The sequence below is a fragment of the Lepus europaeus genome, chromosome 9 (assembly GCF_033115175.1).
Source record: "Lepus europaeus isolate LE1 chromosome 9, mLepTim1.pri, whole genome shotgun sequence".
Classification (NCBI taxonomy): Eukaryota; Metazoa; Chordata; class Mammalia; order Lagomorpha; family Leporidae; genus Lepus; species Lepus europaeus.
In genome coordinates, this window is record NC_084835.1 from 54,740,957 (window position 1) to 54,813,045 (window position 72,089).

General features: G+C 42.0%; 1 pseudogene; it reads right to left on the minus strand.

Annotated features, from left to right (window-relative positions):
- Nucleotides 1-12,859: 12,859 nt before the first annotated feature.
- On the minus strand, nt 12,860-21,312 carry LOC133766684 (bcl-2-like protein 1; annotated as a pseudogene).
- Between the last annotated feature and the right edge of the window lie 50,777 nt (nt 21,313-72,089).

Sequence of the window (72,089 nt, forward strand, 5' to 3'; positions counted from 1 at the left end):
GCTGTGTGATGCCTTCTACCTTATCATGACTCAGCAGGAAGGCCCTCTGCAGATGCTGAGCATATGCTGGCACCGTGTCCTTGGACTTCCCAACCTCCACAACTGACATAAATAAACCTCTTTTAATAAACTTACTCTGGGTGCTGACGCTGTGGCATAACAGGTAAAGCTGCTGCCTGCAGTGTCGGCATCCCATATGGGCACTGGTCCGAGTCCCGGCTGCTCCACTTCCGATGCAGCTCTCTGCTATGGGCTGGGAAAGCAGTAGGAGATGGCCCAAGTCCTTGGGCCCCTGCAGCTATGTGGGAGATCTGAAAGAAGCTCCTGGCTTCAGATTGGTGCAGCTCCAGCCATGGCAGCCGATTAGGGAGTGAACCCACAGATGGAAAACCTCTCTCTCTCTGCCTCTCCTCTCTGTGTAACTCTGAATTTCAAATAAATAAATAAATCTTATTTTAAAAAAAGACTTAGAACGTTTTACTGTTAACTCTCATATTCTTATGTCTAGTAAGTTTTAGTTATGCCTAAGTGTCCAACTCCATTGTTTGTTTTCTTAGGTGCTTCATTAATTAATGATAAAACTCATTCTCAAGGACTTACTTTCTTTCAGTGTATTAAGTGGAGGATATTCTTATGTCTCGCAAGTTATAATTATGTCTAAGTGCTTGCAATAGATGTATTATTCTTGGGTGCTTCTTTAATTAAATTTCCACAAAAAAAGAAGTGAAAGGAACTTTGAGATGCAATGACTTTAAACAGCCTTTGTCTCAACTGTTATGGACCATTTTTTTCAGATTTTTTTCATGCAAATTGTCGAACTCTTTACTTAGTGTAGAGTTAGTCTTCTGTGTATAAAGTTAATTGAATATGGATCTTAGTGGAGAATGGGACTGGGGATGGAAGGAGACGGGTGGGCAGGTATGGTAGGAAGAATCACTGTATTTTTAAAGTTGTACTTAAGAAATACATGAAGTTTGTATTCCTTAGATAAAAGGTTTCTTTGGGAAAAAAATAAAAAATAAATGAAAAAAAAAAAACTTAGCCTGGGGCTGGCGCTGCGGCGTAGTGGTCTAAGCCTCTGCCTGTGACAATGGAATTTGATATGGGCACTGGTTCCTGCACCAACTGCTCCTCTTCCAATCCAGCTCTCTGCTATGGCCTGGAAAAGCAGTAGAGGATGGCCCAAGTACTTGGGCCCCTGTACCAATGTTGGAGACCCAAAGGAGGATCCTGGATCTCAGCTTTGGATTGGCCTAGCTGCTGCCAATGTGGCTGTTTGGGGAGTGAACCAGCGAATGGAAGAGATCTCTCTCTGTCTCTCGATTTCTCTGTAACTCCACCTCTCAAATAAATAAATAAAATCTTTAAAAATTACTAATACTATGGGGTTCAGTTTTATACGAATAGAAAACAGACTAAGACATCTTGTGGAAACACACATTGATCTACGGCCATACCATCCTGAACTTTCCAATCTCGTCTGATCTCGCACAACACACTTTGGCATAATGTACCAGTCTTGCATGAGTTAGTCTTTCCAGAATTTAGAAGAGTGGAAAATATATGAGATTCTATTACTATAGGCATAGGCCTCCTAGTGACTATTTTATAAGGGGTCAACTTAAGTGTTTCAGTAGAAACATATCTGATTGAATCAATCTGCCATACCCAACACACCAGTTGATGTGGTTATTGTTGACTAATGGTATTTTATTTATAATATTTTAACTATTTCACCAATTGCCCGGTGAAATGAGTACCTCTACCACTGGTGATTTCTCCAAGGATATCCCTGAAGGAAACATATAAAATGTTCTAATTACCTTTTAACTGCAATGTTCTTGTATGAGAAAGGAAAGCTTAGAGGCCACCAGAAAACATGCTTTGAAAATAGCAGTTAAGGGACTGGCATGATGGCACAGAGGATAAAAGCCACAGCCTACATGGGTGCCAATTTGTGTCCTGGCTACTCCACCTCCAATCCAGCTTCCTGCTAATGCACCTGGGAAAGCAGCAGAGGATGATCCAAGTCTTGGCTACTTGTACCCAGGTGGGAAACTAGGAAGAAGCTCATGGCTCCTGGCTTCCACTTGGCCCAGCAGTCATTGTATCCTTTTGGGTAGTGAGCCAGAGGATGGAAGACCCCTCTCTGTCTCTCCTTCTCTCTCTCTCTCTCTCTCTCTCTCTCTCTCTCTCTCTCTCCTCTCTCTCTCTCTGTAACTCGAGGTGGCTATGATTAAATCAGAGCGGGATAACTCACATATAATGAAGTATCCTTGCCAACACCCTTATAACAAGTATGATCAAGCTAGCTAAAATTCAGGAATGAATTATTTATATTTTTCTAAAAATTATGCATTAATATTCAAAGTACACTGATATAAAGCTAGAATTTTATCTTCTCTGTTAAAATGAGGTTTTCATGGAATATTGGTCTGCCATGAGTAGGAAATAATGAAAGTTTTTTCTACAGCTATGTAAATTTTTGCATTTGCTTTTGAAGTCTTAATATTCACTCTGTTTTAATGAATTACTATTATTACACAGTGTTCTATAAGCCTATGTTGATCAAATGTTTTAAACTTTTGATTTTGTTTTTTTACACACTTGCCGAAATCAAATTCTAAATTTCATCTTTCTCTTGACCTCAAACTAACTGTGATTTTTTAGTTGGGCTCCTAGAAGCCTGGCAGGATATGTTTCTCTCCTTGTGAAAGAGATATATTAAATTCATCAGGCTTATTTTAAGGCATTGTCAAATGAGAAATGAAGCTCGACTTTCTTTAAGTGGTATTTATGGGTATATTATTGATACACATGTTCTAAAATATCAACTTCCTAGAAATCTAATATGTTGTCAATAATAATTTTGATTATGTTCAAATGTTGAATGTCATAGAAATAATCAAATTGTTTTGTCATTTGCTGTTCATGATGAATTTCCAACAGATTTTTTAAAGATTTATTTATTTATTTTAAAGTCAGAGTTACACAGAGAGAGAGAGAAGTCTTCCATCTGATGGTTCACCCCCTAATTGGCAACAATGGCTGGAGTTGTGCTGATCTGAAGCCAGGAGCCAGGAGCTTCTTCCACGTCTCCCACATGGGTTCAGGATCCCAAGGAATTGGGCTATCTTCTACTGCTTTCCCAGGCCATAGCAGAGAGCTGGATGGAAAGTAGAGCAGCCAGGTCTTGAACCGGCGCCCATATAGGATGCTGGCGCTTCAGGCCGGGGCATTAACCTGCTGCGCCATAGCGCTGGCCCCCCCAACAGATTTTAACCATGGCCAATTTAAGTCTTTGTCATCCACAGACAGTGGTTTTGATTCTTCTCTAAAAGCATTTGCAATCAGCTATGGTCCAAAATTGCCATTCTATGAATCTGCTGGGAACACCATTTAATTCTACTAGAACTAACTGATATGAGACCCAGAATAGGCAGGGAGTTAGGGGAAAATAAGCTGGAAGATTTTCCCACAATTTCTATAGCCCTGTGCTTTAACTCCAACCCCTAACATGCTAATCCAAAGTGCTCACTTTGCCATGATGCAACTGACTCCCCTCCAGCACTGGGAAGAAGGGATGCCATGATGAGCATGTGTAAGCTGAGCTTCACAAAGAGACACCAGAAAGCTCCCAGAAAACATCACGGACACATATACTCACTCCCCCACTTCAGATGAATCCTGCTCTCATCTGTGCACCTTACTTATGTGTCTGCTTTGAATGCTTATCTCACACCAGACAAGAACTAGGACTACAAACTGAGGGATGCATTCCTACAACAGTACCAGAGAGTCTTAAAGCCACACCCTTGAGCCCTTGAGCAGAGCTCCCTCCTCGGACCCCATCTTATTTTAATTTTGACTTTTTTTTTTTTTTTACTAGACTAAGGGACTGGAGATGAGAAAGAGTTTTATCTGCATCCTGAGGATCTACTTGGCCAAATTCAAAACCTTATCAGATATATTTTACATCTGTTTTTAGTCCAACACATTAGCCATAGTTGCTTTGCTGTTGCATAGTTGGTCACCATTTTTTTCTTGCACAATACCAGTTTCTTCTTTGTTTTCCCAGCTCTTACTGACAGTTTGCTTGTCATTTTCTCAGTTCCTGTTAACAGTTTCCTCACTATTTTTTCATTGTTAGACTATGGCCTGGTTCTAAACCTAACTATACATAGTTTTGGTCCTGGTCATGACAGCACCCCACTTTCAGAGACCAATTTTTTTTAAATTTTATTTAAATTATACAAGTTTCATGTATTTCATATATACAGATTTAGGAACACAGTAATTCTTCTCACTCTACTTCCCTCCTGCCCACTCTCCCACCCTTCTTCCTCCTCTCTCTCCTATTCCTGCTCCTAACTTTTACAAAGATCTATTTTCAGTTTACTTTATAATCGTAAGATTAACCCTACACTAAGTAAAAAGTTCAACAAACAATATGAGGGAAATAAACACTGTTCCTCAACAGTAGAGACAAGGGCTGTAAAAAAATCATCGAATCTCAAAATGAAGAGTTTGCCACTGCTGTGCAGCCAACCATCTCAAACAAGAGGATTCAAACCACTCAGCCCATTGGTTCTTCTGGCCTCATCTGAACTCCCTATATAAACTGTTAAGTGGGGGTTCATTCAGGGAACTGGCTGGTGGTCAGGTGGAGCACTAGAATGACTGGGCCCAGTGTTTCTTATCCATCAGTTGGCCAGCTGAGGGCAGGGCCCTAAAATGGTTAGAGAAGCAGCTTCAAAGGCCTCTGGAGGGCGCAGTACTATACCACTGCGATCTGCCAAAGTAAATCTCAGGAGATTCACCCAGATTCAGATGGTGGGAAGACTGGGCCCATTCTTAGAAGCTATAAATTAACGTGGCAATGGGATTTGTGTGTAGGGAGCCATTTTGCCAACCATCGACCAGAATCCATTGCATACTAGTAAGTGCTGTGCAATTTGTATCTTCAGCATTAAAGTCTAACAAATACAGAGCTGTTTACAAAATAATTTAAAGCATTGAACTATCAGCACAGCAGCATTCTGATGAGAATCTCCATAACAGAAACAATTCCTCACCATTTTTACCAAACTTTTTATTCTGAAAATAAACTTACAGAATACAAAAATCAAAAAATACTCTAAAGTACTCCAGCTATTTTACAGCCTCTCCACTTAATGAGGCCTCCTCCATTGGTAAATCTTCAGCACAAAGGAGTTCAAGGTCAAAAATAGCAAGAGTTGGACTTACAGGAAGGACAAGGGAGGGTGTGACCCAGAGGAAGAGACCTGATGCTTGTCCATGGTGACAGGTGGGAGCTCTTGCAAAAGTGATTTTTTAAAAACCTCACTAAACTGCCTAAAATAAGAGTATAAAGTTTAGTCAAAGAGGAAGTCATTTGTATAAGAAGCACCAGCCCATGAGAACACTGTAAAACAGTTTGTCATCACCAATGTTTCCAGAGTAACAAGGAGATTGCATTCTATGGAAAAACCTGTTCCCATAGAATATTCCTATTACCACTGTAATTTGATACATGGCTCCACAAGGAATTAATAGGAACTCCCATTTATATTTAAGAGGAAAAGGCCTATAATAAGGTGTTTTTAAAATTGATGGATTTTTACCTTCCATGCAATGTAATTTTGATTGGTAAGAAAGAACAGATATTACTTTCAAATCTACTTTTAAATAGGATGTGTTATTTGTATTCTGAACCAAAACCCTTTCCTTAATAGTTCTACTAGTAAAATGTTTCTAGGAAGAAAAGATTTTTTTTTGTTTTATGTATATGATTTTTTAACTTTTATTTAATGAATATAAATTTCCAAAGTACAGCTTATGGATTACAATGGCTCCCCCCCCATAAATTCCCTCCCACCTGCAACCCTCCCCTTTCCCGCTCCCTCTCCCCTTCCATTCACATCAAGATTCATTTTCAATTCTCTTTATATACAGAAGATCAATTTAGGATATATTAAGTAAAGATTTCAACAGTTTGCACCTACACAGAAACACAAAGTGAAACATACTGTTTGAGTACTAGTTATAGCATTAAATCACAATGTATAGCACATTAAGGACAGAGATCCCACATGAGGAGTAAGTACACAGTGACTCCTGTTGTTGACCCAACAAATTGACACTCTAATTTATGGTGCCAGTAACCACCCTAGGCTCCCGTCCTGAGTTGCCAAGGCTGGAGTTGAAGGATGCCCAGGTCAGAGCCACAGATCTTATTGGCTCTAAGCTGAAAAGCCCTTCACTCAGCCCAACTTCCAAAGTGACCACTGCAGCTGAGGGTATGGTCAAGTAGGGTCAGCAACATTGCAGGCAGAACTGTAAATTTCTTGTTAGAGATGCCCCCTGCCTTTACCTGGCCAGCTCTCCTCCCAGGCCAGCTAAGTAATGAAGTCAACAGAGTGCCTTCCCCAAGGAGGTTCACACCTCCCTTAGGATGTACCCCATGTGAAGAGATAGATAGGTCTGGGCCTCTTAACTTACAAAGCCTAAAGCCCACCAGATTATTATCAAGCCCCTTCTATCAGGTTCTATTTGCCTCTCAATCAGAAAACTTAATTGTAGCTTAGACAGCACCTTTCTTAGCTCCTCTAATAATGACTCTATCCTTTGTTCTAGACCCTGTCTAGCGTACTTGGGCCTCATTTCTTTGTAATCATAACCTCTACTCTACCACCAATGGCTCTACTCCCAACCTGTGTGTACCGATGGTCCTCTTCCCCACTTAATGCTGTATAATTGTTCAAAATTTCTCTACAGACAAACCCCTCTACCTACAAAAGATGAATGACTTTTCTCCCAGTCTTGGCTGGAATCAGCTTTCCAGTCTGTTGGGTGTTCCCCAATAAACCCTTTCCCTAAAAAAAGAAAAGAAAAGGAAAGGAAAAAAAAAAAAAGAGTGACGTACCTTTCTCTGAAGGGAGGAGAGAACTTCCACTTTGACTAGGACCTTGTCTAAATATGATCAGAGTCAGCGAACTCGGAAGGAAGAAAAGATTTGAACCTCAGCAAATTGCTCATTCAGAAATAAAATACTAATAAATGATATTTTATTTTTGGTAAGCTCTATATTTCTTCTGAAACTTAAGTAGAAAATTTGCTTCAGAAATCTGAAGTAATATATTATCAAGATTGGAGCTAGAAATGCATATTGTGAATTTAGGCTGTGTCCTATACTGCTTAAAATATTTTTCTGCCTTCCTGTCCTCTCTTGTCTAACATGGGTTCTGGAAATAAGAAATCTCTGCAACTGGCCTCTTTAATGGCATTTTTAAAGGAGTAGTGAAAAAATCATGTTCCTGAGATTTTCTGAAAACAGTATTTCCAACTCTCCTTTGAGAGGAACATGTAATATCAAAATGGAAGCACAATAGTGGCTATTTAAGATTATTTAGATGGAGGCTACAGCAAGGCAATCTCCCTTCTAGGAAGCATTTCACTTCACTAAGAAAGTCTAGAAAATCTCCTCTGAGGAGGTGAGGGAAAACACATTTGCAGGCGTTTGTTCACACTTTCCTTCTAGACCTGACTGTATCCTTAAATTTTACAAATCCTCTTTGGAATAAGAAAGCATGCATATTATCTTGTCACACCAGGATACTAAATGTGCACACATTGCTAATGAAATGCTGAATTCTCTTCTTCATCAAGGTAGAAACAGCCTGAGATCAATAAAAAAAAAATCAGCCAGAGCCAGCCCTACCCCAAGGCCACCTTTGGGACCAGTCCTGCACCCGTGGGGCAGCCCTGTGCCCTCAATCCAGCCCAGTGCCAGCAACAAGCCCCTGCCCGAAGGTAAGTCCCATGTGGAGACCTCCCTGCACCAAAGGAGGGAAATGGGTCGCATGGCCAAGAGCTTTGGCTAAGTCAGTGTAGAAGAAGGCAAACCCTGTGGGGTAGGCACAATAGAAATAGCAGGCAACTGCAGCCACTGCATCTTTTCTGTCAGAGAAGGAGCGAAAAAACACTTTCTTGGTGTGATGGAAGAACATGTGCTTTCTGTTTCCAGCAAGAGGCAGATTAAATGATGCAGTGTCTTTCTAATAATGTCTGTAATAAAGAGCAAGAAGGGCCAGCTTCACCTGAACTTGGATGCACAACTGACACAATTCTAATTCCACAGAACAATTGTTTAAGAGCATTTTGTTCTTCAGGAAAGATACTCTATCAACAAGGCATTATTTGCAGTCAGCCTGTAACTATATTAGTGTCTAGCTGTTAGAAAGGTGCTGGATGTTTTTTTGGTATATTATGAGAAATATAAGAAAGAAAATTAAGAGCTTTCATGACAAATTTTCTGAGGGAGTTAATTAACCATAAGAAGAAGCAAGGCTCAGTTTCAAGTCCAGCAGAGGCTTGTGACTATTCAGCACTGTGATAAGGACAGCTTGGCGTTGATCTTAAGGTCATCTTCAGTGTTTGGAAACAAGATCCATGATGAAAAGCCCAAAAAGGTACAAGATTGAAAGTTAGATTTCAGTAACTCATAGGTAATAAATATACCCTAAGGAAAAGACTATCCATTGTTCCTGAAGGTTCCACTATATTTTCATCATTTCATTTTCATGAACCTGAAGTTACCAATGAACACAAAATGTAACATCTCCATTTTCTAATTTTTCCAACAAAATTATACTGTGGCATCATTGCCTTACATGCAGCATAACAGTTTGGTTCCTTTTTCTGTGACAGAGAGTTTCTAAATTTATGATTAGATCTTACAGGTCTATAAAACATTCATCAGATAATAAAGGTATCTAATGTCAATGTGATATATATATGTATGTATAGTTATATATATTTATAACTTTACATACATAAAACTTTATATTTAAAACTTCATATATACATAAATTTATTTTGAAGTAAAAAATGTACTATTTTAATGCAATTTGAGATCCACAGCATTAAGTGAGTGAAATTATAGAGTTCCCATGTTCCCATACACAGCCTACTCTGAAGACAACTTCCTGTATCATAGCAGTACGTTTGTTATAATCAATGAACCTGCACTGAAAGATCATTATCACCCCAAGTTCTAAACTGCATTAGGGCCCACTCATGGTGTTGTACATCTATGGGTTTTTACAAGTGTATGGTGACATGCACCCACCATCGCAGCATCACCTGGAATAGTTTCACTGATTTTCAGTATCCTCTTCTGTGATAAGAGTTTAAAGGTCCTTGGTTAGTGAATTTTGAGGCAGAAGATGAAAAAAGATTGTGTCCTTTGGTGGCTGACTTGGTAGTTAGGTGAATAAGGAAATTTCAGCTAAAACTTTAACCAGCATCTGCTTCTAATTTACAAGAATCATCAAAGCAGGTGCCATATTTTAGGGTGATATTCCGTGGACTCCCCACAAGGTCTTGATATGTCATTTCCTTTTAGCATCTGATTAATCTCCAAATGTCTAGATGTACATCTTGGTTGCTCACAATATTAGCAATTATGAATAAATCTGCTATCAACATTTATGTGTAGATTGTAATGAGGAAATAAGTTTTCAGTTCATTATGTTCAGTTTTATTTAAAAAAAAAAAAAACTGCTGCATTCAGCTCCATGGTAGCTGCACCTATCAGTGGTGAAAGAGAATTTCTACTCATCAGAGCTTATTTTGTCAGTGTTTTGGATTTTGACTATGCTAATAGGTATGACATTAATGATTGTATCTTTTTTTAAAAGATTTATTTATTTATTCAAAAGTCAGAGCCACACATAGAGAAGGAGAGGCAGAGAGAGAGAGAGAGAGAGAGAGAGAGAGAGGAAGAGAGAGAAAAAGAGAGAGAGGCCTTCCATCTGCTGGTTCACTCCCATTGGCTGCAACTCCCGGAGCTGTGTTAATCTGAAGCCAGGAGCCAGGGGCTTGCATGGGCCCCTTTATCTTATTTTAATTAGCAACTCCATAAAGACTAACAGTGTTGAATATATTTTTATTTATTTTTTGGTTAACATGTAATAATTGTATGTATTTGTGAAATACTGTGTGATATTTCAACACATGTATATAGCATGTAGTGATCGTAAAAAGGTACTTAGCATTTCCATTTCCTTATAATTTTTCATATTTGGAGCCTTATAGTCTTATAGTTCTTGATGACATATATAATGTGCAATTGTGGATTCCCCTATGCATATTTTTGTATTCTTGATACCTGCCTATCTTTGGTGAGATCTCTGTTGTCTTGACCATTTTTAATTGGGTTGATAATTTCTTATTGTTTTAAGAGTTCTTAGTCTATTTTTGGATAGTTCTTTTTCTTCTGTAGATATTTTCTCCCTATCCATGGCTGTATTCTCAGTCACTTAGCCTTGTCTTTTGTAGAGCAGATGTTTGAAATTTTAATGAAACTTAACTTATCAGTTATCTTTTTCATGGATTATGCATATTTAAAAAGTCATTATCATACTGTTCCCAAGATCATCTACATTCTCTTCTAGGAATTTTATAGTTTTGTATTTTATATCCACGTTTAGGATCCATTCTGACTTAATTTTTGTGAAGAGTGTGACGTCTGTTTCTAGATTTATTTTTCAGCATGTGGTTGTCCACATGTTTCAGCACTAACTCTTGAAAAGACCATTGTTTCTGCATGATGTCGTCTTTGCTCCTTTGTCAAAGATCAGTCAACTATATTTATGTGGGTCATTTTCTGAGCTCTTTGTTTTGCTTTATTGACCTGTTTGTTTTGTTTCCAGCACCACATTGTCTTAATTACTGTGGCTTTATAGTAAGTCTTGAAGTTGGATAATGTTAGTCCTCCAGTTTTGTTCTTAATATTGTGTTGGGTATTCTGGGTCTTTTATTTTCATGTAAACTTTAAAATCAATTCATCAATATCAATGAAATTTGCTGAGAATCTGATTGGGCACTGAATCTGTCAATCAAGTTAGAAAAAACCGACATCTTGACAATATTGAGTCTTCTTATGCATGATCATGGGATATCTCTCCACTTATTTAAGTTTTAAAAATCTCTTTTGGCTGGCGCCGTGGTTCACTAGGCTAATCCTCTGCCTGCAGCGCCAGCACCCCGGATTCTAGTCCCGGTTGGGGCGCCGGTTCTGTCCCGGTTGCTCCTCTTCCAGTCCAGCTCTCTGCTGTGGCCTGGGAAGGCAGTGGAGGATGGCCCAAGTCCTTGGGCCCTGCACCCGCATGGCAGAACAAGAGGAAGCACCTGGCTCCTGGCTTCGGATCAGTGCAGTGTGCTGGCTGTGGCGGCCATTTGAGGGGTGAACCAACAAAAGGAAGACCTTTCTCTCTGTCTCTCTGTCTCTCTCTCTCTAACTCTGCCTGTCAAAAAAAAAAATCTCTTTCATCAGAGTTTTATAGTTTTCTTCATACAAACCTTGTACATGTTTTGTTAGATTTCTACTTAAGTATTTCACTGAGGTTGTTAATGTAAATGGTAATGTGTTTTTTCACTGAGTCAAACACAGTTTATTACTGAATTTCACTTTCACCTTCACACAGACTGTTTCAAAGAGTTAGAAAAAGTGTGGGGAGGGGTTAGCGAAGGACAGGTGCCCCTCAAGATAGGGCCAGCATCTACAGACAAGGTCAGGGTGGGAGGGAAGGGAGCATTAGGCTGTCCAATCTCTGGGCACCAACTCTCCACCTGCATGGACACAGCAAGCCAGTAGCTCCACACACATAAATACAGACATGTGTAACAAAAATTGTATATCAACTTCACAAGGAATAAAAACTAGTCTCAAATGTGTACATCAGAGAGCCCAGGGCAGCCAGTGCTGGGCTGGGACCCGCTAGGGACTCAGGTCAAGGTGGAGCAGAGGAGAGAGGGAGGCCTGAAGGACCTCTGGTCAGGCCAGTCTGAACCTGGTGGGAGTGGGCGCACATCTGCCTGGCTGGGCAGTCTGGCCCCTCCAGCTGGTCCCACCCTGAGCCCATGCCCAAGGCTCTCTTTCCTGCCCTTCCTGCCTGAGGTAGGGAAGACCTTAGGTTCCCACAGCAGCTTCCCCAGGCTCCCCTTCACCTCTGGGCTGAGGCCCCTGCACTCCTGGGCACCGCGGGCAGCAGCCCAAGGCAAAGTTGCCACGGGCTGATCTGGGGAAGTGAGGCAGCGAGGGCAGAGCAGCTCTGGGGCATCTGTCCTGGGCCTCAGTCATGGTCACAGGAGCCACAGGATGGGAAGGGACTGGGGTGGTGCTAGACTTGGACAAGGAGTTTCCTGCAGCTAGATCCCCCTCCTTCCGGGGACTGAAGCCTCTGGAGAACATTCCGACTGGGAGTAGAGACTTTGGTCAGGCCAGAGAGGGGAGGGAGTCCTGGTCCCTGCTCATCTCAAGCAGCCTAACTCGTTCATAGTGGCCTCTACAGGGCTCTAGGGGGTAGGGAGGGAAGGAAGGGGGCCTGGCCCAGGGGGAGATGGGAAAAGATCAACCCTGATGCCACAAACATCAAAACAAAGGCAGTCTAGTCTCTCTAGGGGAGAGGTGTAGAAATCCTTCCAGTTCCCTGGCAGGTAAGCACTCAGGGAGGCTGAGCAGCAGGGAAGGGTCTACCACTGGGGAGACCCCTCAGGCCTCCAGCCAAAACTTCCCCCACCCTGACCCACACACCTATCAGCCTCCATCAAGCAGCTTTGGGGGAAGCTTTGTGGATGCTGAAGCTAAGAGAACTGAGGTGTAGGGGAAGGTGACTCTCACAGAAGCCTGGTAGAGTCTAGGAAACTAACTGCAGGGACCAGGTTTAGGCCCAGCTCTGGGATGGGGAGTGGGCGTGGGCTGTGTGTAGTGGTTCTCCAGGTGGCAGTGGTGGCTGGATGGAGGGATGTGGGAGCAGGGCAGGGGCGGGAAGGTGAGTGGGTGGTCAGTGTCTAGTCATTTCCAGCTGAAGACTGAGCCCAGCAGAACCATGCCAGCCACAGTCAGGCCTGTCAGGAACCAGCAGTTGAAGTGTGGCTGGCCCTTGCGGCTCTCAGCTGCTGCATTGTTGCCATAGAGTTCCAAAAACATGTCCCAACCACTGTTCTCCTGGATCCAAGGCTCTAGGTGGTCATTCAGGTATGTGGCCATCCACATTGTGATCTGACTCACTAATACCTGCATCTCCTTGTCCTCGCTTTCCACGACAGTGCCCCCACAACAAGGAGAAAAAGGCCACAGTGCAACCCCAGTTCACACCATCCTGGAAGAGTTCACGCAGTACTTTGTTCAAAGCTCTGATATGCTGTCCCTGGGGTGGCGTGAAGCTGGGATGTCAGGTCACGGAATGCCCCTCAGTACCACAGTTCAGACTCAGCACCTGTCTCCCTCAGAGCATGCTTCACTGTTGTCATGGAGATCGCCTACCGGGCATCCAAACTGCTGCTGTGGCCAGTGATTCCGCCAGGTGCCAGGCTGGGTTGCCATTGGTGGTACTGGGGGTCTGCATCTCTGGTTCATTTTCTTCCAGGGCCTCAGTCCTGTTCTCTTCCACTAAACTGATTCCAGCTGTATCCTTTCTGTGAAAGTTTCTAGGAGAGAAAGTCAGCCACCAGCTCCCAGTTGCTCTGAGACACTTTTATAGTAGGTATGGGCTCAACCAGTCCATTGCCCAAAACACCTGCTCACTCACTGAGGCTGGTCTCTGCTTAAGGATTCTCTTCCAAAGCCAAGATGAGGTTCTGAAGGGAGAGAAAGAGAAGGAGATCAGTTCCATTTAAGCCGGCGACAGCAGGGAGGTGCACCCTCATAAGACCTTGTAAAATCTTTTTTTTTTTCTTTTACAGGCAGAATTAGACGGTGAGAGACAGAGAGAAAGGTCTTCCTTCTGTGGGTTCACTCCCCAAATGGCCACCACGGCCAGCACGCTGTACTGATCCGGAGCCAGGAGCCAGGAGCCAGGTGCCTCCTCCCGGTCTCCCATGCAGGTGCAGGGCCCAAGCACCTGGGCCATCCTCCATTGCCTCCCCAGGCCACAGTAGAGAGCTGGACTAGAAGAGGAGCAATTGGGACAGAATCCGGCGCCCCAACCGGGACTAGAACCCCGAGTACCGGCGCCACAGGCGGAGGATTAGCCTAGTGAGCCATGGCATTGGCCCCCTCGTAAGATTTTTTTGTATCATAGATAGAGAGGAGGAGGCAGGCCGGGATGCCCGTAACTCAGCTGGCCTTGGGGTGGCTGGTGATAGAGCTCCAGCCAGAGGGATCATGCGACCCAGCAGGCTGGGCACCCGGAAGGTGACACAGGACTTTTGATGCTCAGGAAGCCCCCTTTCTGGTTTGCTCTTCCATTGCCAGAATCCAGAGCTGCCACTCTGCTCCGTGCTGCAACCTACAGCCACCCAGGAGCCGTAGTAATGTATTTTTAATTTCAAATTCCACTTATTCATTTCTAGCATATGTGAAAAAGAATGACTTTTGTATATTAACATTGTATCCCACAATGTTGTCCCAATTGCTTATTAGTTCTTAGAATGTGGGGGGGGGGGGGTGCCAGTTCTTTTGGATTTTTTAAAAATAGATAATCATATCAACTGTGAATAAGGATAGCTTTATGTCTTCTTTTCTAATTTGTGTACCCTGGGGCCAGTGTTGTGGCATGAAGGGTTGGGCCATGGCCTGCAGTGCTGGCATCCCATATGGGCACCGGTTGCTGTCCTGGCTGCTCCGCTTCCCCTCTGGTTCCTTGCTAATGTGACTGGGAGGGCAGCAGAGGATGGCCCAAGTGCTTGGGCCCCTGCCACCCATGTGGGAGACCTGGAGCAAGCTCCTGGCTCCTGGCGTTGGCTTGGCCCAGCCCAAGGCATTACAGTCATTTGGGAGTGAATCAGCAGATGGAAGATGTCTCTCTCTCTCTCCTTCTCTCTGTATCTCTGTGTTTCAAATAAATAAATAAATCTTTAAAAAAAAAAAAAGAGTCCAATTTGTGTACCCTTTATTTCATTTTCTTGTCTTAATGCATTTTCTAGGACTTCAGCACTGTGTTATAAAGCAGTGGTGAGAGCAGACATCCTTGATTTGTTCCAGATCTTGTGAGAAATAAGTTTTTATTCATTTAAGTGTGATGTTAGCTGCAGGATTTTTGTAGATGTTCTTCATCTAATTATAGCGGTTTCTCTGTAATCCTAGTTTGCTGATAGTTTTATCATGAATGAGTGTTGGATTTTGTAAATGCTTCTGCATCTATTGACATAACTCTATGATTGTTTACTTTAATCTGTTGATGTGATAGAGTGCTGCGATTTTTCAATATTGAATCAGCAATGTATATTTGTGATAAATCCAAAATAGTCATACTGTGTAATTCTTTTCATATACCTTTTTATTTGATTTGATAATTTATTGATGAGGATCTTTTAAAATATAAATTCATGAGAGAGATCTGTCTGTAGTTTTCTGTTCTTGTAAAATCATTGTCTGGCTTTTGGTTAGGATAATACTGTCCTCATATGATCAGTTAAGGAATATTCCCTCTGCTCCGATCATCTGAAAGAGATTATAGAGAACAGACAAAACTTCTTCCTTAAAAGTTTGATAGATTTCTTTTTTTCCTTTTTTAATTTTATTGGTCTTTTCAAAGAATATTGCTTTTTTTCTGCTTACTTTGGATTAATTTGCTCTTAAAAACTAGTGTTTTATGGTCGAAGCTTGGATGATTAGTTTTAGATCTTGATTCTTCTCTGGTATATGCACTCAGTGCTAAAAATTTTCCTGTACACATGGCTTTTACTGCATCACACAAATGTTGATGATCGTATTTTTATTTTCATGTAGTACAAAATATTTTTAGTTTCTCTAGAGATATCTCCTTTGATCCACTTGTTACTTAGAAGTATATGTTTGGGGCTGGCGCCACGGCTCAATAGGCTAATCCTCCGTCTGCGGCGCCGGCACACTGGGTTCTAGTCCTGGTCGGGGCGCTGGATTCTGTCCTGGTTGCCCCTCTTCCAGGCCAGCTCTCTGCTATGGCCCGGGAGTGCAGTGGAGGATGGCCCAAGTGCTTGGGCCCTGCACCCGCATGGGAGACCAGGAAAAGCACCTGGCTCCTGGCTTTGGATCAGTGCGGTGCACCGGCCGCAGTGGCCATTGGAGGGTGAACCAACGGTAAAGGAAGACCTTTCTCTCTGTCTCTCTCTCTCTCTCTCTCTCTGTGCACTCTGCCTGTCAAAAAAAAAAAGTATATGTTTGGGGCCAGTGCTGTGGCATAGCATATGAAGCCACTCTCTGCAGTGCAGGCATCCTATACTCCACCAGTTCAAGTCCTGGCTGTTCTACTTCCCACCCAGCCCCCTGCTAATGTGCCTGGGAAGGTAGCAGAAGATCAGAAGATGGCCCAAGTGACCGGTTCCCTGTACCTAGATGGAGTTCTAGGTTCCTGGCCTCACCTGGCCCAGACCAGGGCCATTATGGATATTTGCAGAGTGAACCAGTGAATGGAAGATCTCTCTCTCTCTCTCTCTCTGTCTTTCTCTTGGCCTCCCTGTAACTCTGATTTTCAAATAAGTAAATAAATCTTCTTTTAAAAAGAAGTATGTGTTTAACCTCCAAATATTTGGGGAGTTTACAGCCACATTTCTGTTACTGATTTCTAATTTAATTCCATTATTGGTTATGATCAATCATTGTATGATTTATGTTCTTTTGAATTGATCAAGGTGTGTTTTATGGTTCAGAATGAGGTTCCCCACCACCACCAGCACTCCATCTAGGTGCAGGGAACCAGCCACTTGGGCCATCCTCTGATCTGCTACCTCCCCAGGCACTTCAGTAGAAAACTGGAACAGAAGCAGAGCAGCTAGGTCACAGGCTGTTGCCTAACCCGCGGCAACACAACAGCAGCCCCTTCTTTTTTGGTAACATTCATTTACTTATTTGAAAGGCAGAGTTACAGAGTTACAGAGATTGAGCAGCAGGGGGAGAGAGAGAGAGAGAGAGAGAGAGAGAGAGAGAGAGAGAGAATGAATGAATGAATCTTCCATCCACTGGCTCATTCCCCAGAGGGCCACAACACCCAGGGCTGGGTCAGGCCAAAGCCAGGAGCCAGGAGCCAGGAACCTCATCTTCCATGAGGTGGCAGGGGACCAAACACTTGGGCCATGTTCTACTGCCTTTGCCAGGCGATTAGCAAGGAGCTGGATCAGAAGTGGAGCACCTGGGTCACCAAGTATATGGGGTGTGGAACTATATGGGGTGCCATTGCTGCAGGCGATGGCTTCACTTGCTAGGCAACAACACCAGCCCCACAGCCCCTTCTTTTTCACTTTTTAAGGATGATTTCACAGGGTACAGAACCCTAGGTCAGTGGGATTTTTTCCAACAAACACTAAACAGTTCACTTCACACTATTGCTTTCACGGGTTCTGAGGACAGGTCAGATGTCACTTTCCTCTTTGCTCCTCTGTTGGAGTTCTTTTTTTCCCCCAATTTGGCTTCCTTCAATAGTTTTTCTTTATCTTTGATATGCAGTTTGAATATGATATGCCTTGCTATATTCTTTTTCTTTCTTTCCTTCTGGCATTGCCACTGTGTGTATGGGACAACACCTTTTGTAGTCCCCCAAAGCTCTGGACTATTCCACATTTTATTCAGTATTTTTTCTCCTTCCTTTTCAGTTGTGGAAGCTCTGCTGACACACCCTCAGCCTCAGCAACTCCTCCTCAGCCAAGTCTAAGGTGCCATGCGCCTACAAGTCTTTCCTTATTTCTGTTACAGGGTCTTTTATCTCCAGCATATCTTTTTTGTTTGCTCTTAGAATGTGTCACTCTGTTTACATTGCTCGTCTGCTCTTGTGTGTTGTCTGTTTTGTCCATTAAAGCCTTTAGCTTAATAATCATTATTTTAGATTACAGTCTGATAATTCCAACATCTCTCCCATATCTGGGTCTGGTTCTGATACTTTCTCTGTCTCTCCAAACTGTGTTTTTCACCTTTCATTATGCCTTTCAATTTTTGTTATTGAAAGGTGGAGAAGCATTCTGTGATCCTGTGAGTAGAGCTTCAGTCTTTGGGGAGCCAGTGCCCCTGGACGTGGACTTCACCAGTCCTTCTCAGTGTGTTGTCTCTGTAGAGGTGTCCAGATAGCCCGGGGTGGGGGGTGGGGTGCGGGGACTAGAAGCATGTGCTTCCCTTTCCTTGGATTGGTTAGGCTCTGATAAAACCCATCAGATTATCTTCTGGCATATCAGGTCTCCTGAAGGCAGAGTTTAGGAAGCACAGAAGCTCTGGTGGATTTCAAAATGATTGTTTTTCCTCTCCCCCTGCTGGAGGCCTGAAGAATTAGTCTATCATCAGCTCAAGATGTAGTCAAGCCCTGGAAGGAGAACCCACAATAGAGTGGAGGTGCTCTTACAACTGCGTCCTCCTGGAGGGTTTTAACCCTCAAGCTTGTCTGCACTGAAGAGAGTTTAGGTCTCCCTACCTTTGTGCTTGTTCCCACCAAGGTTCCTGCTCCAGGAAGTTGCCATTCTCATTAGCTGCCTGCCTGTCTCTCCAGTGTCAGGAGTAGCAGGTTCTCTGTAACCTCTGCGTCCAAGAAGAGTTGTCGATTGTTAACTTTGTTCAGTTTCCTATTTATTGTTAAGATTAAGTGATGACTTCCAAGTTCTGTACATGCCAGATAGGAAACTAAGAGTACAAATTTAAAATGTAAACCTGATTTTTTTGTAAAATGATTTCATGAACACTTCAATATAACAGCAAAGGCAACAAAGGATAGACAATTTTAAGCCACCATTATTTCCTAAATCTTTGTGAAGTTTAAATAATTATTGATTATTTTAAAATATGTGTAACGTGGATCAAAACTAGTGCATATGCATTGAGGGCACACAGTGCATTCAGACTTAGTTCTGTGGTTAAAACACTCTGGTGAATGCAGCGGAAGAGGAAAAGCACTCTTCTGGGGAAGAGGCCCACATGACATCATCTAACACAAGGTGTCAGACACATCACAGGTGGTCTGCAGCCAGCCAGTCACTCAGCAAACAGCTAGCACATCTGCTGTCAGCACGCATGCCTGAGACCCAGGAAACAGAGATGAGTAGAGGTCTTACAGTCTTCTGAGAGGACCACATTGGTAAAAATACAAGTATTCCAATCAGACAAGTATCACTAAGGAGAAGGGAAGCCTAACCCTGCCTGGCCATCTATAGGTCATGCAGCCTATAACACCTAGTTTCTATTTGTGCCCCAGGAAAATGCTTTTCCGCAGCTCTGTGCTGCTCCCTCCTGCATGGCTCCTATGTCTGAATGTATGAAGGCTCTTGTTTGTGTTGCTGCTGTTGAACTCAGCTACAAGGTTCAGGGAGGTTCTGAGCATCAGAGCACATGTGTCAAGTCTACAGAGATGGAGGAGCAAGGCAGCGAACAAGAAGAGGCCCCACCCCAAGGAACTCCGGCCTATTTCAACACATGGTAGTTAGGGACATTGTTTAGAAAGCCAAGGATAGAGTTACCAGAGAACTAGGAGTATAGGAGAGGGTGGTGGAAACCGTAAGAGAGGAAGGCGGTGTTGAATCTGGCCTTATCTAAATTTTTTTAATCTTTGTCAACAGAATCTGGAGATGAGCAAAGCTGCCAATATACTGTATGATGATGATAGTTAAGAGAGAATAACATTTCCTAAATTTTAAAAATGGAAACAAACTACAGGGCACAGCAGGTTAAGCTCTCTGTTGAGGTGCTGGCATTCCACATACACACATACAAATCCCATTTGTCAATAAATGGGAATAGAAATATATATTACCTGATTTTGAAGTTGCCAACCCAACAAAATTAATCACACAAAAAAACCTTAAGTTAGAAGCCAGGCACAAAATTCCAGAAAGATGACCTGGTGTGTGTGATTTAAATTTTTGCTACAGCTTATTATTTTCTAATATACTTTCAGCCAGCATATTTGAAAGTGATATCCATACTCACCTCCCCTCACATCTCCCCCTAGTCCCTGAAATCTTGTACCTGCTCAGCCTCTTCAGTCAATGTGCATTTGCCAAAAGTCACCACAACAGCCATACTGTGCCCAATCTAAGTTCCTTGTAGACATCACAGACCTCTTAATCCTCCGTAGCTTTCCACCTTGCATTCCCTGCGCATCTGTTCTATATCCTTTTTGGCTTCCACTAAGTTCTACCTGGATACTCTCCTTGAGTTTCAGACATTCATCCAGAAACAGATTCAATTTTTATGAGGCATGAAACTTATACAATTCAAGGAGCTCTCTTTATCAAGGAAATTATTCACATAAAATTAGGTACAAGCTTTTAGAATGTGTCGAAGCTTCACAGTAACTTTGCCTCTGACTCAGGTATTATATTAACACTGGGAACTTCCAAACAAATTCTTAACTCTTATCTCACTTGTTCCCCAGACCCACATATCCAGTCGTTTCCCAGGAACTGTGACTTAATCTTCTCAGATGAGGGTTTATTATGATCCTGACAATCTTTCTCTTCTCAGCTGTTCCTTTTTCTGCATTATCTACCAAAATGAGTGGGACTGCAAGTCCCCCAGTTGCTGCTGTCTTTAATGACATGTGACTCACAAATCCCCAACCCCATGTGCATTGACATGTGACTCTCAAATCCCACATCCCATGTGCAGTCAGTCACCAAGGCCACTTCAGTCCAATCTTGCTACAACCCTTGAGTCCATGTACTTCACTTATGTGCAGCAGCTTCCACTGGCCAGATTCTCATCAGATTTTACCCAAATCATTACAACAGCCACAAAATTGGTCTCTTAGTCATGAGACTTTCCTCTCTTAGATCCTTCTCCACATGCCTTCTAGATTGTATTTCAAAGGCACATAGGATGACATTATTGCATGTTTCACAACCGGTGGTTTTAAAGGTGAGGGACTTTATGGAGCCAATGATGTTTCAATCTGATCTACTAACCTAGGCAGCTCCATCTCCTTCTCTCTCCAGCTTCTACATGGCACAAACCATGGGCTGCTGAATACTGAACACTTAACATCAATTTGTCCCAATGTACTGAAAGCTAATTGGAGATGGATTATCCAAGGGCATAACATTAGTTGGAAATGGAAGTAGTTAAGTGACTAATAGGAAAAGCTGGAGTAATTGAAGCCCATTTTGTTAATGCATTAAAAATATTTACTAAGAGAAACAGATTTCAAACAGAAAATCCCAACAGTTTCTGTGTTAACACTGCTGTGATAGAATGTTGAGTCTGCAATCAACTGAAAGTTTCAGAATCAAGAGAAATCACCTGAGACAGAAGAAAATCGTGGAGAAGGCTGGCTCTCGGCTGACTTTTGCCACAGCACTGCCAGCCTGGAGCGTGAGGCCATAAGCCACAAACTGCTGAGTCGGTCTCGGCACCATGGCACTACCCAGTCTCTGAATTCTGATGATTATTACAAATTGTTTCCAGATTTAATGATTTTAAATGTTCATTGGAAGAATGGAGTAGATACACTGTCACAACTTTATTTATTAAACTTATAGCTATTTTCTTCTCTAATGACACAAATTCTCCCAAAATGCATAGTAACAAGAAATGCCTTTTGTTCTCCTTATAACTGACCATAGGAAAAGTAGTACCCCATTTTCAAACAGATAATATTTCCCCTGAATTCCACTCACCACACAAAAGATGCTGATTTCAATGTTCAGTAAAAGTGCCTCAGGCTATTTATACATATTCGCTTATATTTTTAAAAAATGGGAGGTTCCAATATGGTAGAATAATGACAAGATGGTTTAATTTATGTGGGGTAAAATTAATATTTTAGAAAGGTGAGAGAGTACACTCTCATAATGAAGCTATAGGAGAGCCCTGGTGGGGGAGCCCCCCCCCCAAAGCAGTGGAATGTTTACTGGTACAGAGAGAGCAATTTGGTGCTTACATCAAGAGTTTAGAAAGGCACCAAATAAATGAACTTTCAAGGCATCTCAAGACTTAGAAAACCAACAGCAAACCAAATCCAAAACTAGTAGGAGAAAAGAAATAAGTAAAATTAGAGAAGAAATAAATAAAATCAAAACCAATAAAACAATACAAATTATCAGCATAACAAAGAGCTGGTTCTTTGAAAAAATAAAAAAAAAAAGAAGACCTAAATGAAAGATCTCTGTGAGTGAGATCCCAGTGGAAAGAACAGGGCCATCAAAGAAGGAGGCACCTTTCTCTGAAGGGAGGAGAGAACTTCCACTTTGACTATGACCCTCTCTGAATAAGATCGAAGTCAGCAAACTCAAAAGGCTTCCATAGCCTGGGCAACTCATGACTAGAGCCTAGGGAGATTACTGATGCCATAAACAAGACTGTCAATTTGTTAAGTCAACAATAGGAGTCACTGTGTACTTACTCCTCATGTGGGATCTGTCCTTAATGTGTTGTCCAATGTGAAGTAATGCTATAACTAGTACTGAAACAGTATTTTACACTTTGTGTTTCTGTGTGGGTGCAAACTGATGCAATCTTTACTTAATATATACTAAATCGATCTTCAGTATATAAAGATAATTGAAAATGAATCTTGATGTGAATGCAATGGGAGAGGGAGCGGGAGTTGGGAGGGGTGTGAGTGGGAGGGAAGTTATGGGGGAGAAAAAGCCATTGTAATCCATAAACTGTACTTTGGAAATTCATATTTACTAAATAAAAGTTAAAAAAAATTAAAAAATAAAAGAAGAAGTTTGGTAGAATCCAGCAGTGAAAAAAAAAAAAAAAAACTTTAACACAGCATTGGCCTAACTAACCAAAAAAAGGAGTGAGAAAACCCAAGTTAATAAAGTTAGAGATGAAAAAGAAAATATAACAAGACACTACAGAAATAAGAAGCAGCATCAAAAATTACTACACAAAGGTCCAGTGTTGTGGTATAGGAGGTAAAGCCACCACCTGCAATGCCGGCATTGCATTTGGGCACCAGTTCGAGTCCTGGCTGCCGCATTTCCAATCCAGAGCTTTATGCCAACAAACCATTAAACCAAGAGGAATTGGATAGATCCCTGTACACATGCAGTCTACCTAAATTGAGCCATGAAGACATAGAAAACCTAAAAGGACCATAACCAAGACAGAAATTGAATCAGTAGTAAAAAGCCCCCAACAAAAAAAAAAATGATGCTGGGAAAACTGGATTTCCACATGCAGAAGTTTGAAGAAAAACCTGTACCTTACACCTTACAGTCAGATTCACTCAAAATATATTAAATACTTAAATCTAAGACCCAATACCATCAAATTATTAGAATTATTGGGGAAATTCTGCAAGACATTCACGTAGGCTAAGAGTTCTTGGAATAGACCACAGAGGCACAGGATGTCAAAGCCAAAATTGACAAATTAGATTGCATCAAATTGAGAAGTATCTGTACTGCCAAAGACACACTCAGCAAAATGAAGAGGCAACCAACAGAATGAGAGAAAATATTTACAAACTATACAACTGATAAAGAATTAATAACCAGAATATTTCAAGAGACTGAGAAACTCAGCAACAATAAAACAAACTACCGAATTATGCAGACATTTTTCAAAAGAGGAAATCCGGCTGGCGCTGTGGCTCAATAAGCTAATCCTCTGCCTGCAGTGCTGGCACCCTGGGTTCTAGTCCCGGTCGGGGCGCTGGATTCTGTCCCAGTTGCTCCTCTTCCAGTCCAGTTCTCTGCTGTGGCCCAGGAGGGCAGTGGAGGATGGCCCAAGTCCTTGGGCCCTGCACCCCATGGGAGACCAGGAGAAGCACCTGGCTCCTGGCTTCAGATCAGCTCGGTGCACCAGCCACAGCGGCCATTGGGGGGTGAACCAACGGAAAAGGAAGGCCTTTCTCTCTGTCTCTCTCTCTCACTGTCCACTCTGCCTGTCCAAAAAAAAAAAGAAAAAGAAAAAGAAAGGAAATCCAAACAGCAACAGATTCATGAAAAAATGTTCAGGATCACTAGCCATCAGAGAAATGCAAATCAAAACCACATTGAGGTTTCAACTCACCCCCGTTAGAATGGCTTTCTTAGAGAAATCAACAAACAACAAAGCCGGTGAGGATATGGGGGAAAAGGTACCTTAATCCACTGTTGATGGGAATGTCAACTGGTAAAGACACTTTGGAAGACAATATGGAGATGCCTCAGAATTCTGAGTACAGACTTACCATATGACACAACCATCCCACTCCTGAGACTTTACCCAAATGAAATGAAATCAGCATATGAAAGAGTTATATGTACCCCCATTTATATTTCATCTCAATTCACAATAGATAAACCATGGTATCACCCCAAATGCCATCAAATGAAGACTGGATAAAAAGATTATGAGAAATGTACACAATGGAATACTACTCAGTGGTAAAAAAAAAAAAAAATCCAGTCATTTGCAACAAAATGGATGAAACTGGAAATCATAATACTTAATTAAATAACCACGTCCTAAAGGGACAAATACCATATGTTCTCCCTGACCTGCAATAACAAATAGAGCACCTAATAGCCAATCTGTAGAAGTGAAATTGACACTTTAAGAAGCAATGACTCTGAACAGCCATTATCTTGACTGTTGAGGAACAGTGTTTTGTTTTTTCTTTTTCATTTTTTTCATACTATCTGTTAAACTCTGTACTCAACATACAGATAATCATATGTGCATAAAGTTCATCAAAAATAGGTATTAGTAAAAAATAAAGAGTGGAAATAAGAGAGGGAAGAGGAAGGGGGGATGGGAGGATGGGCACAGTGGAAAGAATAACCATGTTCCCAAAGTTGTAATTGTGAAATGCATGAAGTTTGTAACTGCAAAACTGTGTAGTTCTTTATACATTCCTACGGACTTATTTCTAAGGGTATATTTTTAAAAACTTGCCTTGAGACCCCAAACCCCCTTAAGCAGTGTGATAAAAAATAGTATTTTAAGTGTTAAAATGAGCATATGGATAGGATTAAATGATAAAGAGGTCATATAAATAGGATTAAGGTTAAAGTGCTCATAGAAATAGTATTAACTGTTTGGTAATAATAATAGAATCAAAAAAGAGTGAATGAAGCCGCCGCAACTCACTAGGCTAATCCTCCACTTTGCGGCGCCGGCACACCGGGTTCTAGTCCCGGTCAGGGTGCCAGATTCTGTCCCAGTTGCCCCCCTTCCAGGCCAGCTCTCTGCTGTGGCCAGGGAATGCAGTGGAGGATGGCCCACGTGCTTGGGCCCTGCACCCCATGGGAGACCAGGAGAAGCACCTGGCTCCTGCCATTGGATCAGCGTGGTGCACCGGTCGCAGCGCTGGCCGCGGCGGCCATTGGAGGGTGAACCAAAGGAAGACCTTTCTCTCTGTCTCTCTCTCTCTCACTGTCCACTCTGCCTGTCAAAAAAAAAGAAAAGAAAAAAGAAAAAAATGAGTGAATGCTTCAACATGGGAAGCAGTCTATACAGCAGACTCATAGAATGGCAATCGCTTTAAGTAACATTCTGACCTCAGAATCAGCCCTTAAGGCATTCTGGTCTGGCTGAAAAGCCCATGGAAGAATTTCAGGCATGGAAAGCCAAGACACTGTGGCAAAAAATGTCCTACCTGAAGGACCTCTGTGAGTGAGACCCCGGTGGAAAGAAGTGGTCATCAAAGAAGGATGTGCTTTTCTTTGAAAGGAGGAGAGAACATCTGTTTTGCTCATGGCCTTGTCTAAATACAGAAGGAGATTTTGGATTCAAAAGCCTTCCATACCTTGACAGCTCATGTCAAGAGCCTTGGGTGATCACTGACGTCATACATAAGAGTGTTAATTGTTAAATTAACAACAGAAGTCACTGCACTAACTTCCCATGCAGGACCTCTGTCCTCAAAGAATGAGACTATGAGAGTTAATAGTAAAACTTGTTCACAAGGCTAATCCTCCTCCTAGCAGTGCCGGCACACTGGGTTCTAGTCCTGATCGGGGCGCCGGATTCTGTCCCGATTGCCCCTCTTCCAGGCCAGCTCTCTGCTATGGCCCGGGAGTGCAGTGGAGGATGGCCCAAATGCTTGGGTCCTGCACCCCATGGGAGACCAGGGGAAGCACCTGGCTCCTGTCTTCAGATCAGTGCAGTGCACCAGCCGCAGCACGCCGGCCGCAGCAGCCATTGGAGGGTGAACCAACAGCAAAGGAAGACATTTCTCTCTGTCTCTCTCTCTCTCACTGTCCACTCTGCCTGTCAAAAAAAAATTGTTCACAAAGACTTACTTCATTTTAATGTATTAAGTGAAGGATATTTTTTATATCTCATAAGCAATAGTTATGTCTAAGTGCTCACAAAAGATTTACCATTCTCGGGTTCTTCTTCAAAGTTAATTAAGCTTCTCAAATAATATATATTAAACCTCATACAGGTTTACTTTTATTGAATTAAAAAGTACTTTTCTTTCCTTATTGTAAAAATAATCCTTTTGGTGTTTTATTGCATAATAGGGTAACAATAGTTAAGAATAACACACTGTATTTTTCTAAATTGCTGGAAGAAAGACTTTTTTTGACAGGCAGAGTTAGACAGTGAGAGAGAGAGAGACAGAGAGAGAGAAAGGTCTTCCTTTTTCCATTGGTTCATGCCCCAAATGGCCGCAACGTGCCAGCCAAAGCCAGGAACCAGGTGCTTCCTCCTGGTCTCCCATGCGGATGCAGGGCCCAAGGACCTGGGCCATTTTCCACTGCACTCCCAGGCCACAGCAGAGAGCTGGACTGGAAGAGGAACAACTGGGACAGAATCCAGGGCCCCAACCGGGACTAGAACCTGGGGTGCCAGCGCCGCAGGTGGTGGATTAGCCTATTGAGCCACGGTGCCAGCCGGAAGAAAGACTTTTGAATGTTCACACTACAAAGAAATCTTGAATAAATGAAGTGATGGAAGATGATTATCCTAATTTGATCATTAAAATGTATGCATGTTTCAAAATATTACATTATAACCCATAAATACATACAATCATTATTTGTCAATAAATACAAAAAATCTAATAAAATTTATATCAGAATTACACTGTATTTTATGTAGCAACCTGAGACTATATCCCATTAAAATTTAGATCATTTTTGCTAGGAAACACAAAGTTTAAAGGGTAATACATATTCACTTTTTCATTAGGAAAGAGTAATTGTACAACCAAATATTCATGAAAGAGGACAATACTCCAAAAAGTTTATAGCCCAAAGTGTGGTCATCATTTGTGAAGTACTATTTACTTCTGCCAATAATCTTTGGAGGAAAACACATATTTAATCAGTTTCATAAAATTTTACTGGGAACCTCCTAGACTCAATATGCAAATTATCTATAAATGTCACAGCATTCCTGAGAAGAAAGAGGTCTGAAAACTTAGACATAAAGTTGTGTTTTTACTTGACAGCTTGTGTTTTATCAGCTTGTTCACAAAGACTTGGGGTAAAAAAATGAAGTTTCTTCTAAATTTTACAATGACATAATTTTTTATTTTTTTCAACTTTTATTTAATAAATATAAATTTCCAAAGTACAACTTTACAGAGACTTTTCCCCCAATAACATCCCTCCCACCAGCAACTATCCCATCTCCCACTCCCTCTCCCATCTCATTCATCATGATTCACTTTCAATTATCTTTATATACAGAAGATCAGCTTGGTATATACTAAGTAAAGATTTCAACAGACTGCACCCACAAAGACATACAAAATATAGAGTACTGTTTGGGTAGTTGTTTTACTGTTAATTCGCATAGTACAACACATTAAGGACAGAGGTTCTACATGGGGAGCAGGTGCACAGTGACTCCCGTTGTTAATTTAACAATTGACACTCTTATTTATGACATCAGTAATCACCTAGGGTCTTGTCATGAGCTGCCAAGGCTATAGAAGCCTCTTGAGTTCACCAACTTCAATCTTATTTAGACAAGGCCATAATCAAAGTGGAAATTCTCTCCTCCCTTCAAGAAAGGTACCACCTTCTTTGATGACCTGTTCTTTCCACTGGGATCTCAATCACAGAGATCTTTCATTTAGATTATTTTTTTTTTTTGCCACAGTGTCTTGGCTTTCCATGCCTGAAATACTCTCATGGGGCTGATTCTGAAGGCCAGAGTGCTGTTTAGGACATCTGCCATTCTATGAGTCTGCTGTGTATCCTGCTTCCCATGTAGGATCATTCTCTCCTTTTTAATTCTATTAATTATTATTTGCAGACAGTGGTCTTATTTATGGGATGCCTTTGACTTAATCCTATTTTTTGATCAATTTGAACTTAAACTGATCACTTTAACACTTTAACACCTTGATGGGATTGAATTGGAATCCCCTGGTACATTTCTAGCTCTACCATTAGGGTTAAGTCCAAGTGAGCATATGCCAAACTGTACATCTCTTTCCTCTCTTATTCCCACTCTTATATTTAACAGGGATCACTTTATCTGGAAAACATCACGCTGAGTGAAATAAGCCAGTCCCAAAGGGACAAATATCATATGTTCTCACTGATCGGTGACAACTAACTAAGCACCTAAAAGGAAACCTGTTGAAGTGAAATGGACACTATGAGAAACAATGTCTTGATCAGGCCTTGTCCTGACTGTCCAGGAACAACTTACTATTTTATTCCTTTTAGTATTTTTTTGTTCTACTTAACACCATTGGCTAAACTCTTTAATTAACACACAATTAATCTTAGTCATAATTTTTTATTTTACAAGCATAAGATTAACTCCCTACTAACTAAGTAATTCATCAAAAAGGGGGGAAAATTGTCCTACCACAGCAGAGACAAAGGCTGTAAACAATAATCAATTCTCCAAATTTTAATTTCACTACTATACATAACAATTTTTATACTTAATTGGATGCCACAGATAAGGAAAAATGTATGGTATTTGTGTTTTAGGAACTAGTTTATTTCACTAGGTATAATGATTACCAGTTGTATGTATTTTGTACGTATATACCACATTTTCTTTATCCAGTCATCGGTTGAAGGGCATCTGGGTTGATTTGGTATCTTAGCTGTTGTGAATTGAGCTGCAATAAACATAGGGGTACAGATAACTCTTATGCTGATTTCATTTCTTCTTGGTAACTATCCAGAAGTGGGATGGATAGGTCATATGGTAAATCTATTTTTACCTTTCTGAAAAATCTCCATATTGTCTTCCACAATGGCTGTACTAGTTTGCATTCCTGGGACCGGCGCTGTGGATACACTGAAGAACCAGATAGATCAGGTGTGGAGTTTCCAGATCCTCTTGAGGTGCCACTCTGCATGCACTTCAGGTGCTCAGCTACACAGAGGCCCCCAAAGTCAGCCCTTCCGAGCTTTCATGAGGCTTCATTCAACAGGCCTGTTTCATGACATCATTGGCCATTGGTGACTAACCATTAGCCCCTCTTCTCTCTTCCCTCCACACTTCCCAGGGAAGAAGATACTAAGCATGAAAGTAGACTCAGCAAAGTTTACTCGCAGTCTGACTCCATGGGGATGAACAGAGAAGGACCAGAAACAAGCAGATACCATTTGGAGCTCTGGAGCACCACCTGCTACATCCCCTGTCAATTGGTCATTGGCCAAGGGTTGCCCCAGGGATGAAGGAAAGAGCATCTCTCAGGCACTATGCCTCCCTTCTGGCAAGGAAACAACTTCTCCAGCAAATAAAGCAGCTGTGAATGTTTGCCATCGTCTCTCCCCAAAGCTAGTTGAGGCCACATCTGCACAGTAGGAGGGATCTGGTCAGGAATCAACAGTGTCCTCTATAGGAAACCCTTGCTATGCTCAGACCCACTTCCTCCCTAACTAAATGTCTGCCTCCTGAGCACAGGCATGCTTTTTTGTAGTCTTGTGTTAGTCATTTGCTGGCTATGGGTGAAGAGTTAGGAGTAACCTGGACAAAGTCTCCTCCTGCCAAGAGCAATTTTATTGATGAAGATGACATTATGAGTCCATAGCCTATGTGCACAACAGAAGAGAGAGGGACACACTGGCCCAGCTAAGGGGACCCACATCATCTCTGTAGTTCAAGTAACAAGCACAGAATTTGAAATTTGAAAACTCCCTTAACGTTCTTTCTACTTGCACTTTAAATTTGCTAGAAGATCAGTCACTATTATTCCTCTAAGAAAGTTTTTGATGTATTTTCAGTTGGTAGTGTATGTGATTTTATGAATAATTTGATCAAAATTACCAAATTTGACAATCTATCCATTCAGCATTTCTAAATAAGTGTTTATCCATTTTTCTTGCAGAATTACATAAAAGCTGCTTACTGGGAAAGAAACTGGCTACTGGTAATAAATATGCATTAGCACTAATTTTACTTTGTTAGAGTTGCGTGAATTTAATATTCCTGTTTAAACTGGTGATTGTAGGAGTGTGGTAGTTTTCCATTACCTTGGCATTCCAAATATTTTAGGAAGAGGAATAGATTCTTCTTGCTAACCTTCACTCATCAAATTCTCATTGGTTAGTTAAAAGTGCATAATAAATAAAAAGATAGAAACAGATTTATTAGTGCAAAGCATGGAAAACTATTCATGTTCATCAGCAGCTCAAAACCTTCATCAGAAACTCAAAAACCTATAAAAATAAAGTTTCTGTGAGAAGCAAAAAAAGTTGAAAACATAATCTGATTACACCTTCTTTGAAAGAGAAAAATAGCTTTTTTTTTCTTTTTTTTTTTAAGTGTACATCATACATTTATTACCAACAACCCTCTCAACTCCAAAATTGGGCACAGAGATTAAAAATAAAAATTCATTGCACTACTTAGTAAAGCATTACTAGTAACTTTCATAAAAAATGTACAAACTTTGTTAAAAATTTATCAAGCCTTCAAATGATTTGGTTACAGATATTTATAATACATACATTTAAAACTATATGTTAACTGATACAGTGGAATATGATTTGAGGAAATGACTCAGCAAATGATTCTAACAAACACCCCTGTGAGCTTTCATAATCTGAAACAAACAGCAAATTGAGGTAACCGAAGGTACCAGCAGGGGAAAACAGCTTTCTGATGAAGGCCTCAAGACATTTGTGAAAAATACTCTTGCGAGTTGGTAGATCTCATTCAAAATTATAACACGAGGCCCCAATTTAAGAATCTTAACAAATCACATTTCAGGGTGTATAAAATCTAAACACGCTTTCACATCTTCCAGATTTGGTTCCCCCACCCTCCCCCAACAAAATCTGGGCAGATAATAAAGAGATCTGGGTACCTGGAGGTGTGTGCGCGCGTGCGTGCATGTGTGTGTGTATTAAAAAAAAAAAAAAAAGTCATCCCAACAAAAAGCCCACAGCTGAGTTAACACGGCGACGTCAGTATTTGTTTTAGGAGGAAAGAGGACCACACCATGGGAGCCCTGTCTGCTGTCTGGGGCATCACCCAGGATGGCAACAACTGGGCAACTGTTGTTTCTCTTTTGTTAGCTACAAAGTTGCTCACTGGCTGGTCTGAGCTGCTTCAACAATGCACTAACTGCCTGCCAGAAAAGTCTGCACCCCCAAGAGCCCCATGCAAAGGAAAGACATCCCGAGAGATTCAACTCCGGATTTCTACCAACACAGACCCTGCTGCCTCCTAAACTGCCAACTGCCTCTTGAACATTTACTGCAAAAAGGCCGGGACAGGAACTCATAGTCCGAGGGAGGGAGGAACAGCTACTTTTCCTAGTCATTAGTACAATGTGCCTTGTTAATCAGGTATCTCTATATAAATTAGAAAAAGTGCTTTATTTGCATGCTTCAGTAAAATGAATACTGAGTTTAGTAGTGTTATGTTAGATCTGTACAGATATAAATTTTTTGCAACTATATAAAAGTCTACATATAAGTTGGGCTTTTGCCTTTTTAAACATGATTTTTTAATTAAAAAAAATAAAGGTTAAACTATACGTGATTGGTATGTAGTTGATTATTATATCAATAATTTTGGTCTTTAACAATTTTCTATTCATCAGGAACAGGTGGGAGATTATCCTAATGACTTAAAAGTAACAGGTGTGTATTGCCGCTGTTTAGATGCCGTGATAAATCTAGGGGCAAACAGCATTAAAAATCCTATTTGTATGACTAGATAGAGGCAACAGTGTCTGGAAAAGGCGAACTTGTGCTTCTGTGTGAATTTACTCTGCTCTTGACACTTACTGCCATAACAGTTCATTTGCAGGTCCCATAAATACAAAGCAGCAGGAATATGATTTTCTGAGCTTTCAGATCCTTCTTAGTGACTAGCCAGATCCTTCCAGGTTGCCATCTACTTTGGGGTAGAAAGACAAGCATGGAATAAAATGGCTATTAAATAATTAATAAAATAATTAATTATAAATAATTAATTAATTAAAATTAATAAACGGCATGAAGTAGCTCACTGTAAGTGTATTTTAATTCTGTATTGTTTTGTTGGAAGAACAGTCCTCTGCACATAGCACGTGTGTCTTCCTGGGTGTGAGAAGGAACTCAGAAAGTTGGGGTGGAGGTGGGGAGAGTTATTAACACCAGAGAGGCCCCCACTGTGTGCAGCTCCTCCCAAGTGGCTGCAAGGCCCGCGCACAGCAGAACCATTCTAGTTGGCCCTCGGGAAGGGGAATATTGCTCTCAGTTGTGACTTGGGTTCGCCGGTTCCAGGAACCATCTAGGACACTGCTTGGGGGGTTGATTTTATGACACCCACACTGAGGAAAGAAGCATTTATTAAATTGTTAATTTAAGCATACTGACACAAACTAAAGAACACTGACAAGATCCTTGTGTCCCTTCAACTCTTCCTGGCTAGGAGTTGAAGAAACCAGCAGCCTGGCTCACACCTTGACTTGGTGTTTTCTGGACTTCTGTGTGTGCCTTGACATTTCCGCTCTGTGCCTCGTCCTGGAGCTGGAATGATCACTTCTCACATCAGCATCCAGATCCTTTCTTACATCAGGGTACTGGCAGAAGTGCTCAGCTGTGCAAGCTGCTGTTCCAAATCTGTCCGAAGAACTAAGAACTCATGTCACAGGGAAAGTTGTCTCCTTGGCCAAGGTCTACAGCATGGCTGCCCCTCATTGTGTTTTAAGATTTTCTTTATTTATTTGAGAGGTAGAGTTACAGTGAGAGGGAGAGACAGAGAGAAATGTCTTCTTCAGTCGGTTCACTCCCCAAATGGCTGCAACAGCTGGAGCTGTGCTGATCCGAAGCCAGGAGCCAGGAGCTTCTTCAGGTCTCCCACGTGGGTGCAGGGGCCCAAGGACTTGGGCCATCTTCTACTGCTTTCCCAGGCCACAGCAGAGAGCTGGATTGGAAGAGGAGCAGCTGGGACTGGAACCGGCGCCCATATGGGATGTCGGCACCGCAGGCGGAGGATTAACCTACTGCGCCACCTCACTGGCCTGCCCCTCATTGCTCAATTGTCTATAGCACGCCTGCCTCCCATTGCTCACTCGCCAGCAGTAGCCTTCATTCCATTACCAGCTTTTGATGTAAACAGGAACTTACATTAGGTTCCAGCTTGGAATGGATTTTATCCCCAGGACAGGCATCCTTAATACCCTTCTTGTCTGTGCAACTTAAGAATTTTCTCTTCATCTTCCCATTTCCATACCCATGAAAGGTCCTATCTGAAGACCAGTGATACAGAAAAGTAGGCTCTGAAATTACATAGCCCCTCCTTCACTATTCCTCCAAGTGCTTATGTCCAGACCCGTCAGCAGGTGGTGCATGTGTCTTCCACTGTGTGCTCCTCTCTGTACTCCACAGAGGGGCACATCAGTGCAGGGCAGGTTGATAAATGTATGCATGCTGGAATAAGTGGAGAGGCTGAAAACCAGATCAGCAATGGTAATGTTGAGGCTGGTACCAGGAATAAGAAAACAACTACTGTGAAATCCACGGATCTCTTACAACATAGCTGATGCTGATAATTAAGCATTGTGAACATCATTTCAAAAGGGTGACCCCAGTTGTGGGCTTTTGAGTGAGTGAATGCCAAGCCAATCAGTCTGTTGATTCCTGAAGGCCTTGGGGGTGTGCATTAGTTCTTCATATGCAACCCTCAGAAGGCCCTTGGTGAAAATCACTCAAGAATTCAAAATCGCTATCATGACAAACAGCCCAACATGCTGATATTCTTCACCTACAGTCATCTGAGAAAGAGCTTTTTTTTTTTCATACCAATAAATGACATGAGTCTTCTCCAGGTGCTTTGCTGTTGTTTGTCTTCTTGGAAAAAGATTCTGAAATATTTCTCAGAGATGAGTTACAAGGTACTGGACACAACTGTACAAATTAGTAAGGTGGGGCTGGCGCTGTGACATAGCAGGTAAAGCCTCCTCCTGCAGTGCCGGTATCTCATGGGCATCAGTGGAAGTCCAGCTGCTACACTTCCCAGCCTGCTCTCTGCTGTGACCTGGGAAATCAGTAGAAGATGGTCCAAGTCCTTGGACCCCTGCACCTGCACGGGAGACCCAGAAGAAGCTCCTGGCTGCTGGCTTCCAATCAGCTCAGCTCCGGCCGTTGCGGCCATCTGGGGAGTGAACCAGTGGATGGAAGACCTCTTTCTCTGTCTCTCTCTCTTTCTGTTTCTGCCTCTCTGTAGCTCTTCCTTTAAAGTAAATAAATAAATCTCTTTTAAAAAGAAGTAAAGGCATTAAAGATTATTTTCAGTAGAAAGTCTCCATTTTAATGAATTCACTTCAAGGTCCCCCCCCAAGGCATTTATCATTAATTTTAGAATAATGTTGCAAAGTAAAAATGTAAAAATGTCACCCCAATTCATTTTTCCATTGAAGACTTACTCCCTCACCTTGGTTTCAAATCAGAAGTCACTACAGTTAGCTTCTCTTTGCTCTCCTGTGGGGATCCCTTTGAAGTGGCCGTAGTGGAATCAGATACAGGACTTGAGGGAAAGTACTGAGTGGATTATGAATTTTGTCCTGGCCTTATTTACTTTCAGAAAACTCTCCATCACTAACCAAAGTCATGAAAGGAAGCAACCATGGAGTCATTGCTAACAGGCAGTGCATTTGTCTCAGACCCAGGGGCCCAGGTATATGGGAGGGGCTTGACAAACTGGAGTACAATTTGTTGGTGGCCTGTTCCACCAACCCTTCAAGCTAAACCAAGCTGCTTAATGTAAGAGTAGGCCTGGCTTAGTGATGTGCACTTCCCTCTAAAGGCATGGTTAGACCCTGTGGTCAACTCACCAAGGCCTGGCCATCTTTGTACAAATCCAGTTGCTCTTTTTCCAGTTCTCTGAATGGAGATGGTCATAGGCCTTTTTTCTCTGTTTCTCATCCCCTACCTTCCACCACTTAACCAAGGTCATATAGGTCATGTTAATATTTAACTCATCCACCTTTCCTGTCTTCTCATGCCTGTAATTTCTTTAACACTAATAATCACTTCCTTTCTCTTCCTTTTTTTTTTTAACTTATTTGATAAGTAGAGTTATAGACAGTGAGAGAGAGATAGAGAGAAAGGTCTTCCTTTGTTGGTTCACTCCCCCAAATGACCGCCACGGCCGGCGCTGTGCTGATCTGAAGCCAGGAGCCAGGTGCTTCTTCTTGGTCTCTGACACGGGTGCAGGGGCCCAAGCACTTGAGCCATCCTCCACTGCCCTCCTGGGGCACAGCAGAGAGCTGGACTAGAAGAGGAGCAACCGGGACTAGAACCTGGTGCCCATTTGGGATGCTGTCGCCGCAGGTGGAGGATTAACCAAGTGAGCCATAGTGCCGGCCCCTCTCTTCCTTGTTTAATTTCTCTTTGGACTAACTCTTCCATCTCATTAGCTTTCAAATTTGTTTTCATTCTTCCTCACCTTGTTTTTGATGCCCCAAAACTTCCCTTCAACATCACCTCTCCTTCTAATTGGTAAATTATTTTTCCCATTTATTCCACTATAAAACCACTCAAAACACTGTCTTGTCATCACAGTCCAATTCTTTCCTTTATTACATTAATGACTTAAATGCACTTATTTTGTTATTTGTATAGCATAACCTCCACATTCCCACTACACAATTAGCAAATGTTGATGTTCCATTGCATTTGTTTCAGACTCTTTAAATAATAAAATATTATTACTGGTGAAACCACAATGCCCTTTACACCATTAATAATTTCATGCTATTCTTCCTCACAGGTGGTAGTGTCTTGAATTTCAGTGCATTTTTCCAGTCCACATTTCTATATATTTTGTGATATATACTTGTGTCCACAAATAATGTGTGACTTTTTTTAAAAAAAATTACACAAAGTATTAACAATGTATTATTTTTCAATTCACTTTTTTATTCCATACCATGTTTTTTATATTGATCCATGTAGTTTCATAGTGATCAATTGCATTTACCTTAATAGCTGTGTCAGCTCTGAAGGTTTACAATCCAAGGTCAAGGTGTTGGCCATGTGGGTTACTTCTCAAGTTTTCTTCCCTGTGTCTTCATATGGCCTTCCTTATGTACCTGACACTTTCGTAATCTCCTCTTCTTGGAGGTACCTTTCTCTGAAGGGAGGAGAGAACTTCCACTTTGAGTAGGGCCTTGCCTAATTAAGATCAGAGTCGGCAAACTCAAAATGCTTCCATAGCCTTGGCAACTCATGACAAGAGCCTAGGGTGATTACTGACGCTATAAACAAGAGTGTCAATTTGTTAAGTCAACAACAGGAGTCACTGTGCACTTACTCCTCATGTAGGATCTCTGCCCTTAATGTGTTGTACAATGTGAATTAACGCTATAACTAGTACTCAAACAGTATTTTACACTTTGTGTTTCGGTGTGGGTGCAAACTGTGAAGTCATTACTTAATTTATACTAAATTGATCTTCTGTATGTAAAGATAATTAAAAATCTTGATGCGAATGGAATGGGAGAGGGAGCTGGAGATGGGAGGGGTGCAGGGAGGAGGGAAGTTATGGGGGAGGAAAAGCCATTGTAATCCATAAACTGTACTTTGGAAATTTATATTTATTAAATAAAAGTTTATAAAAAATCTCCTCTTCTTTTAAAAATCCCAGTCTTATTTGGCTAGAACCCACCCTGATGACCTTTAAATTATCTATTTAAAGACCTTATCTCCAGACAAAGTCACATCCTCAAATACTGGATGGTAAGATTTCAGCTTATGAAATTTGCGGGGGGGGGGGGGGACAGAATTCAGCCCAGAGACAGCTCCATTCCATCACACACACACACACACACACGCATGCATACACATGTGCACATATACATATATGCATACACCTGCAAGCATAAACATACATACAGATATACTCACATATATGATATTTCTGACATAAGCCTTTGTGCTTTATTCTTTTTTGGTATTAATAGTGTGTTTCTGATTGCTCATTTCAGTAACAATGAGACATAAATATCACTCTATGTAGCTCCTTGTGCACATGAGAAATATGTGTGTTTTCAATTTGTCTCAAATTTTCATATTTCTGTCCAAAGCCTCTTTCCAACCTCCCTCTAACAGGCAGTGTCTGAGAACTGCCATTCCCCACAACCCTACCAAGTGATTGATAGTGGTTTTATTCTTTTGAATAAAATCTGTGGATACAAAATATTCTTTTGGTGTTGTAATTTGAATGTTTTTAGCTAATAACAGATTTGAATATCTCCTCATCTGTTTATCAGATATTTTGTTCTTCCCCAGTACAAATTTTCTTTTTAAACAATTTATACCCTATCCCCTGGCTTTCTGACTCTCGGGCTACCCTCCTTCCGGTCTCAGGTCCCTCATTGTAGCAGATGACTTTTCCGTAGAAGATAACAGCTGCAGCAATTGACATGCAATCTTTCTTAAAACCCCACTGTATTTCTTTGGTTACATTCTCCCAGGCTCCTAACTCTGCCTCCAGTTTTTCAGAATAAATTGTTTTATGGTCTCCTACTTTCTCTAAAATATTGATGTTTCACACGGTTTTAACTTTCTTTTCTTCTGCTATGTGAGTTTTACAATCTAGAAATGTAGCACAACTACAGAAAACCCCAAATGTACAATTTAATGAATTATTATAAAGTGAATATTCCCAAAGCCCATGTGCCCCTTTCCAGTAATAATTCCATTGCACCTTCTGAAAGCAGTCACCATCCTTCCATTTATGGTTATTTCCTCCTTGCTTTCGTGTTTTGCCATGTGAGCCTGTGTGCTCAGTTATGTGGTTCAGTTCTGTCATTTTGGAAATTAGTATACAGAAAATCATGCAGCATATGGTTTGTTCTTTTGCATTTCTTTGGCTCAGAAGGATTTGTGATTTTCCATTGTTGCTGCCAGAGCACAATTTCATTCATTTTCACCACTAAACCATTTTCCCTTATGTATGAATTTACTAAAACTCACTTTTCCAGTATGTTTTTGATGGACATTTGGGTTATTTCTGGGGTTCTTTTTTTCCCCTTATGGCAAACACTCCTATAAACATTCTTACACCTGTCTCTTTGGCACGTATTGAGAGCATTTCTCCAAGAGGTGGCATTGCTGGATAATAAGGGGGCGTCTGTCTTCGCTTTCCTAAGCAATGCCCAGTTGTTTCTCAGGGTGACTCACTGATTCACACTCCCACCAGCAGCACATATGAATTCTCACTGCTGGTGGAAGTGTGGCCTGAATCTCATACTGGAGTGCCTGGTTTGATTCCCAGCTCTAGCTCCGGATTCCAGCTTCCTGCCATCCTGACCCTGGGAGGCAGCAGTGATAGCTCAAGGAACTGGGATCCGGTCACCCACATGGGGGACCTGGATTGAGTTTCCATCCCTCAGCTTTGAGAATTTGAGAATGAACAAGGAGATGAGATTCTCTCTCTCTCTCTCTTGCTCTCTCTCTCTTTCTCCCACTCATTCTCTTCCAATTTTTATCTTTCTAATAAATTTTTAAAATATTTATTTATTTGAAAGTCAAAGTTACACATGCAGAGTGAGAAGGAGAGGCAGAGACAGAGAGGTCTTCCATCTGCTGGTTCACTCTCCAATTGGCTGCAATGGCCAGAGCTGTGCTGATCCAAAGCCAGGAGCCAGGAGCTTCCTCCAGGTCTTCCATGTGGGTGCACAGGCCCAAAGACTTGGGCCATATTCTACTGCTTTCGCAGGCCATACCAGAGAGCTGGATTGGAAGTGGAGCAGCCGGAACTAGAACCTGCACCCATATAGGATGCTGGCATTGCAGGCAACGACTTTACCCACTAAGCCACAGAGCCAGCCCCCTTTCCAATAATTTTTTAGAAAAATAATTCCCATTGCCAAACACCTTTGCCAATAGTTGTTTTTCTGCATGCTTTTCAGGTTCTCTGAGATAATGTTTCCTAAGAGCCAATCCTGTCTTCCTTCCTGTCTACTGAATATCTCCACACAGCTCCCGTGTGGTACAGGGATAAACTCTGGGAAGGGAGCAGCAGTCAACAGCACAACGTGGTCCTGGCCCTTGCACAATGTATTCTAGCATAAAACATAGATATTAAATGAGTGTTAAGTCACAACTGTGAGAAGTTAGCTGCTATAAACCAGGTGAATGGTGCAAGGAGCTTGAAATAGGAGACCTGATTTAGAAAGGAGTCAGATAAGACTTCCTGGACTCTGTAACTTCATGACTGAGATTTGAATTGAGCCAACAAAGAAGGGTGCACCTGTTGCAGGCAGAGGTTTTAGCATAAGCGAAGGCTCTGGGATTGCAGGAAGTCAGGGTGGTTGGAATAGGAAACTCCAGAGGGAGGGTTGAGAAGGTGGGGCAAGCCCTGTGTGTGCTTGCTGGACATATTAAGGATAACGGTCTTTCCTGAGCAAAATGGAAAGCTTTCAAAATCTCTGAGCAGGAAAGAAACACACAGATTTGTGGTTAAGCTCATACTCTGACTTCAGGACAGAGAAAATATAAGGAAAACACAAAACAAACTCTAGGAGCTGAGTGCAGTTTCTACAGCCCAGAGAAGAGATGGTGGGAGCTTCCATTAGTCTTTGATCTTTACTCATACATTATTAGAAATTTTGAAAAATAAGAGCAGGCATCTCCCTACCTATTGGAATATTTATAAATACTATTCACTTACTTCTCTCAGTTAAAAATTAGCAAAACGACACTTTTCTTATTCAGCTAGGCAAAGACAATTCACTTCAAATTTTAAGTACTATAAAAGTCTCCTCTTTCCACAAGTGACCATTCAGTATACTCCCACTGTGGTGATCAATAACAGCACAAGACCCCAGATAAAATTCAAAATCACCTCTTTCAACAGCTGATTCTGCTCCTCCTCTTGCATCCCTCTGTGACTTTGTAACACACTGATGTTCTCATTCTTGTACTCATAATATTTACTGAGCCTGTCCTGTAGATGTGCGTTACAAGAAGCGTGACATAGAGGCCAGCATTGTGGCTCAGCAGATTAAAGCCCTGACCTGCAGCGCCTACATCCCATATGGTTCAAGTCCCGGCCACTCCACTTCCTATCCAACTCCCTGCTAATGCACGTGGGAAAGCAGTGGAGGATGGCCCAGGTCCTTGGGCCCCTATGTGGGAGACCTGGAAGAAGCTCCTGGCTCCTTGTTTCAGATATGCCCAGCTCCAACTGTTGTGGCCATTTGGGGAGTGAACCAGAAGATGGAAGACCTCTCTCTCTATCTCTGCCTCTCTCAGTAACTCTGCCTTTCAAATAATTTTTTTTTTAAAAAGAAGTGTGACATCCCACTGGAAGAAGGTGAGTAAGAGAAAGAAACAGGCCGGCGCCGAGGCTCAACAGGCTAATCCTCCGCCTGCGGCGCCGGCACACCGGGTTCTAGTCCCGGTCGGGGCACCGATCCTGTCCCGGTTGCGGCTCTTCCAGGCCAGCACTCTGCTGTGGCCAGGGAGTGCAGTGGAGGATGGCCCAAGTGCTTGGGCCCTGCACCCCATGGGAGACCAGGAGAAGCACCTGGCTCCTGGCTTCGGAGGGGGAAATGCAGGCTGTAGCGGCCATTGGAGGGTGAACCAGCGGCAAAGGAAGACCTTTCTCTCTGTCTCTCTCTCTCACTGTCTACTCTGCCTGTCAAAAAAAAAATTAAGAAACAAAACATACCTATGTAACCACAGGTTGTGCCAAGTGCTCTGAAAAAAATGGTCACAAAATCACAACAACAAAATGGAGAAGAAGGTGGTGGAAGAAGAGGGTATTTCTTTAGATGGGAGTCAAAGAGGGATTCTCTGATGAAAAGAAACTGATGTGGGAAAAGTGGGATCTAATTTTATTAATCCAGGTCCTTGCCTTTTAAGAACAGGCACATATATGGGGCACAAAGTAATAAAGTGCATTTAAAGGGTAAGACGGTAAACACACACACACACACACACGGGCAGAGAGAGAAGGGTTGGGGGAAGGAAAGTAGAGAGAGCAGACCCCCCTCAGCCTCTTCTCTCATACTTGTCTCCTAAGGAAAAAAGTAAGTGTCTCGCAGCATCTCCTTTTTTTTAAGATTTTATTTATTTGTTTGAGAGGCAGAATTACACAGAGAGGGAGAGACAGAGAGAAAGATCTTCCATCTGCTGGTTCACTCCATAAATGGCTGAAAATGCCGGAGCTGGGCCAATCCAAGACCAGGAGCCAGGAGCTTCTTCTGGGTTTCTCACGTCGGGGCAGGGGCCCAAGCACTTGGGCCATCTTCAACAGCTCTCCCAGGCCATAGCAGAGAGCTGGACCAGAAAAAAAAGCAGGCGGGACCCAACCAGTGCGTATATGAGATGCTAGCACCAAAGGCAGAGGCTTAGCCTGCTATATATGCCACTGCCCCGGCCCCAGCACCTTCTCTTAGACGGTGATGTGGTCTCCTGGGAGATTATGGCCCTTCCATAAAATTCCATAAGGGGCTTAATATACATTTTTACACAGTGACCCTTTCCCAGGACCCAGATGAAAATAGGACATCCTAGGAAAGGGGGTGTTCTGAAAAACAAATAGGATAGAATTATGTGGGGTAGGGCCTTGTGGGTTGTGACCTCCAGCTCAGCTAACTTACCCCATATGAAAACCAGACCTGCTCTCTCTCTCTTTCTCTCAAGCCCCCTTCCTTTTTGCCCCCCTCTCCCTCTGTCATGTCGGGTTTCCCCCATCAATAAACCCAGTCCTTTAACTCTGGTGTTTGCTGTGTTTTATGGTGGCCTCACATTGGTGCTGTGACTTGGATCCAGGCTCTCCCATCAACCTTGCCCTCCCCTCAGGGATTTCGAGCTGCTTCAGGATCCTAGACCCCCTGCCAGCCACAAAGCACACACCAGGACCTCCTTCTTCGCCACTGAACTCTCTGTGTTTCCATCCACATACTGGTCATCCCAAATCCTGAGGTAAGAGTGGAGCAAGGAATTCTCTCATGGTAACTTCTACCACTGGTTGTGGTCCTGCTCTGCCTCATCTCGAAGTCCTGGTACCTAAGGCACCACAACCTCCCACAGGCTCCATGTCTCTCTGCGGGGCTTACACCTACCACGGGCTTTAAGCCTTTCCCTGAGCTCTACCCCTTTCCAGGGGCTTTAGACCTCTGGCTCCAGCATGGGTGACGCCCCCCACTCTCTGTTCCCATACCCTCCCTGTCAGATGGCCATGATCTTGAGGATGCCCAAGGTCCACCAGTCTGACTCCATGGGTCAGCATGGGAGCGTCCCTCTCCCGTGTTCCATCCAACCTTCCTCTCGGTTGTCTCCTACCTTGACAGCAAGTCCAAATTGCCACTTAATGGCACCTTTGATCCTGCCATTCAGGATCTCTTCTTGAAAGTGGAAGAAAATCTCCTATGTTCAAACTTCCTCCTATCTCAGCTCTAAACCTTCTCTTTACATCTCGTGTTCTCTATCTCACGCTCTGTTAACTTCCAAAGCTCTCACTAATAGCCAAAACCCCTTTTTTCTGCATTCACTGCTCTCTCAATGTCTTGCTTACTATACCTCCCCCTCCTGCCCAGAATTCCAACCTTATTTCATAACCAGCCCTTGTCCAAAGTCTACACCCTTGCCTTATCTATGATCCTCTCTAACACCCTCCTGCGGGAGAAGCAAAGTCGAGTTTGTGAACAGGCCCATCTCCATGCTGTCAACTTCTGGCCCTCATCCTCAAAATAACCTTCGCCCCTCCCCCTCCTATTCCAATTTTACCTTAAAGATAGCAAGGGAGTGGCAATTCCATCCTCCTGAGCTCTCAGTCACCCATCCCACACTTTGGTTTATCATGATCGAGCTAGACAGGATAACCAGGGCTTTGATTGGTTTTGTCCCTGCCTTGTTACTGAATGTCAAGCTGACCGCACCAGGTCTCCGCAGTTCCTACAAACTCGGTTTCCTGGCCCCACTAGTGGCTACTTCCTAAATATTTTGTTCATTAGCTCTGTGTTAACAAGCAAGCTCTCTTTCTCTCTTCCTAAACCCTGCTCCTCCCTTCTGCCATTCTCTCCTCCTGAGTAAAAGCCCTGCACCGGGACATTCCAAACTGCTGAAACAGTACCCTGTGAACTTCACCAAAGAGCCCTCCCCCCATCCTCTGCCCTCTGTACTGGGTCCTTGCAGTGTTCAACACCTCCCCCAACAGCAGCTCTGCTCTGCAAGCCTGACTTCAACATGGCCACCCTCTGTCTGGGCAGACTCAGCTCTTAGGCCCTCTCCAAAGACAGCATTGCTCTGAGATACACCTCTCCCAATCTATGTGATGTAATGATCAAGACTACTAGCTTCAAACCAGCAGGCTCACCAGGTTAAGTACTATTTCTAGACGTATCTCCTTTTCCCTAATTGCCCCTCACTGTCACCTATCAGATTCTCCTCTTTAAAAGTCTCTTTTTACGGCCAGCGCCATGGCTCACTAGGCTAATCCTCCACCTGCGGCGCCGGCAACCCGGGTTCTAGTCCCACTTGAGGCGCCGGTTCTGTCCCGGTTGCTCCTCTTCCAGTCCAGCTCTCTGCTGTGGCCTGGGAGTGCAGTGGAGGATGGCCCAAGTGCTTGGGTCCTGCACCCGCATGGGAGACCAGGAGGAAGAACCTGGCTCCGGATCCTCACAGTGTGCTAGCTGTGGTGGTCATTTTGGGGGTGAACCAACGGAAGGAAGACCTTTCTCTCTTTCTCTCTCCAACCAGGGGTGTCCATCTACTCTGATAGATGCCCTTCCCCATTAAACCTAACATAATGGTAAACAATTTCTAGTGGAAAATTAGACTCAAATTCAATTAAAATATAAAAAGATGTCTTTGGTAAGTAACAATCTCATGCATGAAAATTTGGTTTAGCTGTAGCTGGACATTGGGTTCAAAGGAATTTCTATCTTTGAATCTAGGAAGATCAAAATATTGCTTTGTAGCTTGCCAAACTTGTTTTTCAATTTGATTTCACAGGTTTCTGCTGATATAGCAGGGAGTAATCAGTACCCTATGAAACAACAGTAGGTAATCAGTACTCATTATAGCCCCTAATATAGATTTTGCAATCTCTGGTTTAATGTCACTGATTTACAGCTAAAGCTTTATAAAAAGGGTAGAATTTCGTATAAATGCAATTTTGACCTTAATTCAGGTATGGTATAATACCAGCATATTCCGGTGTACTTGCTAAATGTAAATTGGGTAAAGGCAAATGAGATGAATGTGTCTAAATGTAAATGTTGGTACTCTTAACACCTTATATTCTATAGAAAAACTATTTGGGTTTGTTAACAAACATGGTTTTCATAAACTGTCTATGAAAATTAGCTCAACACTGCTTGTAAGTAACTAAGGCTGAAATTTGATGTGTTATCTTATTTTGAAAATGTCTTAATTTGGAGATTTTTACATAGAATTAGAATCTGGTCCTCTGTTAAAGCAATGAGGTTTTTGCAAAACGTATGTCAGTAACTATTTAAAAATCATCTTTAAAAATGTTTTTAAAACCTTCGGTATCTCCTTTTTAAAGATTTTATTTATTTATTTGAGAGGTAGAATTACAGACAGTGATAGGGAAAGACATAGTGAAAAGTCTTCCATCCACTGGTTCACTCCCCAAATGGCCACAATGGTCAGAGCTGTGCCAATCCTAAGCCAGGAGCTTCTTCCAGGTCTCCCATGTGGGTGCAGGGTCCTGGGTGCAGGGTCCCAGGTACATGGACCTTCTACTGCTTTTCCAGGCTATAGCAGAGAACTGGATTGGAAGAGGAGCAGCCGGGACTAGAACCAGCTGCCATATGAGATGCCAGCTCTGCAGGCAGAGGATTTAATCTACTGCGACACAGCACTGGACCCATTCAGTACCTTTTTTTTTTTTTTTTTTTTGGACAGGCAGAGTTAGACAGAGAGAGAGACAGAGAGAAAGGTCTTCCTTCCGTTGGTTCACGCCCCAAATGACTGCCACAGCTAGCGCACTGCGCCGATCTGAAGCCAGGAGCCAGGTGCTTCCTCCTGGTATCCTATGTGGGTGCAGGGCCCAAGCACCTGGGCCATCCTCCACTGCACTCCCAGGCCACAGCAGACAGCCGGCCTGGAAGAGGGGCAACCGGGACAGAATCCGGCGCCCGGACAGGGACTAGAACCCGGTGTGCTGGCGCCACAGGCAGTGGATTAGCCTAATTAGCCGAGGTGCCAGCTTGAGTAATCAACTTGTAACATTGATCAAATCTGGTCTATATTATGTCTTGATGTTCAAGGATCCTGTTTCTACCAGATACTTTAAACCTCCTTGGTGTCCTTGACTGGCATTCAAAAAGAAATCAAAGTTTCAAATCTTTGGATTTTGATATTTCCAGTTGGGCCTGTGGAAATATCAAAGGATATATGTCTCTCATCTTGTAGAGACCCCAACTAATCAGGCTATTTGGATTATATTATAGGTACTGTCAAAATATGAAAGGGTTTTGAATTTTAAGTTATGATAATATAAAATACTACTGATGCAAATGTCCAAACGTTAAAAAATCTAATGATCTTGTGTTACCAGGCATGATGGTTATCATAATGAGAAAGGCCTAGAGGCCTAAAATGAATAAATGTTTTATAAAATTATACAGGCACTGTCAAAAATAATGTGTGGAGTACATAAGTGTGTCTTGTTGGTTAATGAGTTTAGATTGTAGAGTCAAAATCAAAATGAAGTGAGTGTGGCTAAAAGCTAACTGCAGATCTCTTTCTTCTGTACATATTAGTTTTGCTTGCTAAAAGCTAAGGGTGTATCTTGTGAAACTATGCGGGCCCAGATTCCAAGGAACTGAGAAAGGACACAACCTGAGCGTTCTGCCTAAGTTGACAGAGATGCGCTCTGCACCGTTATCTAGCAATCATATATTGGGTTTGTTATTGTTCCTGGGTTTGTTATTATTAACTGTTATCTTACAACCACATTCTGGTTTCTTTTTTTAATTGTTCACTGCATACCAGGGGTTCGAAATTGTGAGCCCTAGTGGACAGAATATTATAAAAAGCTGCATAACTCGCTGTTGGGGGCTGAACTCTGGTAGAGTGTCAGTCCTGATTGGTTGCTGGTCATGATCAGTTGCTTTGCCTCTCATTTCCAATAAAATTCATGTGTGACTGTCACTGGTTTTTGTAATATTCTATTTTAGCTGATGAGTGGATGCAACAATATCTTTAACCATAGCTATTTAAAGTATTTTGTCATCCACAATTTGTGTTCAGTTCCAAAAACAAAAACTCAGATTTGCTGCTGGTGAAAACTAAAGCATTGTTGGTTCTGTGTTTCAATGTGTCCTCCTGTAGGTTCTGAAGGAATTTTTCCAGTGACTTCTATTGCATTCAATACTTTGGGATGGCTCTGTTAGCAGAAGAAGCCAATAATGGACTATAGGTTGCAACCGAGAGAAAGTATGGTTAATTGAGGTTACTAAGAGCAGAAAGTAATTCTAATTAATTGGTAATAAAAAACAGCTGAAGATTTTAAGAAGCTATTACTAAAACTGCTTTATTTTTCTATCTTGTATGTTATATGTGTGTACATATTGTATGTCTACGTGGAAAAATTTATTTACTAAGAACTCTGTTTTAATTCTCTTATAGATATCTCACAAATACCTCTTTGGTTCACATGACCTAGATAAATCTCTATATCAGATGTTTTAAAATCGTTGGTAGAAAAAAAACTAAAAATGTTAAACCATTGACAAGTTTGTATTTGATTTTGCTGGTCAAACAAGTTACACTGTGTTAGATAGTTAAGAGATGTTTCCAAATACATGTATTCTTGTCTTAAAATTTATAGAAGGCATTGGACCTTCTGGTGTTTTCATAAATTATTTAACAGTCAAAGTTGCTAAGTTTTCATTTGATATTAGGGAAATGACAGTAAGTGATCTGGGAAGCCTGACTTGCTCCCTCATTTCTCTCTTCTCTTCAAGATGGGAAACTGACTCTATACTGAAGGACTCTCTGGGATGTACAGTTTGATCTTTAGACCTTATAAAAGGGATGGCTAACATTTGTATATAGTAATAATAGCCTGGCCACATAGTATAGCCTGTGGGAGAGCTTAAATTATGATTTCACAGTTAGATTTATTTTGCCAAGGACACAGTAAACAGGCAAAACCTCCCTTTCAGACCAAACTAAGGGAGGGAAAGTTCTAAAGTGAGGACATAGCTTTCCTAATGGGCATTGTCTACCTCACAGAAAAACCACCATCAGAACATGCCTGTGACCATAGATTTCTAGTTTAGGCCACCAAAGATTAAGGATGGAGCACCCCCTTGATTTGCATCTTCTTCAAGGTTTTCTCTGGTCTGCTTAAAGAAAAACTAGGAGGAAGAGGAAGCTCAGCAGCAGAAGCAATATAAAGATGGGTGGCAGGCCATTTAATAGCTGCTTTACACAGTGCTTTGCCATCAAGGAGACCCAACAAGCCAGTCCACTGCGTTGGTTTATATGGAAATCCAGGGCTTCAGCAGAAGTCAGTTTATGAAGAGCCCTGGCAGCTCTGCCAACTAAGAGTTGGGTCATTGGAAACATAACTGCCCTGGAGTCGAAAGACTCTCAGGTCAGGGCTAAAGACCTTGTTGGCTCTAAGCTGAAAAGCCCCTCACTCTGCCCAGCTTCCAAAGTAACCACTGCTGTCAAGGTGATGGCCAAGTAGGGTCAGCAACATTGCAGGCAGAATCATAAATTCCGTTAGAGATGCCACCTGCCTTTACCTAGCCAGCTCTCCTCCCAGGACGGTTAGGTAGTGGAAGTCAATTGGGTACCTTCCCTAAGGAGGTTCACTCCTCCCTTATGACATACCCATGTGAAGAAATAAATAGGTCTGGGCCTCACAACTGGCAGGATCTTAAAGCCCACCTGATTATTATCAAGCCCCTTCTGTTTCTATTTGCCTCTCAATGGGAAAACTTGTTCATGATTTAGACAGCATCTTGCTTAGTTCCTCTAATAATGACTATCATGTTGATCCATCAGACCAGGTAGAGTTACATAGAGGCAGAGAGTCTTCCATCCACTGGTCAGCTCCCCAAATGGCTGCAGTGGCTGGAACTGGGCTGATCCAAAGCCAGAAGGCAGGAGCCAGGAGCTTCCTCCAGGTCTCTCACATGGGTGCAGGGGCCCAAGTACTTGAACCATCCTCCACTGCTTTCCTAGGTACATTAACAGGGAGCTGGATCGGAAGTGGAGAAGCCAGGACTTGAACAGGCACCCATATGGTATTCTGGCACTGCAAGTGGTGGCTTTACATGCCACAGAGCTGGCCCCATCCTCTCTCTCTCAACTATGACTTTCAAATAATTAAACCTTTTAAAAAATTAAAAAATGCTTTCCCCTTGAGAGTGAGAATAAAGCAAGGATGTTCATTCTATCATACTTATTCAACATTTTACTGACAGTCCAAAGAGTTCAATAAGGGGAAAAAAGTCATCTAGATTGGAAAGAAAGGAAGTAACCCTGTTTTTATTTTTTGAAAATTGTATTTAAGTAATGCAAATGTCATGTATTTCATATATACAGACTTAAGAACATAGTGACACTTCCACCACCCTCCCTCCCATCCACACTTCAACCCTTCCTCCTCCTCCCTTTCACATTCCCACTCTTAATTTTTTTACAAAGATCTATTCTCAGTTTTCTTCTTAGCAGACAACATTGTTGTCCCAAGGAATATACAATAAAACTATCAGAACTAAGAAATGTATTAATCAAGATTGTAGGATACAAGATCAAAATACAAAAGTCAATTGCATTTTAGTATACTACCAACAAAGAATCCAAAAATTAAATTGAGAAAGAACTTTCATTCTAAGAATAACATACTAAGGAATAAATCTAACAGAAAAAAATATAACATTTGTACTATAATCCTACAACAAATCTAAATCAAGGGACATAGATTCTATGTTCAGGAAATTGGAATGCTTGATATTATTAAAGTGACAGCAGTCCTCAACTTGATATATAAATTCAATGAAACCCCTGTCGAAATCTCAGATGACTTTTTCACAATTTGATTCATAAAGTTGATTCTAAAATATGTATGAAAATACAAGGACCTAATGAAGAAAAAGTAAACAAAGTTGGAGCACTTTCATCCTCTGATTTCAAAAGCTGCTGAAACTTACTGTAATAAAAACAACAGTATTAGCACAATGTCTAGAAATTAACTCTTTATTGAATTTCAACAGAAAGAACCAGATAAATGTGAAAAGGCTGGCCTGCTTGATCATGTTGCCATAATTCTAAATTCATATGTGATAATTTGAACTCAGATCCTTGCCTCATAACACACACCAAAATTAACTCAAAATGAATCACCCATCTGAATATAAAGGCTAAAAAGATTAAACTTCAGGGCCAGCACTGTGATGTAGTAAGTTAAGCCTTTGCCTGCAGTGCCAGCATCCCATGTGGGCTCCAGTTTGAGTCCTGGCTACTCCTCTTCTGATCCTGCTATAGCTTGGGAGAGCAGCAGAAGATGGCCCAACTGCTTGGGCCCCTACACCCACATGGGAGATCCAGAAAAGCTCCTGGCTCTCGGCTTCAGATTGGCCCAGCCCCGGCCAACATGGCCATTTAGGGAGTGAACCAGCTATGGAACACCTGTCTCGCTGTAACTCCCTCTCTCTTCTGTAACTCATCCCCCCAAATAAATAAATATTTTAAAAAATAAGATTAAACTTCTACAAGAAGACATGGAAGACAATTTTCATAACCATAGCTTAAAGTGTTCTTAAACACTTTTTATTTTGACAGGCAGAGTTAGACAGTGACAGGAGAGAGACAGAGAGACAGAGAGAAAGGTCTTCCTTTTCTGTTGGTTCACCCCGGCGCTGCACCGATCCGGAGCCAGGTGCAGGACCCAAGTACTTGGGCCATCCTCCACTGACTTCCCGGGCCACAGCAGAGAGCTGGACTGGAAGAGGAGCAACCAGGACAGAATCCGGCACCCCCAATCAGGAGTAGAATCCAGAGTGCCGGTGCCGCAGGCGGAGGATTAGCCTAGTGAACCGCGGCAACAGCCCTTAGACACAGTTTAAAAAGAACATGACTTCAAATAAAAATTCATAAACTGAACCTCATTAAAATTAAAACACCTTTGCCCTTCAAAAGGCACTTATAAAGTGAGAAGCCACAGTCTGGGAGGGAATATTTGCAAATCACGTTGTAGAAATGCTGCCCAAGTGCCTCTCAGAGGGGCACACCCCCTTGAATTAGAGGAAGGGTCGCAGTTTCTGCTCAGGTCAAAACAGGCTGGGGATGGGCACACTCACCCCCAAAGGAATATGGCAGTGGGAGCAGCAGGGGGCTAATGGATGTTAGTTGGTACCTGGAGTATTTTTGGAAATTTGTAAACTTGCATGAGCATCTAAATGGGCTTGTCTCTGAAGATTTACAAAACAGCTCTAATCCCTATCTTAGACCACCAGAGTGAGGTGGTGCTTTTCCAAATGCTTAAGTTGATCTATAACCTTGCCTGGGTGCCTGCTAATTTGTAGACTTGTTGGTACCCTTTGAATAAAAGTGGAAGTTCATAGCTATCCAGTGGCACACTCTTAGAATGGACACTGCCGTGTCCTGTCTCCTCATTTGAAAAACCCCACATCACCTAACTGACAAAATAATCCAGAATGCATAGAAATACTGGCAACTCTATAGACAAACAACCCAAATTTTTAAATGGACTATGATAGGGCCTCTGGCGCAGGGGATTAAGCTGCCACCTGCAACCCTGGCAACTTACGTTGGAACACTGGTTCAAATCGCAGCTGCTCTGCTGCCAATTCAGCTCCCTGATAATGTGTCTGGGAAAGCAGCAGATGATGGCCCACAAGCTTGGGCCTCTGCCACCCATCTGGGAGACCCAGATGGAATTCCAGGCTCCTGGCTCCTGGTTTCGGCCTGGCCTAGCCCTTGCTGTTGCAGCCATTTGAGGAGTGAGCCAGCAGCTAAAAGCTCTCTCTCTCTCTCCTCCCCCCCCCCCCCTTCTCTCTGCCTGACAAATAAAAATAAATAAATAAGAGGAGGCTAGGATTTCAGTAGATAGTTCACCAAAATAAATAAATGGAAAGATATTTAAATAGCTAATGAGCACATGAAATACTCAACATTATAGTCATCAGAGTAATGCAAATTAAAGATAGCAGATGTCACAGCACAGACAGTAGGATGACTGTCCAAACCAAGGCTGGCCAGGATACAGGGAAACAGAGCCCTCAGGCATTGCTGAGGCAATATAAAAAGGCGCATGTGGTAGGTGGTGGCACAACAGCCTAAGTAGCTACTTGAGCCACCCATATCCCATACTAGATGCCTGATTGAAGTCTGCTTGCAATCCAGCTTCCTTTTGTCACAGACCCTGGAGGACAGTAGGTGACAGTTCAAGGACTTGGGTCCATGCCACCCACATGGGAGACCCGAATGGAGTATGGGGCTCCTGGCTTCACCCTGGCCCGGTCCTGGATGTTATGGACATTTGGAGAAAGAACCGATGGATGGAAGGACTCTCTCTTTCAAATAAAATGAAAATAAATAAATAAAAAATTTTAGTTGCACATTTTGAGAAGAAAAACTGAAAACATAATTTACTGCATAATCCAGCAATTCTGTTAGCAGGAGAAATGAAAACACGTTTCAAACATGTGGATACTCAGAATTATTTGAAATAGCACAAAACTGGAAATAATCTAAGCATTTGTACCCCATGAATGGATAAATTAATGTATGCATCTGTATGCTGGAATACTGTTTAACAATAAAACAAGAGCAAAGTATTGATAGTTGCTATAAGGGATGAACTTCAAAACAGTTTGCTAAGTCATAGAAGCCAGATAGAAAAGGCTACAGGTTGTATGATTCTATTCAACAAAACACCCCAAAAAGTCAAATTTGTGGAAATGTAGAGTGGTCAGAGCTTCGAGTTAGGGGAGGGGCTATCAAAACCTGGAAGGGATTTTGGGGATGAGGAAAATGTTCTGAGACTATGGCAATGGTTGCCTAACTCTATAAATACTTACAATGACCTAAAAAAAAGACGTGTTTCATTTTTAAAGTCATCGATGAACTATACCCATGAAGTGGAGACACTTTATTTTATGTCAAATATGCTTCAATGAAGTTTACAGATAAAACCCTCCAGCGACTTCCAAGGTCTATCAGTATCAACTTTCCTGGCATGACCTATGATGCCGACACACGCCAGAGCCCTCCCACATCTCCTGCCAGCCCCCATTTCCCTGTATACCTCGCTCACTCTTCATTGGTGTTGAGCCTGCCTCTGCCTCATTGCTCTTCCCCATAGCTTCATGATTCATGCCCTCACCTCCTCCAGGTTGTTCCTCAATCATCACTTCCCTGCACCACCCAGTGCTGCTGGGCCAGCTTCTTTTCCTCCTTAACGTGATCAGTCTTGCTTTACTCGCTTCACTCATCAGCCATCTCAATCCCTAGAATGTGCTGCAAGGAAGCACAGGTTTTGTTCACCAGTGTAGCCCCATGCAGCAAAGCCCACTTGATCATTTACAGCTCTCAATAAGTGTCCCAGAGTCAATGACCAAAGAAACAATGTCCTTCGTCTCTATCCCAGCCCAAGGCTCTGTCTGGCCTGTCCCTTGCACCAGGTCCTTAGCCTGCATCCCTGTCCCGCATTCAAGCCCATTCAAGCCCATGATCTTATTACCTTTTGCTCAAAGCCACCCACCCCAGCAGAAATCTCCTACTGTTAGTTCCCCTTTCTTCTGTCTGCTTCCCACCCTCCTAAGGAGAGTCCTTGCCTGATCCTGGATGATGTTCTCTGCCTACGGGGTGTGCTTGGACGCTTTAGCCAGCACATTGAACCAAACTGCTCTCACAGACAGGAAGGGCCACAGAGTTAAATAACTCTGAGACCTCTTCCTAAGCTGTCACTGACCCAAAGAAGCCTCCCAATGCTGCTTTTTTTTTTTTTAACAGTATTTGTAGTTTCTTTCTTTTTTTTTTTTTTTTTGACAGGCAGAGTGGATAGTGAGAGAGAGACAGAGAGAAAGGTCTTCCTTTTTGCCGGTTGGTTCATTCTCCAATGGCTGCTGTGGCCAGCACGCCATGCTAATCCGAAGCCAGGAGCCAGGTGCTTCTCCTGGTCTCCAAAGCGGGTGCAGGGCCCAAGGACTTGGGCCATCCTCCACTGCCTTCCCGGGCCATAGCAGAGAGCTGGCCTGGAAGAGGGGCACCGGGATAGAATCCGGTGCCCCAACTGGGACTAGAACCCGGTGTGCTGGCACCACAAGGCGGAGGATTAGCCTGTTAAGCCACGGCTGCTCTAAAGATCCACTCCGTCTTGAGGCCCTGGTTCTAGGGAATGCATATGGGGGCTGGAGCAGGGAGGACAGATTGCTTTGCCCTCTAAATTCACACCAGTGCTTTAATGTGTACCACCACATGTGAGGTTTTTTTCTTCCCACACAGACCAATCCTCTAAGACCCACTAGGTAGGGCTGGCATTGTGGTGCAGTGGGCTAAGCCAGCACGTGTGATGCCGGCATCCCATATCTGAGCACTGGTTTAAGTCCTGGCTGCTCCACTTCTGATGCAGCTCCCTGCTAATACACCTGGAAAGGTAGAGGATGATGGCTCAAGAATCTAAGTCCCTACAACCCATGTGGGAGCCCAGGATGGAGTTCCCACTTCCTGGCTTCAGCCTGGTCCAGCCCTCACTGTTGTAACAAAATTTGAGGAATAAACCACCAGATGTAAGATTCTCTCTCTCTTCCTCTCTCTTCCTGACTCTCTCTCTCCTCTTTCTGTATGTTTCTGTCTTTCAAATAAGTAAATAAACGAATCTTTTAATAAGAAAGACTCAATGGTTGTCCTGAAATTGAGTATAATCATGAAAATTCCCAGAGTTAGCACACAGCCTCCTCTGGGTAAGGTCTGGGGCTCACCAGACCAAGCCACACTTCAGTGCCCATGGCAGCCAGTGGGTTCCCAGGTTGCCACAGTCACCGTCTGCCTTAGCTAAAAACACAGAGTCCTGTGACCTCGGTTTTGAGTTTAAAAACCTGGCTCAACTGCTCACAGATCTACCCATGTATTATAAAAGCATATAGCTCAGGTTCACCTGAGTGGAAGAGGTGCAGAGGGCAAGGTATGTAGGATAGGGGTACAGTTTCTGTGACCTCACTGGCCTGCTGCCCTCCCAGCACCTTAGCATCAGCTACACAGAAGCTCCCCACACCCTGTCCTTTCAGAGTTTTATTAGGCAACCTGAGAGAGGTGTGGTCGATGCAATCATTGGCCATTGGTGATCAACTCATCCCTCAGACCCTCTCCTCTCATCTGAGTTGGGAGGGGGCTGAAAGTTCCAGCCTTCTGATCATGTGGTTTGTCTCCCTGGCAGCCAACCTGCAGCCTGAGGCTGCCCAGGAGCTCCCAGCCACAGTCACCTCATTACCAGAGTATGTATAGCCATATACCAGACTATACCATTTCAAAGATTCCTTGGGTTTTAGGAGCTGTATGCCAGGAAATACAACAAAGACCAAAGTATGTGTTTCTTATTATCAATCGTAGTGTGTATAATCCAATAGCAAGATGCCTGCAACACAGAAGAGCTTGAGAAATGATTGCTGTGTGTCTTCCATAAGCCATGGAAGGAGTGAGAAACAACAGGTGAAGGAGGCATGCCAAGGAAGACTGTGGCACCTGGATTTACCTGATGCCAAGCTTCACCCATTCAGCAACACCTGCTGTCAGTCTCCCTCTGGTCCACAAGGACATGATAAACGATCTTATATCTTTATTCTATTCTTAACAGCCATTGGGTGGGCTCTGACAAACTGAGGTCAAGTAATAAATAGCACTGATCTATCTAGGTCAGTTTGACCATGAGTATTTTTGCTTGCTTTTCACACTACTGATAAAATCCTAGAACATTACATTTATGTCTAATGGTTTTTAGCCTCACTTCGTTCTGCCAAGAGAGAGGAGGAAGTAGACAGTTCTGTCTGAACCTGCCAACAGCTTTCTATTCTGTGGAGTAAGTGTCAACCCAGCCTGGGAAAAGAGCAGATACCTTATGATTATGGGCATATGCATCTTAATTTTTATTTTAAGTTTTTGCCCCCTCACACAGATTGGAATTCAAAGCAGAGACATAATACAGTGCACAAGTGACAGCAGAATTTATTTATAATAGAGGGTATACATGTGTGAGGGTGAGTCAGCCCACATAGAGAGATACTCGTCATGAGGGGGCCAGAGAACCGCCTATGAGGACAGAAAGGGGGAAGAGGTCAGAGAAGGACCCATAAGAAAGGTCCTGAGGCCAAAAAAAGCTTCTCACGCTTCCCTGCTCCCACACTATCAGCCCCTTTTATGAGGTAGGGGGTGGTACCCTAATTGAATATACAAAAGGAAGTGGAGTTTAGTGTGTGTGAGGTGAGGCTTTCAGGGAGTTTCATGGTACTTCTGCATGGAGCTTAACTCCCATATGGCCATCATGGCATCTCCTCTTTCCCAGTCCTGGAGGAGACACAGGTGCACCGTGGGAAAGGGGGTGAATGGGATTGACAGCTAAGGGGGTAGAATAACAATGCAGGGCTGTACAGAGATTATGAGAAAATCTTCCAGATCAACTATTCCTACCTAATCTTCCTGCCTAGTTACCCAACATCAAGGTCAGACTATGATCTATTTTCTCCCAACAAGGAACCACATGTACTTTATGGCAGGGCAACAATTGCAACTTATTTGCCCGGGGCGAAAGCTTGAGTGGCTTCCTGACTCAGCAACATTGGTATTCTGCCCTTCCCCTGCCTGGATAGAAGCCCCCGCCAACTCCCCTGCAGACCCAGGGCCCGGGAACTCATCCGGATGGACTAGAGGAGAGCTGTGGCTGGTGGACTTCTTTATGGGCAGTGTTCTCAAGCCTCAGGATCATGAAGAGATGACACCACAGCAAAGAGCCATGATCCTCCAAAGAAGGTTCTGTGCCCTGATCCCGGGACACAGAAAATGCATTTTAAAGGAAATCTGCTTATTTATCTACAATGCATTACTGAGCAATTCAGGTCTCTAAAATAAGGCAACTTTAAGTAATAATCCTCTAATTACCTAATTGCTTTCACATAACAGGAAAATATTAAAGACAGTTTCAATCTAAGAACCTAATGAAAACTGGCATCTCACTGGAAGCAGAAGGAGTACCTTTACCAATGGGGAAATTTTTTTAGTTCCTTGAGTGATCTCTGACTTCTTTATTTGGTATCTGGTGGTTAAATAGAAAAATATCAATTCAAAGGGTTTCCTTTAAAAAATTTTCCCTCATTCCTTCATTCTTTCTATAAGTAGCATTTTCCTCTGGGAAGCAAATGCATATTGCCAGTTAGGTGAGTAGCCCTCAACCCTTTCTGATGACCAGAGAAAAATTCAGAGATGTCCTAAATTAAGTGACAAGCCACTGGATGGAAGAAGGGAAGAGATAAGAGAAGTTTATACCAAACTCTCATTAGGCTGAACAAACAAAGAAAAGGAACTGCTCCACACACCTTTCTGTATGTGGAGGACCAGCCTCAAAACACATTACATTCCGCACGGGGAACAACCAACTGGGAAGCAGCCCACCCTTCTTCCTGTAAACTGTGTGGCCTACCAGGACTTGGCCTGTTTCCTGTTGTTCACCCCCCCATCTGTGGGCAAGGTATCCTCAATGGAAGAAATGTACATTTCCTTCTCCTCAAATATTCATTATAAAGTATTTTTGCTTTTTAGATTCAGTGGACATTTTCCAAATGCTATCTTTCCACTGTGCTACTGGTGGTTCAGGGAATTTGTCCAAGGACTAGTCCTTTTATTTAGTTTAGCATCTGTAACAGTCCAATAAAACCTTTCTCATGCCAGAGGTTATTTGGTCTCTAAAATTTGCATGTAATACTGATCATCACAACCACCTGTCCCCACTCATTAAATTCTTTTATAGTGGAGCTGGGGTAGGATCTGATTTATATTTTCACAAAGCTGCCAGGATGGAGAACATCTGAGGTAGGGACTCCCTCCTTTCCAGGTTACACAGCCAGACAGAATCAAAGTGTGAGAGGGAGGCAGGCATCTGATACCTGATACTACAGTGGTAAACTGAGACGCTGCAGGTAACAGCCTCAGTGTGGGGCAGGAGGTGAGGATGGTTACGTCACTGCAGATGGTGGTGTTGAACTGGGTCTTGAAGGATGGGGAAGAGGCACATGGGCTCCTCTGCAGGGTGGAGGAGCAGGGGGGATGAAAGGTGAGAGAGCAGAGGCAGGCAGGGAACTGTCAGAATCCTAGGGAGTAGGTGCAGAAGCAAGCATGGGGTGATGATAAAGAGCTTTGAATGCTGCTCAGCTTTTAATCTGTAGGTTATTGAGCTCTACTGAAGTTTTTTTCAGCAGGAGAGGAAATCAATCACTTCTTCACTCACTGGATTTTGAGCTGGGTGTAGAATGCAACTGGGTTTCTGATCAAACACTGCATCTAGCTTCAGAGGATCAAGAGTTCCCTGGGTGCCTGGTATGGGTCATTGCAGATAGTTCTGTACCCACACTGAGACCCCCACAGATATTTTGTGTAGTTCATTTGAGTACATGAGTAGGGTGTGTAGCCATTTTGGGATCTTCCTGGGCATTGATCACCTTGCAGAGAGGTGAGGCAGTGATAACACCAACCAATATGATCATACCCTCCCCTCAATGACAATAGAGGAGATCTAACATGCTCCACATGGATGTCATCCTAGACTCCAGCACCATCCACAAGCACTGAGCAGAGCTCTAGGGCACCACCCAGCACACACTTCTGAATATCCACAGAAGGACCAGACACTCCACTAAGCCACAGACATGTGTTTCAAAAATAAAACCCATCAGAGGAGAAAAACAAGTGGTTCCACAAATGCCTAAAAATAAATGTAGAAACAAGATAAACTTGTACAGGAAGCACATAGAACCCTTAATAACATGAACAGAAAAAGATCTTTACCGTGACATATTATAGTCAAACTTTCAATGGTAAAACATGAACAAAGTGTTCTAAAATGTGTACAAGAGGCTCTAAAGATTACCTTCAGAGGATGCTCAATCAGGCTAACAGATGATTTCCTATCAGAAATCCTATAGTCTAGGAGAGAATGAAGAGACATGATGCAAGTACTCAAGGAAAAAAAAAAATCAACCCAGAATACTGGGTCTTGCAAAAACTTCATTTATGAATGAAGGTGAAATAAAGAATTTCCAAAAAAATGGAAATTAAAAGAATTTGTCATCACTCCTCTAGCCTTACAAAAGATGCTTGAGGAGGTTCTACACAGAGAAACATAGAAAGAGAATCATCATTATGAAAGAATGTAAAGGCAGAAAATATTCTTGTATATATACAAAGGAAATCCAAAGCAAACAATAAGAATATTTATAGAAAAATGGCAGGGCCAAGTCATTACTTATCAATAATAACTTGGAATCTAAATGCCCTAAATTCTCCAATTGAAAAATATAGACTGGCTAAATGGATTAAAAAATAAGATTCATCTATTTTGCTGCTTGCAAGAAGCACATCTCACCAACAAACATACACAAAGACTGAAAGTGAAAGCGTGGAAAAATATATTCCAAAATAACAGAAGGCAAAAAAAGAACAGGAGTAGCCGTCCTAATATAAAAAAAAATAGACTTTAATATGAAAACTATTAAAAGAGACAAAGAAGGACATTATGTAGTGATTAAAGGATCAATTCAGCAGGAAGATGTGACTATAGTAAATGTGTATGCACCCAATAACCAGGATGCCTGGTTATTTAAAATAAATGTTAATGAGTCTAAAGGGTGACATGGGATCCAATACAGTAGTAATCGGGGACTTCAACACCCCACTTACATCAATGAACACATCATCTAGACTGAAAAAAATCAGCAAGGAAACAACAGAGCTATTCTACAATGTGGACCAAATGAACCTAATTGATATCTACAGGACATTTCATCCCACAGTTGCAGAATACACATTCTTTTCATTAGTGCACAGAATTTTCTTAAGGATAGACCATATGCTAGGCCATAAAGCAAGCTCAGCATATTTGAGAAAAACTGAAATCATACCATGTGTCTTTTCTCACCACAATGGAATGAAATTTGGAATTCACAACTTATGAAACTCTAGAAAATATGCAAACATATAGAAACTAAAACAACATGTTCATGAATGAACAGCAAATCATAGAAAGAATCAAAGGCAAATAAAAAATTTTCTGGAAACAAAATAGATGGCAACAGAGCATATTAAAACTTAGGGGGAACAGCAAAAGCAATGTTAAGAAGGAAGTTTATACCAATTAGTACCTACAGCAAGAAATTATAAAGGCATGATATAAATGACCTAACAATGCATCTCAAGGATTTAGAAAAACAAGAACAAAACAAACTCAAAACTACTAGGAAGGCCGGCGCCGTGGCTCAACAGGCTAATCCTCCGCCTTGCGGCGCCGGCACACCGGGTTCTAGTCCCGGTCGGGGCACCGGTCCTGTCCCGGTTGCCCCTCTTCCAGGCCAGCTCTCTGCTGTGGCCAGGGAGTGCAGTGGAGGATGGCCCAAGTGCTTGGGTCCTGCACCCCATGGGAGACCAGGAGAAGCACCTGGCTCCTGCCATCGGAACAGCGCGGTGCGCCGGCCGCAGCGCGCTACCGCGGCGGCCATTAGAGGGTGAACCAACGGCAAAGGAAGACCTTTCTCTCTGTCTCTCTCTCTCTCACTGTCCACTCTGCCTGTCAAAAAAAAAAAAAAAACTACTAGGAAGAAAAAATTAATTAAAATTAGAGAAAAATAAACAAATGTGAGACCAAAAGAATGAAACAAAAGATCGGTGAAATGAAAAGCTGTTTTTTTTTAAAAATGCCACTTATTGGTCCAACTACCAAAAAAGAGGGAGGGATGAGAAGAAACTGATAGATTTCTAGACACATACAATCTACCAAAACTGAATCCAGAAGATAGAAAACAAAATATACTAATAACCAAGATGGAGATCAAATCATTAATAAAGACCTTTATTAATAAGCCAGTGGTCAGATGGTTTCTCGGCTGAATTCTACCAAACTTTTAAAGAAGAAATGTTGCCAATTGTCTCAAATTATTCAAAACAATTGAAATGGAGAGAATTCTCTCAAATTCCTATAAGGCCAACGCCACTTTAAGTCCAAAACCAGAAAAAAATACAATAAAGAAAGAGAACTATAGAACACTATCCCTGATGAACATAGATGCAAAATCATCAATAAAATACTAGCTAATCAAATTTAACAACACATTAGAAAGATCATTCCCCTGGACCAACTGAAATTTTTCCCTGTTATGCAGGGATGGTTCAATGTATGCAAATCAATAAATGTGATACATCACATTAACAAATTGAAGAATAAAAACCATATGTTTATCTCAATATATGCAGAGAAAGCATGTGATGAAATACTACATCCTTTCAAGATAAAAACCTTAAGCAAATTGGGTACAGAAGGAACATTCCTTAACACAATCAAGGCAATATATGACAAATCCACAACCAGCATCATATTGAATGGGAAAAGTTAGTTCTACCACATGACCCAGCACTCCTACTCCTGAGAATTTACTCAAAATAAATGAAATCAGCAAATAAAAGAGTTATGTGTACCCCCATGTTTATTGTAGCTCAATTCACAATAGATAGAATATGGAATCAACCCAGATGTCCCTCAACTGATGACTTGATAAAAACAATATGGTAAATATACACTACGGAATACTATCTAGTCATAAAAAGAATGAAATCCTGTATTTTGGAACAAAGGGATGCAACTGGAAACCATTATGCTTAGTGAAGTAAGCCAGTATCAAAAAGAAAATTATCATGTTTTCCCTGATTTGTAGTAACCAACGTACAGTGTACAAAATAAGCAAAATTGTCATCTTGAGATTTGATTACTATTTATAGCTCTTGTCTATACTCTTGAGGAATAGTGTTGTTTCTGCTTACTATTTGTTGAATTATTTATTTAGTGAGGGTTAAGCTTATAATCCTAAACTGAAAGTATGTCATTGTAAAAATTAAAATAAAAACAAGAAAGGAAGGAGGAGGGAGAGCAAGTGGGAGGGAGGGTAGGGTGGGAAGTATCATTATCCATGAATCTGCATATGTGAAATACATGAAATTTCTTCACCTTATGTAAATAAAAAATTTTAATAAATATATCAATTCTAAGACAGTTTTCCCCCTCTTCTTTTGTTAAAACCATTGCCACAGAGAACACTTGGAAAGTGTTAACTACTGAGATCTAATTTTAATTTATGTTGTAATGCGGCAGTAGTAGTACTTGAGAGAGATTTGGATAGACTTGTGGTAGAGGTGATGAAAGCCTGTTGTCACATGCTGTTCCTCATATAATGGGTCCTAATATAATTAGTCATAGCTGTGTTAATGATCACTTAGGCATATTACTTCATAATTTATCAGTGAAATATTTAAATTGTTATTTGTTATTTGTTCTGTTGGTTCTCTTCTAACTCAACAAAGTACACATTGACTTTTCTTTTTAACACTTCAGTCAATGATTCAATCACAGGTCCAACCTTGGAAAAGGGGAGGAAAACGAAAGTCTCACAAGCATGGAAAGCCAAGACACGGTGGCAAAACAACCTAAATGAAAGATCTTGGTGAACAAGACCCCAGCAAAAGGAACAGGCCATCAAGGAGGGAGGCACCTTTCTCTGAAGGAAGGAAGGAACCTCCACTGTGATATGGCCTTGACTAAACAAGTTCAGAGTTGGTGAACTCAAGGGGCTTCCATAGCCTTGGCGGCTCATGGCAAGAGCCTTGAGTGATTACTGACGTCATAAATAAGGGTGTCAATTGTTAAATCAACAACGGGAGTCACTGGGCACATGCTTCCCACTTAGGATCTCTGTCCTTAATGTGTTTTACTATGAGAGTTAAAGATAACACTACTAGTCGAACAGTACTCTATATGTTGTGTGGTTGTGTGGGTGCAGTCTGTTGAAATCTTTGCTTAGTATATACTAAGTTGATCTTCTGTATATAAAGATAATTGAAAATGAACCTTGATGAAGAGTGGGATGGGAGAGGGAATGGGAGAGGGCTGTGGGAGGGAGGGAGGTTAGGGAGGGGAGCCACAACAATGCTAAAGTTGCACTTTGTAAATTCACATTTATTAAATAAAAAAAAATTTAAGGGGAGGAAAATTCCAGTGAGGATTTTTTTTAAAGATTTATTGTTATATATTTGAAAGGCAGAGTGGAAGAGGGAGAGATAGAAGAAGAAAGGGAGATCTTCTATCCACTGGTTCACTCCCCAAATAACTACATGACTGAGGTTGAGCCAGGCTGAAGCCAGTAGCCTAGAACTCCATCCTGATCTCCCACATGGGTGGCAGGGTTCAAAGTAGTTGGGCCATCATCCCCTGCCTCCCCAGGCACATCAGCAGGGAGCTGAATCAGAATTAGAGCAACCAGGACTTGTACTGGTGCTCCCAAATGGGATTCTGGTATCACAGGCAGTGGCTTAACTCACTGTGCCACAACACTGGCCTTGCAGGGAACAATTTAATTCTTCTTTAATTTTTAGTCATTGGCATTGTTTAGCCTTGCCTGTACATGTTGACATACTTGTAAAATGCAAACCTGTAGACTCTATGCTGCTGAATAAAAAATTAGTGAACCTGAAGATAAATTAGTAGAAATAATCAAACTCAAATATGAAGAAGAAAAATAGAAATGGCCATTGCGGCCATCTGGGGAGTGAACCAACTGATGGAAGACCTTTCTCTCTGTCTCTCCCTCTCACTGTCTGTAACTTTTCCTCTCAAATAAATAAATGAAATCTTTACAAAAAAAAAAAAGAAATAAAGAAAGAAATGTCATTGGAATACTTGAATGAGGGCCTGGCACTGTGCCATAGCATGTAACACACCATCTTATATAGGCACCACTTCAAGTCCTAGCTGCTCCATTTCTGATCCAGATCCCTGTTCATGGCATAGTAGAGCAGTGAAAGATGGTCCAAGTGCTTGGGCCCCAGCACCCATGTGAGAGACTTGGAAGAATCTCCTGGCTCCTGGCTTCAGCCTAACTCAGCCCTAACTCAGCCCTGGCCCAGCCCTGGCCGCTGTGGTCATTTAGGGAGTGAACCAGCAGATGCATGATGTCCCTTTCTTTCTTTCTCTGTCTCTATCTCTCTGTAATTCTGCCTTTCAAATAAACAAAATAAATCTTAAAAAAAAAGACTCATTGAATGAGAAGAGAGATAACAGGGTAAAAGAAATATTTGAGGAGATGCTGATTGAAAATTTTCAAAATTAATAAATGTCAAAGCAACAACTAAGAATGTTAGAGAATACCAGGCAAGATACATACATACATACACACACACACACACACACGTACCACCAGGACTTAAAGAAATCAAGGACAAAGAGAAAATCTTGAAGTAGTCAGAGGAAAAAAAAAAGTGAGATTACAAAAACAGAAATGGAGAGAATTTCATCAGATTCTTCCTCAAGGTCATCATGAAGCCAATGGAAAAACAAGTTAAAATGAAGAAAGAAAAACACTGTTAAACATTGTAGATTAAGCTCATTAGTTATAGCAAAACAACTTTCTTATGTATTGTTAGCTGCTTAACTAATTTCTGTTTATGCAAAAGACCCACAGTTTGATGCTATTTATCGAGCAGAAATACAGCCAGAACTAATGCCTGACCTCTTTCTTAATAAACTGGAAATCCCATTGCTGCTACTGCCTTACCCTTGCTACTAAGAACCAGGTACTGGATCTTGTACCACAGACACCACAGAAAAATTACATGTCTCATTGAAAATCTCACAGAAAAATTCATCTCTCCCCCAATGACTGCAACCTCCTCTGGTATAGTTCTCCAGGACTTGGATGTGTACCAAAGACACAGGCAAGAAAAGAGTAAGTAGATAAATTGGACTTCATGAGAATTTTAAAATGTTGTGTATAAAAGATGTATCAAATAAAATTTGGGATCGCAGAATGGGCTACATGAGATACATAAAAAGAATGCTTAATATCCCTAGTCATTTTTGAAAAGCAAGTCAAAACTTCAATGAAATATCACCTCACATCTGTTAGCTTAGCTAGTATAAAAATAAGATAAACATTGACACAGACGTGGAGAAATTGGAACAATTATACACCACTGAATGTAAAAGGGGTTAGCCACCATGGAAAACAGTATGGAGGTCCCTCGAAAAATTTAAAAATAGAACTATCATATAAGCCAGCAATTCCACTTATTGATATATATTCAAAAGACTCAAAAGTCAGATCTTGAAGGGATACTTCTGCATTCATATTCATGGCAGTGTTATTCACAAAAACTAACATGTGGAAGCCACTCTAAGTGCCCATCAAAGGATGACTGGAGAAGCAAAATGTGGTACTGTGTGTGTGTACACAAATGAGATAATCTTAAAAAAAGAAGGAAATTCTGATATGTGGTAAAACATGGATAACACTTGAGGACTTAATACTAAATGAAATTAAGCCAGTATAAAAAATAATCTTTATGATGCCACGTCCATGAGACAGAACTGTGAAAATCGTAGACATGAAATAGAATGAGCGGAAGAAAAGGAAAGTAGGGAAGTTGTTAGTTAATGTGTACAGACGTTCTGTTTTACAAGATGAAAAGAGTCTTGCAGACAGATGATGGCGATGGTTGTACAACAATACAAATGTACTTAACATCACTTTATGTGCAATTTGGCACAATAAAAAATTGTGAAAGAAACAAAATGAGACCATTTTCAGATAATTAAATTAGAATTATTCAACCAAAACCATGCATTTTCTGTTTTTGTTTTTTTTTGTTGTTGTTGTTGTTACTTTGCTTCTAACAAAAAAGAGAATGAACATTAGTTGAAAAAATTAGTTGAACATGATTTATATGTCTTGGATAAAATACCAAATGGAGTAACAAGAAAGCTAAGATAGAAAAGTGTATTGCTTTTAATTTTATGACGAAATATATAAAATTTGGCCAATTTTCAAATTCATGATCATCTTTAAACAAAATAAGCAAAAATTCTTTAATTTTTTTTTTGACAGGCAAAGTGGACAGTGAGAGAGAGAGACAGAGAGAAAGGTCTTCCTTTTCTATTGGTTTACTCCCCAATGGCTGCTGTAGCTGGCATGCTGGGGCCAGCACACCGCGCTGATCCGAAGCCAGGAGCCAGGTGCTTCTCCTGGTCTCCCATGTGGATGCAGGACCCAAGCACTTGGGCCATCCTCCACTGCACTCCCAGGCCACAGCAGAGAGCTGGACTGGAAGAGGGGCAACCGGGACAGAATCCAGCACCCCGACCAGGACTAGAACCCAGGGTGCCAGCGCTGCAGGCAGAGGATTAGCCTATTGAGCTGCAGTGCCGGCCCAAAAAAAGTTTTTACTCAGGTTTGATTCTACTCATCTGTTTACCACCCATTCACCCATTCTTCCCTCTTTTAGTCATTTATTAACTCATATGATCAAATGTTTTTCTATTATTCAAGGTACTGTGTACATGTATGTTAGCAACAATGGAGAGCAATCGTGCAGGCACATTGAAGTGCATAGTTTAAGACAAATTGCTGTGCAAACCAGGAGGATAAGACATGCTCCATTCTATATATTTTCACACTTTTTCTTTTTAAAGTTTTATTTATTTGAGAGGCAGAGTTACACAGAGAGAGAGAGAGAGAAAGAGAGAGAGAGAGAGAGAGAGAGAGAGAGAGAGAGAGAAAGAGAAGGAGAGAAAGGCCTTCAGTCCACTGATTCAGTCCCCAAATGGCCTCAACGGCTAGAGCGTCACCAATCTGAAGCCAGGAATCAAGAGCTTCTTCTGGGTGCAGGGACCCAAGCATTTGGGCCATCTTCTACTACTTTTCCCAGGCCATAAACAGACAGCTGGATCTGAAGAAGAGCAGCCAGCTGGGACTCAAAACTCTGCCAGTGCCACAGGCAGAGGCTTAGCCTACTATGCCACTGTGCTGGTTCCTTTACACTTTATTTTTGATATCACATGTTGCTCATGGCAGAAAAAAATAAGGAATTCACATAAGCAAAAATGAAAACAAAAACATTCCATAATCCTACTACATAGAAATAAGAACCACTGTTTTAAAATATATACCACCCATCTTTTTTTTTATCTGTATACACTGCATTGACATCATACTGTATATGCAGGTTTGACAAATTGTTTATAAATCGATGCTTCAAAATAGTTTTGAAAATGAAATAGAAGAAAAACACTATATTAAAATTACATATTAGTGCCAAGTTTGTTCAAGAATGAAGGTGTCAGTTCACAGAGCAGCTACCGTGAGCATCTGAGTCAACCTCCTTCAGTAGCCTTTGCTTTATGGGCTTTTTTTCCCCAGATAAATCTTTTATTTAATGAATACAAACTTCATGTATTTCTTAAGTACAACTTCAGGATATTACTATATCTTCCCACGGTGCCCCCTCCCACCCCTCTTCTTCCTCCTTCTCCTATTCCCAGTCTTATTTTATACTAAAATCTATTTTCAATTAACTTTATGCAGAGAAGATTAAGTCTATGTAAGTAAAGAGTAAGAAGGAATACCCATTGTGCCATCTTATGTTGTTTTCCCAAGTGCATTAGTAGGAAGCTGGATCAGAAGTAGAGTAGCTGGGACTTGAACTGGTGCACATACGCGATGCAGCACTGCAGACAATGGCTTTTACTTACTACGCTGCAATGCTGACCCTGATTCCTCACTTTTGATGTTCACCTTTATTAGAAATAGAATTCTTGGTTGACACCTTTTTTTTTCTTTTAGCACTTTGAACACACAGGCCTGTTGCCTTGAGACCTACAAAATTTTGAATGAATAATCTGCTGGTAATCTTTTTGAGAAGTTGTTTCTCTCATTGGTTTCAAGTCTCTTTTTTCAAAAGTTTGACTATGGAGTACTTGTGGAGTTGGAGCTGTTGAGCCTCTTGGATACGCGAATTGAGGCCCTGGAACAAATGTAGTGAGTTTTTAGCCATTATTTCTTCAAGTAATCTCTTTGTCCTTTTCTCTGTCTTTTCTTACAAGCATTCCCATCAGTAGATGTTGGTCCTCTTGATGGTGTTCCCATGGGTGCCTTCAGTTCTATGCATTTATCTTCAGTTCTTTTTTAATTTTCCTCAGGTTTGGTAATTTCCCTTGTCCTGTTTTCTAGTTCACTCATTCTTTGTTCTATCTGCTCAAATCTGCTTTGAATCTGTTGAATTGTTCAGCTCCATTACTGTGTTTTTCAACTCAACAATTTTCTTTCTTTTTATCTGTTCTAGCTCTTCATTGAATTTTCATTTTCCAAACATAATTTTCTTTATTTCTTCACATTTTCCTCTGGTTCTTTGAGTATCTTTAAGAAAATTGTTTGAAAGCCTATTGCTAGTATATCTATTATCATCATGTTGGACCTCTCAGTTGCAGAGATGCCCACTTGCTCAGGAGGATGCCCAAAGATCCAGACTCCAGACCAGTTGATGCAAAAAGCACGAGGTTTTTATTGAACGTTTGCGCAAACGGACCCCCACCTCAGGCGGTGAGGAGCCCTGAGCGGCAGTTTCACACAGGTTATATAGGCAACGAATTAGCATATTCCTAATGCGCATGCTTAGGATTGGTCAGTTCAGAGGGACCATTAGCATATGGGAGAATGCTGGCGAAGAATGCTGATGGAGAGTGCTGGTGGAAAATGCAGAGGTGGCACGGGATTGGCTGGTTCGGAGGGACAATTAGCATACCGGAGAATGCTGAGGGCGAGTGCTGAGGGAGAGTGCTGAGGGAGAGTGCTGAGGTGTTACAGGATTGGCCGGTCGCAGTGGCATCATAAGTGCGCGCCTAGAGACTCTCCGAAGGGGAGGGGCAGCTCTGCTCTGGGTGCGCCCAGAGGTTTCCCGGAGGGGAGGGGCAGTTCTGCTCTGGGCATGCCTAGAGATTCACTGAAGGGGACTGACTTTTCCTTCCCAGAGAACGTCCTGCCTGCTAGACTCTGGGGAACATCTAACCTCTTAAGAAGCCCCTGATATTTGCCCAGGCCTAGTTTATTGTCCCTCCCCCCATAAGGGTCCTTCAATCAGGCCAACTGATGATATTAACATCAAGGCAGTTGCTGATGAGTTTTTTGGTTATAGAAGCCATACTTTACATACTTGCATGCCATGTGACTTTTTTTTTTTTTTTTTGAAAATCAAACATTTGGATCTACCTGGTGGTAGCTCCGAGAATCACAGCCTGCCATGCCACAGAATTTGCATTTTTTATTATTGACTTTGTCTATTGTGCTTGTTTCTAATTTTTGTAGTTTCTTTCTCATCCTGAGATATGCACATGGGACTTCTCAAGTCTCTTCTGAGCCTGCGTATGAACAGACATTTTCTATTTTCCCCATAAAGAAAAAAAAGAAGGACAATTAAAATGGTACTAGACATTTAAATCCACTGGAAATCTCTCTCTCTCTCTCTCTCTCTCTCTCTCTCTCTCTCTCTCTCTCTTTCTCTCTCTCTCTCTCTCTTCCCATATAGATATATATAGATATAGATATAGATAGATATGGATATATAGATAGATATCCCTATATAATGTACTTATATCCATATGTATATATAAAGATTTATTTATGTGAAAGGCAGAGCAACAGAGATAGGAAGAGAGATCTTCCACCCACTGATTTATAGTTGGACAAAAATATAAAATTTTCAGTGCTGGATTCTGGCACAGTTCTTTAAACTGCTGTTTGTGGTGTCAGCATCTCATACAAGCACTGGCTTGAGTCCTGACTGCTGCACTTCAGATGCAGCTCCCTGCTAATGCTGCTGGGAAGTGGCAGAAGATGGCCCATGTGTTTGGGCCCCTGGCACCAGAGGAACTTCCTAGCTTCTGGTTTCATCCTGGCCCATACCTGGCTGTCGCAGTCATTTGAGGAGCAAACCAGCAGATCTTCACCTATGTGTTGCTCTGCCTTTTAAATAAATTCATCTTGGGACCAACACTGTGGAGTAGCAGGTAAAGTCCTTGGGTCCCAGCACCCACATAGGAGATACAGAGGAAGCTCCTAGTTCCTGGCTTTGGATCAGCTGAATTCCAGCTGTTTCAGCCATTTGGGTAGTGAACCAGTGGATGGAAGACCTCTCACATTCTCTCTCTCTCTCTCTCTCTCTCTCTGCCTCTGCCTACAACTCTGCCTTTCAAATAAATAAATAAATCTTTTTAAAAATAAAAAAGAAATAGTACTGTAAACCACATGTCTTATTTTAAAACACTAGGCATGACCCCATTTTTATTTTAATAAATGTGTAGATATACTATTTTGTTTTAAAAAAATATAAGGGATAAGTTGAGAGATGTTCAGTATTTATCTCTGATTGATCAATTTAGAGGCTTCCTTTTTTTGCTTATTTCACTTTTGTACTTATTGTATGATAGATATTGTTATAGTAAGAAAAAATGGTGTGTTAATTAAATATTTCTAGAAAGTGTGAAAAATTACAGAAATCTTATTGCACCCTAGAATTCAGGCAGCAAACAGAGGATGTGATTTGTCACAAGATGTGAGATGCAAGTGCCTGCTAAGGAGACTGGTTTTCTGCTGCTGTTCTGAGCACCTGCTAAAGCTTCCTCACTTCTAACATGAAGTCAGGCTCAGACTGTAAGAGGACAGGCCACTGCAGGGTGAGCACACCCAGGACTCGGGCAGGCCACCCTGACCTGTCACCCCCTGAGCTGTGACCACGAGGTGACAGCCACATTCATCCTGGCAGTTCATCTTTCCGTTCTGAGTTTCCCTAGAGTGTCTGGAATCATTCAAGGAGGACAGAGTACAATGACCTTGTGAAAACATCTAAAAGGACTTACAAAACTGGACTGTGGCTTCCAGTTTCCATAGTGAGTGCATTTAAGTAGCACTATGGGGACAAATAAGTGGGGGGAGTTTTCTCAGTGCTCTTGTAGCTCCCATTACTTTTGATGTAAAACATTTTTCACTGAATTCTGCACTGACTTATAAATGGGTATGGGTGTGGACTGCTTTCTCTCCTGCAAGCGGGTTGGGGCATCCAGCAGGTGTTCCTGTGTTTGAAAGAAGACAGGCAGGAAGAAAACAGCCACAACCAGGAGGCAGGGGGCTCATGCTCTCTCTGTAGCTCTGTCTTTCAAATAAATGAAATATTTAAAAATAGATTAAAAATAAAGACTTTAAAATCTTAATTTTGACTGAGGTAAATTCACGAACTTGGGTCACTTTTCGCCTCTTACTCTTCCAATCCAATAGGCCTTAATTCCCTGCTTCCCTGCACACCTTCCAGTTGGTGTGGATCATTGGTTACATATACAAATGACAAAAATGTAAGCAAAATTAACCAGGAAGTTTCAATGACACCACACCCTTTACAGAGTCTTCATTACTGCTTCATCTCAGGAAAAGAGATGGTGTTTTTATAATCTTTCACTAAAGCACTTATATCCAGGCAAATATCAGATTACAAATCCACCTGCTTTCTCTCTTACTGTTAATTTCCTCTAGAGAGGGGACAGTGCTGTGGCATAGTGGGTAAAGCCACAGCCTGCAGTGCTGGCATCCTTATGGGTGCTGGTTCTAGTCCTGGATGCTCCACTTCCCATCCAGCTCTCTGCTATGGCCTAGGAAAGCAGTGAAAGATGGTCCAGATCCTTGGGCCCCTGCACTGCGTGGGAGACCTGGAAGAAGCTCCTGGCTCCTGGCTTTGGATCAGTGTAGCTCTGGCAATTGCAGCCAATTGGGGAGTTAACCAACGGATGGAAGATCTCTCTCTCTCTCTCTCTCTCTCTCTCTCTCTGCTTCTGCTTCTCTGTAACTTTGCCTTTCAAATAAATAAATCTTTTTAACATTTTTCTCTAGAGTATGAAGTCTTTTTTAAGATTTATTTTATTTATTTGAAAGGCAGAGTTACAGAGAAAGAAAGAGAGAGATACACAGAGAGGTCTTCCATCTGCTGGTTCACTCCCCAAATGGCTGCAATGGCCTGGGCTGGGCCAGGCTGAAGCCAGGAGCCAGGAGCTTTATGTGGGCCTCCCATGTCAGTGCAGGGGCGAAGGACTCGGGCCATCCTCTGTTCCTTTCCCAGGAGCATTAGCAGGGAGCAGGATCAAAAGTGGAGCAAGTGGGACTTGAACAGGAGTACATATGGGAGGCCAGAACCAAAGGCAATGGCTTAACCCATTAGACCTCAAACGTTGACCCTGAATATGAAGTGTTAATTCAGACTGTAGATGATTTGAAATACTGTCAGGTGCTCTATGTTGTGTCAAAGCATAGCTGGTGAGCTGATGACCTTGGACCCAGAATCCACAGATTCCTCACTGAAGGGCATTTTGTTTTTCATATGAATTTCACAAGAACAGATGAGGAATTTAAAATGCTCGTGGGAAAATGGAATTAAAAAAATCTTAAATCCATGTGTAGTTTTTTCATACTACAATTTTCCATGAATGTTTTCACTGCTGTCTTATATATATGGAATTGATAATATTTCTGTACCAGAATTAGTTTATATTTTCATTTCATTTTCCATGAACTTTTTGAAGTTTCTTTGTGTGGTCCTCAAAGGTTATATAATTTCAGATGACAGCTTTTGGGTATAGTTCTAAATTTTACTGTCAAGCACAAACCTTTTTCCATCTCTCAAGTGTGAAGAAGTCATCCTACTATAAGGAGTCAAGCTCTCAGTTTGGAACTGCAAGAAACTGTGGTTTG